General features: G+C 45.3%; 1 long non-coding RNA gene and 1 other non-coding gene across 4 annotated transcripts; both read left to right on the forward strand.

Moving 5' to 3' along the window:
- The first annotated feature begins 3070 nt into the window (after nt 1-3070).
- On the forward strand, nt 3071-3152 carry trnas-gcu (transfer RNA serine (anticodon GCU)). The gene has a single exon. It is a non-coding gene; the product is annotated as a tRNA-Ser (tRNA).
- A 25470-nt stretch (nt 3153-28622) lies between these two features.
- On the forward strand, nt 28623-54430 carry LOC139257138 (uncharacterized). 3 transcript variants are annotated; one of them, XR_011592231.1, is made up of 4 exons: nt 28633-28704; nt 29596-29650; nt 32058-32144; nt 53228-54430. It is a non-coding gene; the product is annotated as an uncharacterized lncRNA (long non-coding RNA). The 3 variants fall into 3 exon arrangements; XR_011592232.1 differs by lacking the exon at nt 28633-28704 and adding an exon at nt 28719-28830; XR_011592230.1 differs by lacking the exon at nt 29596-29650 and having other exon boundaries at nt 28623-28704.
- Nucleotides 54431-72089: the final 17659 nt, after the last annotated feature.

Raw genomic sequence — 72089 nt, forward strand, 5'->3', positions numbered from 1 at the left:
AGGTGGCCGAGAAGTGAAGGCGATGGATTATTAATCAATTTTGTTCCGCATGCATGTGTTCTAATCCCATTCTCGTCCTATTTGTGCTCAGCTTTGACTCCCCTGGTCACTTTGTCAATCACATTAACCTCATCGCCGAATTCCCCTTTCACTGACAAGGATGCTGCTCTTTGCTCATGTCATGTCTCAAATTAATAATATCTTCGTCAAAAGGATAACATTTGCACGACAATGGCGCGGGCGACTAATTAGATAGGTCTCTGAGGACAGCACAAGCACGATGGGCCTAGTATCTTTGCTAACTACCGTCAGAATCGAAGAGCTGCACTTTTCACTTTCGGCGGCTTGTTGGTCTAGGGGTATGATTCTCGCTTCGGAATGATCACATTTGAAATGCGAGATGTCTCGGGCTAAATCGCGGACGAGCCCCGCCATTTTTTACTCAAAGTTCCGCTTCTCACAGCCGCTCGACATGTGAGAAAACAGACATATTTCAAATTAAAACCTGTGATTTTGCGCCGATATTCCCACAGCATCCAAATCCCAGAGCAAAGTGAAACCCGCCAATCTGAGTAAAGTTAAAGTATCTCAGAGGTACTCGGCTCTGTGACTCGTTGGATATACGAAACCCTTGTTTGGTTCCGGCCAATACTTGGTCAGTATATCTTCCTGTCTGTACGCATAAGCTCACCTCAATGGGGAGAAGCATACATTCAGCGTCAATCTCCACCTCTGCCCTGAATATGAGTGCTTCCTGTTTCTCTCGAGCTGAAAAGATGAGAGAAGCTGGCTTTTGAATTAATCCCTTGGCTGCCGAATTCAAAGCGGACAGGAAATCAATCCGGGCAGGCCAAGCTGCCTGGTCTGATTAAAAGGCGGTGACACCCTATATTTTTGGCATATTCTCGTCTTCTGCCTCAACATTAGGTTCAACGTATCGGATGATAAGCACCGCTCCCATTGTTTGGTAATGGTTCTGCTGTTCCCACTAACACCTCCTCTGGACTATCCTTCGTTACGTTATTGCCCGATTACCACCCACTTTGCCTTTCTCCATTGTGCCATTTATTATTTAATCACTCCTGCGTTCCACTGTATCACAGACGTTCCCATTTGACCTTTCTCGCTGCGTATTTTTTCCAGGCGCTATTTTTGTTGAAAAAATCTGTAATCTTTAACTTTTCCCTAAAATATGGGAATGATTATATGACAGAACGTGAAAACGGATTCTTCTTCCACAGAATCTGCACGACCTGCCGAGTTTTACATATTTTTCTGTTTTTATTCATTCTATTTCCGTGTCCCTTTTAAGGGGATGTGCTGTCTGTCCGAGATCATTCTCTGTCTCTTTAAAATGGTGTGCTATCAGACCCTCATCATTCTGTGTCTGTTTAAAAGGGATGTGCTGTCTGTCCCGGATTTCCAATTTCAAATTTCAACACCTCCCTTTGGAGGTTAAGGAATTTTAGTTTGTTTGTGTGTTTGTGTAAGCCAGAGTGTGTGCAAACGAGCTGTGCGATCTTACTGTCATGTGAGAAAAATGCATTACATGCAACTTGAAACCGTACTGATTTGATTGAACACTCCTTCGTGGACTCTCTGACGATAGAAGAATCTGCTGTGGGATTTTGCTATTCCACATCTGAAAGAAGGGATAATACACAAGTTAGAAATATAGCGATTTTAGCCAGGGCTTGCGTGTGGGCTGTGTGACATGATGACATCCTCCATCCTTATATTCAAGTTCAAATCAAATCAAACCAAGACATGACTGACTGACTGACTTTGTTTATACATGCATATATATATGTGTATATTTATAAAAAATCCCAAATTTTTAACTTCCAAAATAAATATGCCTTTTCTGTTCTGCCGGCACCGGACTCTATCACATTTGACCGCTTTCACAGCAGAAGCAACTGCTGCCAGATCCAGCAGAAGGACACACGCAACTTAAAAGATCGCCTTTGTAGCCCACATCTTCCCTCGTGGCTTGTCTTCCACCATGGGCTTACTGTGTTTGGGTATTTATTGACTGCACCCCTCATTTCCAATGAAATTCTTCTGGTCACACGGCCTTCGTTCAATCAAAAAATATATAGATTATGAATCAATTATTTATTTATTTAAAACAAATCAAATTCAATTTTTTTTGAATAAAATTTAAATGCCTTTATTTTCTTAAAATGTCAAATATATATATATTTCAGTCTGTGCTGGTTTTATGTCACTCCCTCCTTCCTGCCTGTCTAGCACCTGTGGCTTCAATAATCGTCTCTGCCCCGATTGGTCTTGAGCCCCACTGCACAATTGCCTTAGGGATAATAGAAAACTAACTTTATTATTTTAAAAGGGAACTGCTGTCGGTCAAAGGTCATTGTGCATCTGGGTAAAAGGGATGCCCTTGCAGTCCCTGATCATTCTGTGTCTGTTTAAACAGGCTGGTTGTCACTTCCGGTTCATGATCTTTCCCTTAAAAACGGATTTTCTCATAAACCCGGGTCATCCTGTATAGTTTGAGAAGGAGCATGATTTCAGCTGCAATGACCGAATTGTTAAACTGTTGTGTTCCAATTTACATTGGGGTTGCCTGCGCCGGTGCGCACCCAGATCGCAGTGCATCTGTTCATTTACTCGAAATATGCTCATCTTTTCCGAAATCCAGTCCTTGATATTGCAGTTGCCCCGAATTTGCTCCCAATATGAACACTAACACAATCTACACTGCTGGCCGAGGCCGCGTGGCCTAATGGATAAGTCGTCTGACTTCGATTATATATTTCGAAGTTATCAAAAAATTGCAGGTTCGACACTTGCCGCGATCAACTAAGCTCCCTTCGTGAAATTTTATATCCTTTGTTGTGATTCTGCCGAGAACCCAACCATGTCTTCCAGTCACTCACCTGAAGAAAGGGAAGGCTGTTTGCTGAAAGAATCTCGTGGCACGTTTTCATCATTGTCGATCTGCATGCACGGGCAGAGCAAGCTGTGAAATGGACATTTTTGCACATTATTGCTGTACGGATACAAAACGCAGGAGATTGAATGGCTGACGATATGCTACGAAAGAGACGAGGTGGCCGAGCGGTTAAGGCGGTGGACTGCTAATCCATTGTACTCTGCACGCATGGGTTCGAATCCCATCCTCGTCGTTGTTGTCTTACAGCTTTGACCTCCCTGTTCGTTTTGTCATTTACATTTAACCTCATCGCCAAATTCCCCTTTTACTTACAAGGATGCTGTACTTTGCTCATGTCATGTCTCAAATTAATAATATATTCCTCAAAAGGATAACATTTGCAGGTCTATGGCGAGGGGAACTAATTAGATAGATATCTGAGGGACAGCACAAGCACGATGGGCCTAATATATTTTCTCACTACCGTCAGAATCTGAGAGCTGCGCTTTTCACTGTTGGCGGCTCGTTGCACGAGGGGTTTTATTCTCGCTTAGGGATGATCATATTTGTATTGCGAGAGGTCTCGGGCAAATTCCTGGGCGGTCGACATGTGAGAAAGCAGATATATTTCACATTGAAACGTGTGATTTTGCACCGATGTTCCCACAGCGTCCAAATCCCAGAGCAAAGATTTAATCCACTTCCCACTGAATACTGTGGGCAGACATGGTCACCTTGGTAACGGAATGCTCATTCTAACATCAAGTTCTGAACAATCGCACACATGACAATTAGACATCAACAAATGGTAAATGAAGTGAACACTCTTCAATTACATTGTGAATAATAGGAAATAAAATGCTGGATGATAACTGGTGCAGATAATTGCTTATCTCTAGCAAATATTAAGAATGATGTGTTTTGTTTACACACACACACGCGCACATAGCAACGAGTCTGTGTGTATTATTTCAGTTGTTCTACTTTACCTGATGCAATTTTATTTCTTAGGACTTTAGGAACCTGCGGGAAGCCATCCAGCGGTGTTTGCTGTGTAAGTCTCTCAAGAGATAGCGTGTGTTGCTCCTCCCACTGCCCGCGGGATTGGGGCAGCTATTTAAAGGGACAGGGACTCCCTTTTCTCTGCCTATTTATATCTCAAGGTACAGTCCAGTTTATCTCAGAGTGTCGGCGGACTTCACGAACCGAGCTCCCAATAACATTCACTCCCTTCTGTATTGTGCTGTGATTGTTAAGCTGTCTATTCGAGTGACTTGAGCCTTTCTAAAATGGCACATCGTTTTTATAATCCATTTGACTTGCTTGTTTAATTTGGAAAAAATTCAGAATTGTGCAGTGTGACGAAGGTTTTGTTTTAAGGTGGAGTAACGTTTGATTCAAAATTTTCTTTCCAACCCTCCCTCATCCCCCCAAATTTTAAGAACACTGCAATACTGACTGGGAAGTTCCCACGTTCGATCCTTGATCTGGGCTGTTAGTTGTTCTCAGCCAAGGCAGCAGTTCAGGGGTTATAATTGTCCTCAGTACCAATGCGCGAAATATGAGTAAAAATTAGCTACTGCGCTTGCTCTTCATACTGATCCAGTGACATCAATTGGGAAGTGCATGGATGTCATTTGGGGGTAGGATTGGACTCGGCTCTGATGCCTACCACAGTGGAAATCCTGCTGACAGTCACTGAGTCGACTGATGGTGAGGCACCAGAGGTTAACAAATGTCTGTGGAATTGCACCCAGCCAGATTCAGCATTTCCTGGAGAATGTAACTCGCAGTTGATTTTAGACAGTAAGGATGGAGGGAGAGTGTCTAGAATAATGCTTTTACAGCTTTGCAGGGACAGGAGGGGACAGAATATCCTATAGAAACTAGACTTGTCTGTTCTGTACTCCCCGCAGTATAACAATCCAGAATGGGAGTTAATACAGAGACCAGAACCAGGGCAGTTTGAACACTCTGTCTAATATATCCTTACTATAGAGTATAAATGCACACGAGGCCCATACTTGAGACAACGTCATTCTGTGGCCAGTAACATTTATTAGCCAGCACTGAAGTGATGATGATGGGTGGAGCTTCCCCTTTTATACCTGAAAATCCAGGTTCGGAGTGTCTCCCACAAGTTCACCCCCTTGTGGTCAATGTTCTCATGGTGTACAACTTAGGTCAGTTTATACATGGGTTACAATGACAGTTGATTACATGACATCACCTCTCCCCAAAGTCTTATTGGGATCACTGGTTAAGTCTCTCTGGTGCTTTGCGCTCCCTTGTAGAGAGCCTGAGATGGGGCTCCAGTTGTTGGGCGTTGGCCTGAGTGTCTGCTGTTTGCGGTGCCTCAGGCCCATTCGGACTGCTCACAGTGACTGGGCTCTCCTCCGCTTGGATGCGCTGTTCGGTCACCTGTGTTGGTGTTAAATCTATATCATGTTCTTCCTCTGCTTCTTCTATGGGGTTGCTGAACCTCCTTTTTGTATGATCCACGTGTTTGCGGCAGATTTGTCCATTGCTAAGTTTAACTATCAGAATCCTATTCCACTCTTTGGGCAATCACAGTGCCTGCGAGTTATTTAAGCCCTGCAGCGTAGTTGAGGACAAAGACAGAGTCATTGACATCAATACATCGCGCCCTCGCATTCCCGTCATGGTAGTCACATTGTGACTGGCGCCCGCTCTCAACAATTTCTTTCATGATGGGTTGTATAATGGATAACCTGGTGTTGAGTGGCCTTTTCATTAGCAGCTCTGCGGGTGGAACCCCTGTGAGCGAGTGTGGTCGGGATCTATTGGCCAACAGGAGGCATGATCAGCGGCTTTGTAGGGAACCCCCTTGGATTCTGAGCATCCCCTGTTTGATTATCTGCACTGCTCGTTCCACCTGACCATTTGAGGCCGGCTTCAACGGTTCCGTTCTGAAATGGTTGATACAATTTCCTGCCATGAAATCGCGGAATTCAGTGCTTGTGAAACACAGGCCATTGTCGCTGACCAAGACGTCCGGTGGACCATGGGCAGCGAACATTGTACGTAGACTTTCTCCCTTGGCAGAGGATGTGCTTGAATTGAGAATGTCACACTCGATCCATTTGAAGTAGGCGTCTACTACAACCAAAAACATTTTTCTCATGAAAGGACCTGCGTAATCCACATGGATACGTGACCATGGTTTGGCGGGCCAGGACCAGGGGCTAAGGGGGGTCAACTCTGGGCGCATTGCCCTGCTGGGCACACGTGTTGCATCTGTGAACACAAAGTTCCAAGTCTGCATCTACCCCTGGCCACCAAACGTTTGACCTGGCAATTGTCTTTATCATGACATTGCCAGGGTGCTCATTGTGGAGTTCTCTGATGAAAATCTCTCTGCCCATCTGGGGCATGACAACACGGTTTCCTCATAGTAGGCAATCGGCCTGAATCGAGAGTTCATCCTTGCGCCTGTGAAATGTTTGAATTCCTCAGGGAATGCCCCGTGCGTGGCTGCCCAGTCCCCAATCAGGACACATTTCATGACTAAAGATAGTAGCGGGTCTCTATTTGTCCAGACTTGGATCTGATGGGCTGTCACAATGAGCCTTCGCTTTCAAAACTACAACAGCCATGACCATCTCAGCAGCATGCTAGATTGCCCCTCGGTGGTGGCGAGTGGGAGCCTGCTGAGTGTATCGGCGCAGTTTTCAGTGCCCGGTCTGTGCTGAATTGTATAGTCATAGGCGGCTAACGTGAGTGCCCACCTCTGTATGCAGGCCAATGCTTTTGCATTTATGGCCTTGTTGTCGGTCAAAATGGACGTTAGGGGTTTGTGATCTGTCTCCAGCTCAAACTTCCTGCCAAACAGGTACTGGTGCATTTTTTTACAGCATATATCCATGCAAGCGCTTACTTTTATAACATCCCGTAGCCCCGTTCTGCCTGGGACAGATTTCTGGATGCATAAGCTACCGGCTATAACTGAGCATTGGCATTCACATGCTGCAACACACACCTGACCACATAGCACGACGCATCGTATGTTAAAACAAGTTTCTTACATGGGTCATATCGCGTTAACAGATTGTTGTAGCATATCTAATTTTGTGCTCTATCAGAAGCCCTTTCCTGGCTGTCCCCCAGACCCATTCACGACCTTTGGGCAGGAGCACGTGTCGCGGCTCTAACAGCGTGCTCAATTTCAGAAGAAAGTTACCAAAATAATTCAGGAACCCAGAATGAATGCAGCTCTGTCGTGTTACGGGATCTGGGTGCTCTCTGGATTGCTTCCATTTACGACAAACTGTAGGTCTGATCCCGTCTGCTGCTACCCTCATCCCCAGGAATTCTACCTCTGGAGTTAGGAAGATGCACTTCACCTTTTACAATCGCAGACCTACCCGGTCCAGTCTGCGTAGAACCTCCTCCAGGTTGCGTAGGTGTTCTTCAGTATCGCAACCCGTGATGAGGATGTCGTCTTGAAAAACCACTGTCCTTGTAATCGACTTGAGGAGACTTTCCATATTTCGTTGAAAGATTGCGGCGGCCAAGCGAATACCAAACGGACATATGTTATACTCAAACAACCCCTTTTGTGTCGTGATGGTGGTCAGCTTCTTTGACTCACTCGCCAGCTCCTGGTTCATGTAAGCTGAGGTCAGGTCCAATTCTGAAAAATGTTTGCCACCGGATAGCGTCGCAAAGAGGTCCTCTTCTCTCGGTAGCGGGTTCTGGTCTTGGAGTGACACCCGATTGATGGTGGCCCTCTATACACCACATATGTTCGACCTATCCGCCTTGAGCAGCGGCACAATCAGGCTCACCCAGTAACTGAATTTGACTGGCGAGATGATGCCTTCCCTCAGCAGTCATTCCAATTCGCCTTCTATCTTATCCCGCATCACGTACAGTGCCACTTTGGCCTTTTGGTGTACTGGACTGGCGTCCGGGTTTATGTGAATCACTACATTGGTCCCCATGAAAGTGCCAATGCCTGGTTGAAATAGTGAGTCAAATTTGTCCAGGAACTGTGAGCATGATATTCGCTCCACAGAAGAAATTGCATTGACATCGCCCCATTTCCAGTTCATGACAGCAAACCAACTCCACCCAAGCAGTGCGGGACTGACCCCCGGGACAATCCAGAGTGGCAACCTGTTCTCTGAATCTTTGTGGGTCACAACTACCGTGGCATTGCCTAGCACCGGAATGATCTCCTTTGTATATGTCCGGAGCTGTGCGTCAATTGGCAATAATTTTGGCCTCCTGGCCTTGGACGCCCACAACTTGTCGAACTGTTTTATGCTCATCAGGGACTGGCTGGCCCCCATGTCTAACTCCATTGATACTGGGATGCCATTGAGGAGCACTTTCATCATTATTGATGGCGTCCTGGTGTACGAACTGTACATGTGCTCCACGTGAACTCGCTGAACTTCAGCTTCCAGCGATTTCCCCCATTGTCCCTTTGGCCTCGTAGGGCTTACATCGGGCCCGTCCTCCTCGTACATCAATGCGGCTGCAGGCTTCCTGCGCATATGCGCCAAGTGACCGCTGACGTTGTAGTTTCTGCAGGTGTATTGCTGATACCTGCAATCTCTGGCTGTGTGTTTGCCTCCACATCTCCAACATGAGCCGTTGTTGGAAACAAAAGGTCCATTACCAGTCGATCGTCTCTGACAGTCTCTGTAACTGCCCTTAAGCGCACCATTGACAGGTGTTGATGGCCCCATTTCTGGCCGCATTGTCCCTTGCGATGGCATGAATCACCGTTCAGTTAGCCATTGTCTCTGTTGAATTCCCCCTTTGGCTTCGCCTACATGCTCGAGCTTATCCGATTGACCCTGTCTGCCTAGAGAACTGTGTGCCGCGTTAACAATGTTGACTCCCTGTCCATTTGCTTCATTTAAACCAACATTTTTGTTAAAAATCATTCTGGTCTCTTCCTCCCCCGAAATAAATGTCTGGGCCATCAAAGCCGCTGTTTCCAGGGTCAAGTCTTTAGTCTCAATCAGTTTCCAGAAAACCCCAGCTTGCCCGATGCCCTAAATAAAAAAGTCTCACAACATCTCCGTTCTGCATTCATCTGGGAACTTACATAGGCTCGCCGGTCGCTGGAGGTCTGCCATGAAGTCTGGAAGACTTTGCCTTTCTCGCCGCTGGTGCATGTAAAACCGATGTCTCGCTATGTGCATGCTGCTCGCCAGTTTAAAGTGTTCCCCGATCAACTTACTGCGCTCTTCAAAAGCCTTGTCCACCGCCTTCGCCGGCAAGAGAAGGTCCTTCATCAGGGAGTAGGTCCTGGATCCACAAAACATGTATAGATGAGCGCTGCGTTTGTTGGCCGAATCCTGTCTCAGCCAATCCTTACTGAGGAAACGTTGCTGCAGTCTCTCAATAAACTCGTCCGAATCATCACCAACACAGTACCTCTCGTCTGTGCTGCTAGTCGCCACGCTCGGGTGCTTTAAATCACAGTTTCTCGTCGCCAATAATATGTCCTTTCTCTACAGTATAAAGGGACACGAGGCCCATACTTGAGACAAGGTCACTCTGTGACCAGTAACCTTTATTAGCCAGCACTAAAGTGATGAAGGTGGGTGGAGCGTCGCCTTTTATACCTGAAAGTCCAGGTTAGGACCGCCTCCCAAAGGTTCACCACCTAGTGGTCAATGTTCTCACGGTGCACAACTTAGGTCAGTTTATACATGGGTTACAATGACAGTTGATTACATGACACTGTCCCGCTTCCCTTTTCACAGAAGGACACCCAGTTCTGGTATCACTACCGCCTTTGCGTTGTTTCGAGCGACAATCTATGAAACACAATTTTTTCAAATATTGGGTTGGAATGTGTCCGTTACAGAATCAGTGGGGATTGACTCACGCCCATTACAGACAGTTTGAAATAGCACCCGAATTTAATCCAGCCTGTAACTTGCAAGGGGCACCTGCAATAAGACTAAGTAAATTAAAACCTGTTGGCAAATCTTTGACTGATGGTAAATTTATTAACATAATCCGCTATTTTAAAAATTTTTGCAGGGGTTTTTTAATTAAAAATCGTTATTCGGACTGTTGGAGACAGAAATTTCGGCCCTACTTTCATTGGTGAGCTAAGTAGACTGGGATTGGTTATCGGAAAAGATCAATGAAATTCACTCGAGAGCGACTAATCACAAGTTCGCTCCCTGCATTTCCCCAGAAGGTTAACAAGGGCAGATGTGGGAGGAATTTCTCATTCTTTCTCTGAACATGTGGATTGTCTAGAAGAGGAAAAACCGGCAGTAAAGCTCGGCCCTAGGCCAAGTCTCGCTACTCCCGGGCCAGACTGCAGTTCCCTGTGAGCCGTGTTCACATGCTCCTGCGGAAGGCGAACTACGCTGAGCGTGTGGGTGCCGGAGACCCGGTCTACATGGCTGCTGTGCTCGAGTATCTGACCGCTGAAATCCTGGAGCTGGCCGGCAATGCGGCCCGCGTCAACAAGAAGACAAGCCTCATCCCCAGGCACCTGCAGCTGGCCATCCGCAACGACCAGGAGCTCAGCAAGCTGCTGGGAAAGGTTACCATCGCTCAGGGCGGGGTGCTGCCTAATATCCAGGCTGTGCTGCTGCACAAGAAAAACACCGTTCCGTCCAAGAGCAAGTAAAGCGGACAAGATTTAATCTGATAACCAAAAGGATCTTTTCCGAGCCACCCACAGTATCAATGTGAGGGCAGGTGAATGTTCTATGGATGACAATTGTCCCAGATCTAAATTAGCATTGAATCTCTGCAATTAAGCGGTTAGTTTCCTGATCAGAAATGACCCTCAGACATTCTCGGTTATAAACTGATCACTGTCGACAGATAGTGCAACAGGTTTGCTTTTATAAAATCCTGCTGCAAGGTACCATAAATCATTTCTGGCCTGCGAGGCGGTAAACTTACCCCGATTGCGATGGCCGGGAATGGAAGCCGGGCCCACTGCTTGGGAGACAGCTCACTGCTCACTATAGCACCATCGCTCACATTTGAGAAATTGACAGGAATAGGCTGGTTTTAGTACACCAAACTTAGTGCCTTCAGCAGGTTATATCGTACAAATTAGATAATTTACAAAAAACATTCCTCATATCTGTTGATTATTTTTTGAACTAAAAGGGCTTAAAACGAATAAATGTGGTGCGGGCTCAGCCCAAGCAAGGTAGCTATTCACAGTGACCGTTTTTAATTGGAGGGAAAGTTTCCCAGCACATTCTGATTACTGTACATAATATTTGTCCCACCTCAGAGCAGCAAGAATGAGTTAGTCCGCAAATACAAGGCACATTGTGTGTGGGATGGTGGTATAGTGGTGAGAATAGCTGCCTTCCAATCCGGGTTAGCTACGTTCAAATCCGGTCATAGCAGCCGATATCACATCAATATCCATGTCAGATCAGAAATGAATTATGTGAGCTTCTAACAGCAGCATTTTATAACTAAATATAATTGTTAATGAAAGGAATTTTGACGAAAATCATTCAAGTACGTCTCCCATAGCATGAAAACGGACTTTGAACCAATAAATGAATTCTCAGTCAGAAACGTTGGACCCATCAACCGCTCATTCCCTTTATTCTCGGCTCTTACCATCCGTTGATATTCGGCTCACACAACGAGTTCAATGACGGCCGGTCCCACGATCAGGTTCTGTCTGCTTTCTTTTTCTCTGAAGTGAGTCTCTCTCTATATTGATTCGCTGATCCGAATATCCGCTAACAGCAAAACTGCGGCAGTGTTTGTCGATCTAGATTTCTACATGTTCGATAGAGAGTGACCGATTTATTACCGAGAGCAGGTTCTGTCTGCTTTCTTTTTCTCTGAAGTCAGTCTCTCTCTATATTGATTCGCTGATCCGAATATCCGCTAACAGCAAAACTGCGGCAGTGTTTGTCGATCTAGATTTCTACATGTTCGATAGAGAGTGACCGATTTATTACCGAGAGCAGGAAACGCCCAGCGTAATTGCAGAGATTTAATGTTAATTTAGATCTGGGACAATTCTGATCAAGAGAGCATTAACCTGCCCTTACATTGATACTGTGGGTGGCTCTAAAAGGAGACTTTGATTTATTAGATTAAATGCTGTACGCTTTACTTGCTCTTGGACACACTGGTGGTTTTCTTGGGCAGCAGCACAGCCACTAAATCAGGCAGCACCCCGAACTGAGCGATGGTCACCTTTCCCAACAGATTGTTGAGCCCCTGGTCATTGCGGATGGCAGCTGCAGGTGTGTGGGGAAGATGCGTGTCTTCTTGTTGTCGCGGGCCGCGTTGCCGGCCAGCTCCAGGATTTCAGCGGTCAGATACTCGAGCACAGCAGTCATGTAGACCGGGGCTCCGGCACCCACAGGCTCAGCGTAGTTTCCCCTTCCGCAGGAGCCTGTGAACATGGCCCACAGGGAATTGCAGTCCTACCCTGGTTGAGCGAGACTTGGCCTTGGCCCGGGCTTTACCGCCGGTTTTTCATCTTCTAGATATTTCCACAATCTACACGTTCATGGAAAGAATGAGAAACTCCTCCCACATCTGCCTTATACCTTCTGGAGGAATGCAGGGAGCGAACTTGTGATGGTCACTCTGTAGTAAATTTCATTGGTCCTTTCCTGGTGCAAGGTTCAAGGATGTCTCGGAGCGGGTGCAGGACATTCTGAAATGGGAGGGAGAACAGCCAGTAGTCATGGTGCACATTGGTACCAACGACATAGGTAAAAAAAGGGATGAGTTCCTACGAAACAAATATAAGGAGCTAGGAGCTAAATTAAAAAGGAGTAACCTCAAAAGTAGTAATCTCGAGATTGCTACCAGTGCCACGTTCTAGTCAGATTAGGAATCGCAGGATAGCGCAGAGGAATACGTGGCTTGAGCAGTGGTGCAGCAGGGAGGGATTCAAATTCCTGGGGCATTGGAACCGGTTCTGGGGGAGGTGGGACCAGTACAAACCGGACGGTCTGCACCTGGGCATGACCGGAACCAATGTCCTAGGGGGAGTGTTTGCTAGTGCTGTTGGGGAGGAGTTAAACCAATATGGCAGGGAGATGTGAACCAATGCAGAGACAGAGTGAGACAAAAAGGAGGCAAAAGCAAAAGACAGAAAGAAGATGAGGAAAAGTGGAAGAAAGAGAAACCCAAGGCAAAGAAAAAAAGGGTCATTGTACAGCAAAATTCTAAAAGGACAAAAGGGTGTTAAAAAACACGGGCCTGAAGGCTTTGTGTCTTAATGCAAGGAGTATCCGCAATAAGGTGGAAGAATTAACTGCAAAAAGATGTTAACAAATATGATGTGATTGGGATTACGGAGACGTGGCTCCAGGATGATCAGGGCTCGGAACTCAACATCCAGGGGTATTCACCATTCAGGAAGGATAGAATAAAATGAAAAGGAGGTGGGGTAGCATTGCTGGTAAAAGAGGAGATTAATGCAATAGTTAGGAAAGACATTAGCTTGGATCATGTGGAATCGATATGGGTAGAGCTGCAGAACACCAAAGGGCAAAAAACGTTGGTGGGATTGGGTACAGACCTCCAAACAGTAGTAGTGATGTTGGGGAGGGCTTCAAACAGGAAATTAGGGGTGCATGCAATAAAGGTGCAGCAGTTATAATGGGTGACTTCAATATGCACATAGATTGGGCTAGCCAAACTGGAAGCAATACGGTGGAGGAGGATTTCCTGGAGTGCATTTGGGAAGGTTTTCTGGACCAATATGTCGAGGAACCAACTAGGGGGGAGGCCATCTTAGACTGAGTGTTGTGTAATGAGAGAGGATTAGTTAACAATCTCATTGTGCGAGGCCCCTTGGGGAAGAGTGACCATAATTAGGTGGAATTCTGCATTAGGATGGAGAATGAAACAGTTAATTCGGAGACCATGGTCCAGAACTTAAAGAAGGGTAACTTTGAAGGTATGAGGCGTGAATTGGCTAGGACAGATTGGCGAATGATACTTAAGGGGTTGACTGTGGATGGGCAATGGCAGACATTTAGAGACCGCATGGATGAATTACAACAATTGTACATTTCTGTCTGGCGTAAAAATAAAAAAGGGAAGGTGGCTCAACCGTGGCTATCAAGGGAAATCACGGATAGTATTAAAGCCAAGGAAGTGGCATACAAATTGGCCAGAAATAGCAGCGAACCCGGGGACTGGGAGAAATTTAGAACTCAGCAGAGGAGGACAAAGGGTTTGATTCGGGCAGGGAAAATCGAGTACGAGAAGATGCTTGCAGGGAACATTAAGGCAGATTGCAAACGTTTCTATAGGTATGTAAAGAGAAAAAGGTTAGTAAAGACAAACGTCGGTCCCTTGCAGTCAGAATCAGGGGAAGTCATAACGGGGAACAAAGAAATGGCAGACCAATTGAACAAGTACTTTGGTTCGGTATTCACTAAGGAGGACACAAACAACCTTCCGGATATAAAAGGGGTCAGAGGGTCTCGTAAGGAGGAGGAACTGAGGGAAATCTTTATCAGTCGGGAAATTGTGTTGGGGAAATTGATGGGATTGAAGGCCGATAAATCCCCAGGGCCTGATGGACTGCATTCCAGAGTACTTAAAGAGGTGGCCTTGGAAATAGCGGATGCATTGACAGTCATTTTCCAACATTCCATTAAATCTGAATCAGTTCCTATCGAGTGGAGGGTAGCCAATGTAACCCCACTTTTTAAAAAAGGAGGAAGAGAGAAAACAGGTAATTATAGACCTGTCAGCCTGACCTCAGTAGTGGGTAAAATGATGGAATCAATTATTAAGGATGTCATAGCAGCGCATTTGGAAAATGGTGACATGATAGGTCCAAGTCAGCATGGATTCGTGAAAGGGAAATCATGCTTGACAAATCTTCTGGAATTTTTTGAGGATGTGTCTAGTAAAGTGGACAAAGGAGAACCAGTTAATGTGGTATATTTGGACTTTCAGAAGGCTTTCGTGAAGGTCCCGCACAAGAGATTAATGTGCAAAGTTAAAGCACATGGGATTGGGGGTAGTGTGCTGACGTGGATTGAGAAATGGTTGTCAGACAGGAAGCAAAGAGTAGGAGTAAATGGGTTCTTTTAAGAATGGCAGGCAGTGATTAGTGGGGTACCGCAAGGTTCTGTGCTGGGGCCCAAGCTGTTTACATTGTACATTAATGATTTAGACGAGGGGATTAAATGCAGTATCTCCAAATTTGCGGATGACACTAAGTTGGGTGGCAGTGTGAGCTGCGAGGAGGATGCTATGAGGCTGAAGATTGACTTGGATAGGTTAGGTGAGTGGGCAAATGCATGGCAGATGAAGTATAATGTGGATAAATGTGAGGTTATCCACTTTGGTGGTAAAAACAGAGAGACAGAATATTATCTGAATGGTGACAGATTAGGAAAAGGGAAGGTGCAACGAGACCTGGATGTCATGGTGCATCAGTCATTGAAGGTTGGCATGCAGGTACAGTCGGCGGTTAAGAAAGCAAATGGCATGTTGGCCTTCATAGCGAGGGGATTTGAGTACAGGTGCAGGGAGGTGTTGCTACAGTTTTACAGGGCCTTGGTGAGGCCACACCTGGAGTATTGTGTACAGTTTTGGTCTCCTAACTTGAGGAAGGACATTCTTGCTATTGAGGGAGTGCAGCGAAAGTTCACCAGACTGATTCCCGGGATGGCAGGACTGACCTATCAAGAAAGACTGGATCAACTGGGCTTGTATTCACTGGAGTTCAGAAGAATGAGAGGGGACCTCATAGAATCGTTTAAAATTCTGACGAGTTTAAAAAGGTTAGATGCAGGAAGAATGTTCCCAATGCTGAGGAAGTCCAGAACCAGGGGCCACAGTCTAAGGATAAGGGGTAAGCCATTTAGGACCGAGATGAGGAGAAACTTCTTCACCCAGAGAGTGTTGAACCTGTGGAATTCTCTACCACAGAAAGCAGTTGAGGCCAATTCACTAAATATATCCAAAAGGGAGTTAGATGAAGTCCTTGCTACGCGGGGGATCAAGGGGTATGGCGAGATGGTGGGAAGGGGGTACTGAAGTTTCATGTTCAGCCATGAACTCATTGAATTGCGGTGCAGGCTGGAAGGGCTGGATGGCCTGCTCCTGCACCTATTTTCTATGTTTCTATGTTTCTATGTTTCCGATGACCAATCGCAGCCTGTTTAGCCCACCAAAGAAATCTGGGCGGAAATGACAGTTCTCAACAGTCAGTCTTCGAAGGACTTAGAAATTCAAAAATCCCGCCAACAATTGTTAAAATTGCGGATTATGTTAGTAACTTCCCCATTAGCCACATATTTCCAAACACTTTTTGTTTCCCTTTGTCTTAATCCACAGTTCACTTGCAAATTCCAGTCTGTTACAATCAGGATTAAATTCGGGTTCAGTTTCAAAATGTTTGTTCTGAGGGCGGAGGGTGAATAACGCTCCACTTATTCTGTAACGGGACACATTCCAGCTCAATCTTTGTAAAAGTGAGCTTTCATAGATTATCGATCGATCCCCCGCACAGGCAGCAGTGAGACCAGAATTGGGAGTCCTTCTGTGAAAAGGGAAGAGGTACAGAGTGTTCAAACTGCCCCGGTTCTGGTCTCTGTAAGAACTCCCATTCTGGCTTGTTACACCCGGACTCGAAGGTTAATAAACGGTTTAACTTTTAAGTAGAATTTTCTTTTAAATTGAAAGGGCTTGAGAGAGAACGAGGTGGCTACAGTCTGAATCTCACGCTGAAACAATTTTCTAATTCGTCGGAAGCAGCTGTAAATGAACGGGTCTGAGAGCAAAGAGAAAGGGCGACCAGGGACCGTGTTTGTAGTTTAGGGCGGGAAAAGGAAGAACCGGACAGTAAAATCAGTTATCTGAGAATTGAAAACTAAATCTACAGCTCGAACTGCAAAGGTCCCCACACACTTGTTCAGCAAATAATTACAGTAAATTGAGTCTAAAGGGAGATGGGTTTGTGCAACTCTTTCAGAGAGGTTGTGGATGGTGCTTAAAAGAGCCGTTGCGTTTGGGTTTGATCTCTCAGGACAGCGGGAAGTTTTACTTGGAGCTGGTGTACTTGGTCACCGCCTTTGTCCCTTCCGACACGGCATGCTTGGCCAGCTCCCCGGGCAGCAGCAGACGCACGGCGGTCTGGACTTCCCGGGAGCTGATGGTGCGGCGCTTGTTGTGATGGGCCAGGCGGGAAGCCTCACCCGCGATGCGCTCCAAAATATCCTTCACAACGGAGTTCATGATGTCCATGGCCTTGGAAGAGATGCCGGTGTCGGGGTGAACTTTGTAGATCTAGATTGGTTCAGTCTCCTTCCTCCCTCTTCTGCGCTCCTTGCCGCCCTTCGGTGATGTTTTCTTGATTACTTTCTTGGTGGTAACTATTTCCCGGGCGGGGAGCGGGCTCAGCGGCCGCCATCTTGGTCAGGGTGGGTCTCACGGCGCAAGTGTGGTCCTTTGTGCAGGGACAACATGTGGGCTGGGCTTCTGGGTGTATGTCAGTTTGATTGTTCACATGTTTGTGCCCAGGTCAGTGGCCCCTGAAAGGGAGCCTTGCTGTGCTGATTGCTTTCTGGTGACCCTTGGCCTGGGCTCATCCTATTGGTCCATCCCTGGCTCACCCTATTGGGCCATCCCATGCTCACCCTATTGGGCCAGCACAGGCTCATCCTATTGGGCCAACCAAAGCTCACCCTCATCATAGGCAGTCGCTCGAAATCGAGGATGTCTTGATCCAACTCTAAAAGTGAGTTCTCAAGTGACTGAACAGTCCAATACGGGAATTACAGTCTCTGTCCCAGTTGGGATGGACGGTGGTTGTAGGAAAGGGTGTTTGGGACTGCTTTGCTGTACGCTTATTCCACTGCCTGTGCTAGATTCCGGTATGCTCTCTACGATGTGACTCGAGGTGCTCAATGCCCTCCCGGATGCACTTCCTCCACTTAGGGTGGTCTTTGACCAGGAACTGCCTGGTACCGGTGGGGATGTTGCATTTTATTAGACAGGCTTTGAGGGTGTCCTTCAAACGCTTCCTCTGCCCAACTTAGGATCGCATGCCATGTAATAGTTATGACGAGAGCATTTGCTTTGGGAGTCTTGTGTCAGGCTCATGAACAATGCGGCCCGCCCAGCAGAGTTGGTCGAGTGTGGTCAGTGCTTCGATGCTGGGGACGTTGGCCTGGTCAAGGAGGCTAACGTTGGTGCCTCTGTCCTCCCAGGGGATTTTCAGGATCTTGTGAAGATATCGTCAATGTTAGTTCTCCAGCAATTTGAGTTCAACGCTTTCAGCCAGCACATGGTCTGCAGGGCTGTGTAATACCCCTCTCTGTATGGCTCAGAGATGTGGACATCATACAGCATATATTGCACCCTATTGGGCCAGCACTGATACACCCTATTGTGGCAGTCCAAGTGCACACTATTGGGCCAACCCGGGCTTACCCTATCAGGCCAGCACAGGCTCACACCATTGAGCCAGCACAGGCTCACCCTATTGAGCTAGCCCAGCCTCATCCGATCGAACCAACCCAGGCTCGCCCTATCGGGACAGCACAGGCTCACAGTATTCATCCAGCACTATCAGGCCATCACAGTCTCACCATATCAGGCCAGCCCAGGCTACCACTATTGGTCCAGTGCAGTCTCACCCTATCGGACCATCACAGTCTCACCCTATTGGGCCAGCACAGGCTCACAATATTGGGCCAGCACAGTCTCACCCTATTGGGCCAGCACAGGCTCACCCTATCGGGCCAGCACAATCTCACACTATCGGGCCAGCCCAGTCTCACCCTATCGGGCCAGAACAGTACCACCCTATTGGCCCAGCACAGGCTCACCCTATCGGGCCAGCACAGTCTCACCCTATTGGGCCAGCACAGTAGCACCCTATTGGCCCAGCACAGGCTTACCCTATCGGGCCAGCACAGTCTCACACTATTGGCCCAGCACAGTCTCACCCTATCGCGCAGCACAGTCTCACCATATTGGGCATCACAGGTTCACACTATCAGACAGCACTGGCTCAAACTCTTGGCCCAGCACAGCCTCACCCTATCAGGCCAGCACAGTCTCACCCTCTCGGGCCAGCACAATCTCACCCGATCGGCCCAGCACAGTGTCACACTATTGGGCCAGCACAGTCGCACCCTATCGGGCAACATAGTCTTACCCTATCGGGCAGCACCGGCTCAAACTATTGGGCCTGCAGAGGCTCACACTATTGGGCCAGCACAGGCTCAGTCTATCGGGCAAGCCTAAACTCATTCTATTGGGCCAGAACAGTCTCACCCTATTGGGCCAGCACAAAAGACCCAGTGGCCAGTAGAGAAAATCAGCATCTCATTGATTTTATTCTCACTTTGGACACAGCTGGTGCAGGTCTGAGCCCAACCATGTAAGGTGGAAATAATCAACATCCTCGGCCTTTGAATGTGGAAGCAGGAATGTTTGTCTGTTCTCTCTGTGGGAAAATATTTCAAACATCTGGGAAAGCACCACGACACACAAACATCCGAGTGAGATTGTTCCAGTCGACTAGAAAGAGCTTCAACCAGTTACACAGCCTGAAAAAACTTTGCATCATTCACAGGGGAGAGAAGCTACATGTGTTGTGTGTGTCTACGAATCTTCAACTGATCGTCCAACCTGGAGAGACACAAGGACACCGACACCATGGGTAAACCGTGGGAATGTGGAGACTGTGGGGATGGATTCAGCTTCCCGTTTGATCTAGAAATTCATTGTCACAGTCGCACCGAGAAAAGGCCGTTCTCCTGCTCTGTGTGTGGGTAGGGTTTCACTCCATCATCTGCTGAAACTCCAGCGAGTTCACACTGGGGAAGTGTGGTAAGAGATTAATTCAGTCATCAGAATTGCGAGTTCACAAGTGACTGCAGGGGTTGGGTTCTACTCTTATTACTGTTGTTATTCACATTCTGACTGAATCGTGTTCGTTCTGTCAGTTGGGATTTGTTTCTGCTGATGGTAATCATTCTGAAAACTGGGCTGGAGTTTAATATTTTGACATTTCAAATTACACAATGTGTCAATATTTGAAATCTCTATGATAAGAGGCGACTATTGATGTCCTTTTAGCGACTGCTCCATTTGGGGCCTTTTCTCCATTCTAACTCTCAATTGTTTCAGTTATCATGCTTTTGGTTACTCTCAGGAACAAGTCCCAGTTCCCCACACCTTCCAGAGTCACTCTCTTTGCCTTGTTATCCAGATTAGGGAGAGCTAACACGGCCGAGATCACGAACACAAAATCCAGTCTGTTAATCACTTTCAGTGACAGGACTTAGCATGTGCCGATAGCAGTTGTTGAGATAAGCGACTGCATCTCTTTCCACATTCAGCTGGTAAACGACCTCTCCCCGACGCGCATCTGCATCCATTCCCACTCTCCCCACATTCACAGTGTTGAGTCAGCTGGGCTCACGAGTCTCACAGGCTCGATGACTGGTTGAAGTTGCATTCACACAGAGAAAATGTGTCCTGTTTCTCCCCGCTAGTGATTGGTGTTTTTCCAACGGCTGATGATAAGGTGATCCTGATGAATCCGATGGTTCCCTCAAATCTTGACATGATGGTTGGTTTGAGTTTCCAAGCTGAAGATCCTGCCCTTCTAATACCCTCTAAATAGAGGTTACAAAAGTTGTTACTTTAAGTACAGGATAGAAATTTCCACTGTGATAGGCATCAGAGCCGAATTCAATCCTGCCCTCAAGTAACATCCACACACTTCCCAGTTGATATCACTGGATCGGTATCAAGAGCAAGGGCACTGGATAATTTTGACTTATATTTAGTCCAGTGATAGTGAGGACAATTCGAACCCCTGAACGGCTGCCTTGACTAAGAACAACTAAGAACGTTCAAGGACCGAACTTGAGACCTTCCCAGTCAGTATTGCAGAGTGTTCTAAAATTTGTGGGCTTGGGGGAGGGTTAGAAAGAATATTTTCAAACAAATTTAAATCAACCTTTAAACAAAACCTTCGTCACAATGCACAATTCTGAAATCCTGTCAAATTAGGAAAGCAAATGAATTGGATCATCAAAAATAATTAAGACATTATAGAAAGGCTCAAGTCACTGAAAATAAATAGCTTTACAATCACTGCACAGTACAGAAGGGAGCGACTGTAAATGGGAGCTGGGCTTGTGAAGTCCTCCGGCACTCCGAGATAAACTGGACTGTTTTTTTAAGTATAACTAGGCGGCGAAAAGGGAGTCCCTGTCCCTTTAAATATCTGCTCCATTCCCCCAGGCAGCGGGAGGAGCAATTGCGTGCGGTATCTTTATATCCTGACGCAGCAAGACCTAATAAAACATATTGCATCAGCTTAAGCACAACAACTGAAAAGTGTGCACACAAAGTCTTTGCTACATATATATGTGTAAGTGTGTGTGTGTAAAGTAAACACATCATTCTTATTGTTTGCTACTGAATTCCACAGAGATAAGCTATTATCTTCGCCAGCTATTTTTCAGCAGTGTATTTTATATTATTTACGATGTAATTGCAGAGTGTTTAATCCCTTTACCATTTATTGATGACCCATTGTCCTGTGTGCCCTTGTTTAGAAAATGTTGTCACAATGACGATTCCGTTACCAAGGTGACCGTCTTCCGCGGTATTCAGTGGGAAAGAGGAGTAAATCTCACCGAGGGTAATGAGCAGCCTCACACCAGTCTCTGCACTTAATTGCCCAGTGATCACCTCACCATCACACAGAAGCTCCTCAGATTTACCTCCAGTGTGGATGACTTGTGTAAGTGATGTTGAAAATGAAATTTAGGGATGAAAGAGGAGTTGGGGGAGGTGGGTTTGGAGAGAAGGGTGAAATAGGAGTTAAGGTGAGGGTTCGAAAGAAATGGGGTGAGAGAGGAGTTGGGGTGAGGGATTTGGAGAGTAGGGGCGAAAGAGTAGTTGGCGAGGTGGATTTGGAGAGTAGAGGTGAATGAGGTGTATCAGTGAGGGGTATTTGCTGCCCATTAATTGCCTTTCTTGAACTATGATGGGTCTTGCAGGCACTGGGCTGTTTCTGGTGAACTAATGTGAGTAGTGTTTATTGGGAATAGATTTTAGTGGGATCATTCTGTGCTGAATGCGTTGCAGGGCTGCGGGGTTGTCCACAGTCCCAATGACGAGGTACTGTTGACAACAAATCCAGGATTCCCTTACATTGTGACACCAAATCCACGGACCACTTACATTGTGACACCAAATCTGATATGTCCTTACGATACAGTGTAAATGCACACGAGGCCCATACTTGAGAGAAGGTCACTCTGTGACCAGTTACCTTTATTACCAAGACCTCAAGTGATGAAGGTGGGTGGAGCTTCCCCTTTTATACTTGAAAGTCCAGGTTAGTAGTGTCTCTCACAAGTTCACCCCCTTGTGGTCAATGTTCTCAAGGTGTACAACTTCTGTCAGCTTATACATAGGTTACAATGATAGTTGAATACATGACATCACCTCCCCCCAAAGTCTTATTGAGATCACAGGTTAAGTCTATCTGGTGGTTTACATTCCCTTGTAGAGCGCTTGAGTTGGGTCTCCGGTTGTTGGGCTCTGGCCTGAGTGTCTGCTGCTTGCGGTGCCTCAGGCCTGTCCGGACTGCCCACAGTGACTGGGTCTCCTCCACTTGGATCCGGTGTTCGGTCACCTGTGGTGGAGTAAACTCGACGCCGTGTTCTTCCTCTGCTTCTTCAATGGGGTTGCTGAACCTTCTTTTAGTTTGATCCACGTGTTTACGGCAGCTTTGTCCGTTGGTCACTTTAACGACCAAAACCCTAATTCCCCTCTTTGGCAATCACAGTGCCTGCAATCCATTTGGGCCGTGCAGCGTAATTAAGGACAACAACAGTGTATTGACATCAATACATGGCGCCCTCGCATTCCTATCATATTAGTCACATTGTGACTGACGCCTGCTCTCAACAATTTCTTTCACGGTGGGATGTATAAGGGATAACCTGGTTTTGAGCGACCTTTTCATTAGCAGCTCTGCGGGTGGAACCCCTTTGAGCGAGTGTGGTCGGCATCTATTGGCCAACAGGAGACGTGATGAAGCAGCTTTGTAGGGAAACCCCTTGGATTCTGAGCACCCCCTGTGTGATTATCTTTACTGCTCGTTCCGCCTGGCCATTTGAGGCAGGCTTGAACGGTGCCGTTCTGACATGGTTGATTCCATTACCTGCCATGAAGTCTTGTAATTCAATGCTTGTGAAGCACGGGCCATTGTATCAATACAAGACGTCCGGTACACTATGGGCAGCGAACATTGCCCGTAGAATTTCTACCGTGGCAAAATATGTCGTTGAATTTAAAGTGGGACACTCAATCCATTTGGAGTAGGCGTCTACTACATGCAAAAACAGTTTTTCCATGAAAGGACCTGCGTAGTCCACATGGATGCGTGACCATGGCTTGGCGGGCAAGGACCAGGGGCGAAGGGCGGCTTCCCTGTGTGCGTTGACCAGCTGAGCACACGTGTTGCACCTGCGAACACAAAGTTCCAGGACTGCATTTATAACTGTCCACCAAATGTGTTACCTGGCAATTACCTTCATCAATACAAAGCCCGGATGCTCATTGTGAAGTTCACTGATAAACACCTCTCTGTCCCTGTGGGACATGACTACTCGGTTTCCCAATAGTAGGCAATCGGCCTGAATCGGGAGTTCATCTTTGCGCCTATGAAACGGTTTAAATTCCTCAGGGCATGCCCTGTACGTGGCTGCCCAGTCATCATTCAGGACACATTTCTTAACTAAAGACAGTAGCGTGTCTTTATTTGTCCATACTTTAATCTGACGGGCTGTCACAGGTGAAACTTTGCTTTCAAAAGCTTCAACAGCCATGACCATCTCAGCATCATGCTCAGTTGCCCCCTCGGTGGTGGCTAGTGGGAGCCTGCTGAGTGCATCGGTCTGTTCTGAATTGTGTAGGCATAGGCGGCTAATGTAAGTGCGCACAACGCATTCGAAATTTATGGCATTGTTGTCGGCCAAAAGGGATGTTAGGGATTTGTGATCTGTCTCCAGCTCAAATTTCCTGCCAAACAGATACTGGTACATATACACATGCTAGCACTTCCTTTTCTACCATCCCGCAGCACCTTCCTGCCTGGAACAGACTTCTGGAGGCATAAGCTACCGGCTGTAACTGAACATTGGCATTCACATGCTGCAACACACACTCAACCGCATAGGACGACGCATCGCACGTTATAACAAGTTTCTTACATGGGTCATGTAATATTAACAGTTTGTTGGAGCATAACAATTTGCGTGCTCTATCAAAAGCCCTTTCCTGGCTGTTCCCCCAGACCCAATCGCGACCTTTGCGTGGGAGCATGTGTAGGGGCTTCAACAGCATGCTCAATTTGGGAAGAAAGTTACCAAAATATTTCAGGAACCCCAGGAATGAATGCAGCTCCATCGTGTTACGGGGTCTGGGTGCTCTCGGATCGCTTCCGTTTTGGACACAGTAGGTTTGATCCCGTCTGCTGCTCCCCTCCTCCCCAGGAATTCTACCTCTGTAAATCAGAAGAAACACTTTGCCTTTTGCAGTCACAGCCCTACCCGGTCCAGTCTGCGTAGCACATCATCCAGGTCGTGGAGGTGTTCTTCAGCATTGCCACCCGTGATGAGAATGTCGTCCTGAAAAACCACCGTCCTTGGAATCGACTTCAGGAAGCTTTCCATATTTTGCTGAAAGAGCACGGCGGCTGAACGAATCCCGAACGGACATTTGTGATACTGAAACAACCCCTTGTGTGTCGTGATGGTGGTCAGCGATTTCGACTCACTCGCCAGCTCCTGGGTCATGTGAGCTGAGGCAAGGTCCAATTGTGAAAAAGGTTTGCCAGCGGATAGTGTCGCAAAGAGTTCCTCCACTCTCGGTAGCGGGTTGTGGTCTTGGAGTGACACCCGATTGATGGTGGCCTTGTAAGCGCCACATATCCTGACCGACCCATCCACCTTGTGAACCGGCATGATTGGGCTCGCCCAGTCACTGAATTCAACTGACATTTCGCTGCCTTCCCTCAGCAGGCAGTCCAAGTCGCATTTTAGTTTTTCACGCATCACGTACGGCACCGCTCTGGCCTTGTGGTGCACTGGCCTGGCGTCCGTTTTTATGTGAATCACTACCTTAGCCCCCATGAAAGTGCCGATGATGGATTGAAATATGAGTCAAATTTGTCCACGATCTGTGAGCATGATACTCGCTCCACAGAAGAAATGCATTGACATTGCCCCATTTCAAGTTCATGACAGGAAACCAACTCCTCCCCAGTAGTGTGCGACCATCCCCCAGGACAATACAGAGTGGCAACCTGTTCTCCGAAACTAGCACCGTAATGATCTCCTTTGTATATGTCCGTAGCTGTGCATCAATTGGCAATAATTTTGGCCTCCTGGCCTTGGACACCCACAAACATTCAAACTGGTTGATACTCATCAAGGACTGGCAGGACCCCGTGTCTAGCTCCATTAATACTGGGATGCCATTGAGGAGCACTTTCATCATTATCGGTGGTGACCTGGTATATGAACTGTATATGTGCTCCACATGAATTCGCTGAACTTCAGCTTCCAGTGATTTTCCCAGTATTCATTTGGCCTCATAGGGCTTACATCGGGCCTGTCCTCCTCGTACATTAACCTGTTTTCAGGCTTCCTGCACATACGCGCCAAATGACCGCTAACGTTGCAGTTTCTTAAGGTATATTGCTGATACCTGCAGGCTCTCGCTGTATGTTTGCCTCCACACCTCCAACATGAGCCGTTGTTGGAAACAAAAGGTCCATTACCAGTCGATCGTCTCTGACTGTCTCTGTAACTGTCCTTAAGTGCACCATTAACAGGTGTTGATGGCCCCATTAGTGGCCGCATTGTCCAATGCAATGGCATGAATCACCGTTCAGCTATCCATTGTCTCTGTTGAATTCCCCTTTTGGGTTCGACTGCATGCTGGGGCATGTCCGATTGCCCTTATCTGCCTAGAGAACTGTGTGCCGCGTTAACAATGTTGACTCCCTGGTTGTTTGCCGCATTTGAGCCAAAGTTTTTGTCAAACATTCTGGTCTCTTCCTTCCCTGAGATTAATGTCTGGGCTATCAGAGCCGCCACTTCCAAGGTCAAGTCTTTGGTCTCAATCAGTTTCCTGAAAACCCCAGCTTGCCCGATGCTCTCAATAAAAAAGTCTCGCATCATCTCCGCTCTGCCTGCATCTTTGAACTTACATAGGCTCGCCAGTCGCCGGAGATCTGCCATGAAGTCAGGAACGCTTTTCTCTTCTCACCGCCAGTGCATGTGAACCTGGTGTCTCGCTATGTGCATGTTGCTCGCAGGTTTAAGGTGTTCCCCAATGAACTTACTGAGATCTTCGAACGTCTTGTCCCCGGCTTCTCTGCTGCTAGAAGGGCCTTCATCAGGGAGTACGTTCTGGCTCCACAAACTGTCAGGAGATGAGCTCTGCATTTGTCGGCCGAATCCTGTCCCAACCATTCCTTAGTGACAAAACTGAGATGTAGTCTCTCAATAAAGTCGTCCCAATTATCACCAACACAGTACCTCTCTTCTGTGCTGCTAGTGGCCATGCTCGCGTGGTTTAAATCCCAGTTTCTCGTCGCCAGTGATATGTCCTTACTATGCAGTATAAATGGACACGAGGCCCATACTTGAGAGAATGTCACTCTGTGACCAGTTACCTTTATTACCAAGACTTCAAGCGATAAAGGTGGGTGGAGCTTCCCCTTTTATACCAATAAGTCCAGGTTAGGAGTGTCTGCCACAAGTTCACCCCCTTGTGGTCAATGGTCTCAAGGTGTACAACTCCGGGCAGCTTATACATGGGTTACAATGATAATTGAATACATGACAAAATCCAGGAACCACTTACATTAAGACACCAAATCCAGGGACCACTTGCACTGAGGCATCAAATCCAGCGACCAATTACACTGAGACATCAAATCCATGGACCCCTTACACTGAGGCACCAATTCCAGGGACCAGTTACAATGAATCATCAAATCCTGGGACCACTTACAATTACAAAATTACAGAATGACACAGAAATAATCCATTCGGACTAACCAGTCCGTGCCATTGATTATGCTCTGCTTGTTAATGAGAGAGCCTCAATCTGGAGAATGGTCATGACGGTGAAAGCAGCTCTAGTTAGGGGGAAAGGTGGGTAATTAATGATGAGACGATGGAGGAATCAGACGGTGACTGTTGAGGCCTGGTGACAGATTATTGTCAGAAGTCCTTTTCAGGCCGGTTGATGATTAGATGTAAACAGCGCAACAATTGTATCTATCTGTTATTTTTCCAAAATACCCAAATCTAATGTCACTAATTTATTTTTCCATGAGAAATGTAGAGATTACGATGTGTTGTTGACAGAAAGAAACGAGGCTTGCGCAGGAAAGAAGCTTTCTTGAATGAACACATTGTGAGACTGTTTTGTGACTCGTCTCTGTGAGGTTAAAAACATGAAATGGTAAAGGGCATATCCAGTAACACTTATATTACCAATAGTGCTTTCTAAGTTAATCATTATATCTTCAGTCGAATATCCTATTAACTGTCCCAATCACTAATCCCAATCATAACAAATAACCACAAACCACAACCACTAAACCTACATCTAAACCCAGCCCCTAACCAAGGCTAAAAACATAAGAAATAGGGGCAGCAGTCGACCATCTGGCCACTTCAGCACACCCCGCCATTCAATATGATTTTGGATGATCTGATCTTGGCCTCAATTCCGCTTCCCTGCCCACTCCCCATAAACCTTGAATCCACTATCTTTCAAAAGTCACTCTATCTGTAACTTAAATATTTTCAATGACCCAGACTCCAATGTTCTTTGGGGTAGAGAATTTCAAAGATTCACGACCCTCTGAGAGAAGAAATTCCTCTTCATTTCCATTTTAAATGGGCGCCCCCTTATGCTCAGACTTTGCCACCTTTCTCGATTCCACCACAAGAAGAAACAGACATCAGTGGGGAAGCTAAAAACCTGATAAAGAAAGTATGTAAACAATTATTTTGATGCAAGAAATACTACAAGGTATGTTAGTAACAAGTAATTGTAATCAACTAACCCATCAAAATAAGCAAAGGCAATTACAAAGATCAGAACCTTTCAAAGTTGATCACATGCAGTATGTGTGAAGATCTATTAACCGCATTCAACAATCGTTAAATACAGAAAATAACAGATTTACAGTCTTACGCAAGATAGTTCTTTCAAGGGTTGGTTGAAAGGAACATCAAATGATTGTAAAGTGAGGCACGCCGGTTCAGTCTGAGACATCCACAAGCCATGTACTCAAATGCAACAAGCTTGTGATTTGATGTGGTAAAAGATGAATTCCGTGAGAAGTTAAATAATCTAGAGTAAGAAAAGGCCCAAAATGGAAGGGAACATTAATTAGTCTCCTTTTATTATGGAGAAATCAAATATTCGACACACCATGTTTGAAACAATATTTATGCAGAACATTAATCTCCAGCTCAGGTATAGAGTTATTCAGAGCAGCAGAAACAAAGTCTAAGTGCCAGAATGAACATGGTTCAGTACCCAATGGGAGCCCAGTAAATCCTGTCCCGTTCACAGACTTTCCATTCCTATTTACCCAGCATTCCCCGCTACGGAGTACGTGCCGACACCAGAATACAGAGAACCAGTGCGCAGGCGCAAGACCGAGTTGTGCTTGGAGCATGCGCGGTGCGTGCAATGGCGGAAAGGATATGGTGAACATCTGTTCCGCAAAACAGTCCTTTTTCAGCCGGGCGGAGGTGAGTAATGGACCAGCGGGTAGCCGGGGAGGCTTCATAAACAACTTGTGCCCGCCGGAAGCCCGGAATAATAACCGGATTGTCAGCGACTGCAGCCTCGAGGCTTTCTCCCGGTCACAGGCCCAGGTAACAGCGGCCATCTTGTGCAGGAAGGCAGGGTCAGTTCTACTCCATCTTGGTTCAGTGAGCAGCAAAGCGCATTCGCGGCCATTTTGGTAAAGCAACAGCTCAATTATTTTATTCTCGACACCTCGGATTTCTCACCATCTCCGAGAGGCGCTGTTCAGTGCTGAGCTTCTGGTTACATCCCAGACAATTGTAACAGGAAAGGCGCAGAGCTGTTCACTCCCAGGGTTAGAGTCCCCATGTACAGACCCAGGGTTTAGAGTCCCCATGTACATTCCCAGGGTTAGTGTCCCCATGTACAGTCCCAGGGTTATTATCTCATAAGAACATAATAACATAAGAAGTAGGAGTAGGAATGGAAAATTTGGCACTTGGATCCGACTCTGCCATTCAATAAGATCATAGCTGATCTGATCATGGACTCAGCCCCACTTCTCTGCTCGCTCCCCATCACCCTTTAAGGCCTTATCGCTCAAAAATCTGTCCATCTCTGGCTTAACTATATTCAATGACCCAGCCTCCACAGCTCTCGGGCAGAGAATTCCACAGACTTACAACCATCTGAGAGAAGAAATGTGTACTCATCTCAGTTTTAAATGGGTGGCCCCTTATTCTGAGACGATGCACCCTAGTTTTAGTTTACCCTATGAGTGGCAATATCCTCTCTGGATCCACCTTGTCGAGTCCCCTTGTTATCATATGTTTCAATAAGATCACCTCTCATTCTTTTGAACACCAAGTGTATCAGCTCAACTTTCTCAACAGATCCTCATCAGACAACACCCTCATAGCCGGATTCAACCTCTGAACAGACACCAATGCAAGTATATCCTTTCTAAAATACGCAGACCAAAAGTGCATGCAGTATTCCAAGTGTGACCTCACCAATACCCTGTACAGTTGTCGCAGGACTTCTCTGCTTTGTATTCTATCTCCCTTGCAATAAAGGCCAACATTCCATTTGCCTTCCTGATTACTTGCTGTACCTGCATATTAACTTTTTGTGTTTCATGCACAAACACCCTCAGGTCTCTCTGACCTGTAGCACTTGCAATTTTTCTCCATTTAAATTAAAATTAGCTTTTCTATTATTTCTGCCAAAGTGGATAAACTCACATTTTCTCATATTATACTACATCTGACAAATTATTGCCCACTCATTTAGCCTGTCTATATCCCTTTGCAGATTTTTTGTGTTCTCAATTTGCTTTCTCATTCACCTTTGTAACCTCAGCAAACTTGGCTATATTACACTCGGTCCTTTTATCCAAGTCATTAATACAGATTGTAAATAGCTGAGGATCCAGCAACGATTCCTGCGGCATCCCACTAGTCACCATTTATCCCGACTCTCTGTTTTCTGTTAGGTAACCTATCCTCTATCCATGCTAATATACGGCCCCCAAACCAGTGAGCTTTTATCTTGTGCAGTAACTTCTTATGATGCACCTTATCAAATGCCTCCTGGAAATCCAAATACACCACATCCACTGGTTCCGCCTTATCTATCCTACTCATTATATCCTCAAAAAACTCCAGCAAATTTGTCAAACATGATTTCCCATTCATGAAGCCATACTGACTCTGCTTGATTGAATCATGCTTTTCCAAATATCCCGCTACTGCTTCCTTAATAATGGTGTCCAGCACTTTCCCAATGACAGATATTAGGCTAACTGGTCTATAGTTTCCAGCTTTTTGTCTGCCTTCTTTTTTAAATTAAGGCGACACATTTTCAGTTTTCCAATCTGTTGCGACCGCCCCAGAATCCAGGGAATTTTGGTAGATTACAACCAATGTGTCCACTATCTCTGCAGCCACTTCTCTTAAGACCCTACGATGTAAGCCATCAGGGCAAGGTGACTTGTCTGCATTTAGTCCCATTATTTTTCTGAGCATTATTATGAATAGTGATTGTATTAAGTTCCTCCCTCACTTTTGCCCCTTGATTATCCACTTCACTATTACTTTCAGTGACTGAGTGTTTTACTGTAATTAAACTGATCTCAGATTGTTTCTGTCAGATAATAACTTCTGCACGGCCCCAGCAAACACTCCCATTCCCTCGTCCCTCTGATGTTTCTGCAGGATTGCTTTGAGAAGACGGGCTCACAGAGAGAAACACACTGCACGGAATGATCCCAAATTGAGCATCACAAGGGACAAGGCTCCCAGCTTTAATAATTCTCTGTCCTTTCCCCCCAGGCACAGTTTCTTTGCTCAGATTCTGATAATAAGTCAATAGGGAAATGTGCGCTTTGATTTTTACAGATTGAATTAATACAGAGAACTGCACATGCACGGTTCAGACACGCCCCCTGTGTCGATTTCCAGTGAGCAGAATAGCACATGCACCATCCCCTCCCCCAGCCCTGCCTGTAATCACTATTCACTCAATGAGTGGAAGAAGATGGTTTAAAACAGCTGGGAATGGAGACACCGCGGTCCTGGGGTAAGGCAGTGAGCAGCAGCCTCCTTACAGCAGCGCAGCGCTTTGGGAGCTTGTCCGCAGATGGGCTCAGAGGCCAGCACTGAGTCCGGGGGAAGTTCACGGGGAGTCGGGGGCTGTGTATAAGAGGCAGAGTGGACCAAGAACCAGTGTCAGTGCGTAGTATGAATCAGGGAAGGGAGAGGCCATTCTCGGGCGTGTGTGGACAGCGTGTGTCCAGGGTTAGGGAGAAAGAATGGGCAGAATCAGCAATTTACAATCTGTTGCATTCTCTCCAAACCAATTGTGAACGTTCCTGGTTTAGTTCCGTCGGGGGCTGTGTGTAAGAGGCAGAGTGGAGCAGGAACTAGTTCCGGAATATGATGTGAGTGGGGGAAGGGAGAGGCCATTCTCGGGCTTTGTGTGGACAGTGTAAGGTAACAGAGAAAGTAAACCACCTCGCTCTTTCAAATCATTACTGCTTTCTTTCCCCAAATCAGCAGTGAATGTTCCTGATTCAGTTCCAATCTCACCGTGTCTGTTGTTCTTCGGCAGTGAGCAGTGGAAACACAGCCTGACAGTGAGGATGTGGGGAGTTTCACAAAGTGCATCCTTTGCAGGCACCAGGAGAGGAGTGTGGGAGACGATATTTTAAAGATGGGTTATATTTCGGTGAGCTGAGTTCTCCAGAACCGTGTTGCTGGTTGATAGATACATTGTCGCTCCCTCAGATACATCGTATTGTCCCCCGCATCCATATCTTAGAACTAATAATGTTCTCCTATTATTATTCTCACAGCAAAATTCTTCAACGAGCCAGAACAAATGTGATCTTTCCTCCACCCGGAATACAAAGAACAGTGCAGGCAGCTCCTTCTCACACACAGTAAGTAGATGATCACTCACAGAGCGCAGAGACACAGAATTGGCCTCAATCCTATTGTCACAGACAGCAGAAGCTGTCAGTCCCACAGTGATCCGAAGTGGCAGAGTTACATTGTGAATCTTACAGCCACATGGAGCAGTAGAATCAGATGCTTTTTCACCATTGAAACAGATCACACTAACAGGTATATTAAACACCCACACTCACTTGCCAGAAACTGGCAGGTAGAGAATAAAAGACAATCATCAATCAGAAAAAATGTCAAATAGTATAAACCACACTCGCATATCAGAAGCTGATGGGTACAGAGCAAAAGCCATATTCATGTTTCAGAAATCTGACGGATTCAGTATTTAACCCCTGAACATACCAGAAGATGACAGGTGCAGAATAAAACCCACATTCACTTACAATAGACTGACGGATACAGTATACAACACACACCCACATATATGAAGGTGACATTAATAGAATAAAATCCCCAGTAGCATACCAGAAAGTGACAGGTAAAGTGTAAATCCCATGTGCACATGTCGGAAAACTGAAAGGAGTAAGTAAAATTTTTGCTTGCATCGCAGAAACTGATAGAGGCAGAGTAAAACCCACACCCACACATCTGAAAAATGACACGTATAAGGCAAAATCTTCACTCACATATCAGAGAAATACAGGCAAAAGTTAAAATTGATTCTTACGTTGACATACAAGAGACTGGCAGACACAGATTAAACCCAGACTACCAAAGCAGAAACTGAGAGGCACAGATTAAACCTCAACACACACCAAAACCTGACATTTACGGAAAAATACACACACTCGCATATCAGAGATTAAGAGATACAGTATAAAACCCATACTCACATATCAGAGGCTGACATATTAAAATCCATATTCCCATAACATAAATTGACATACAGTGACATGCCCATACTCACGAACCAGTAATTGTCAGGTACAGGGTAAAGATCTCTCTTTCATACCAGAAACTGACAGGTACAAAGGAAGGTCCACTCACAATTAAGCAGAAACTGGCAGTTTTCGAGTAAGGCCCACAATCACATATAAGAACTTGATGGGTATAGAATAAAATACAGGCTCCCATAACAGAAATGGATAGAGACAGAGAAAGGCCCACACTCACATACCAGTGACAGATAGATACAGAGTAAAGCTCAGACTCATTTACCAGAGACCGACAGATTCAGCATAAAACTCACCTCCATAACACAAATTGAGAGTTAGAAAGTAAAACGAATACTCTATCAGGAATTGGGGGTACACAGTAAAACAATACTAACATACTGGAGAATGACGGGCATGGAGTAGAGCTCACATTCACATAACAGAGATGGACAGATACAGCACAAAACACACACTCACACACCAAGAATGGAAAGAAACATAGAAAATAGGCGCAGAAGCAGGCCATTTGGCCCATCGAGCCTGCACCGCCATTCAATATGATCATGGCTGATCATGCAACTTCAGTACTCCACTCCCGCTTTCTCTCCATACCCCCTGATCCCCTTAGCCATAAGGACCACATCTAACTCCCTCTTGAATATATTCAACGAACTGGAGTCCACAACTTTCTGTGGTAGAGAATTGCACAGGTTTACCACTTTCTGGGTGAAAAGGTTTCTCCTCATTTCAGTCCGTTATGGCTTACCCCTTATCCTTAGACTGTGACCCCTGATTCTGGACTTCCCCAACATCGGGAACATTCTTCCTGCCTCAAACCTGTCCAGTCCCGTCATCATTTTATATATTGCTATGAGATCCCCTCTCATTCTTCTAAATTCCAGCCTAGCTGATCCAGTCTTTCTTCATATGTCAGTCCTGCCATACTGGAAATTAGTCCGGTGAACCTTCGCTGCACTCCTTCAATATCAAGCACGTCCTTGCTCAGATTCAGAGATCAAAACTGCACACAATACTCAAGGTGTGGTCTCACCAAGGCCCTGTACAACTGCAGTAAGTCTTCCCTGCTCCTATACTCAAATCCCCTCGCTATGAAGGCCAGCATGCCAGTTGCTTTCTTTACTGCCTAATGTACCTGCATGCCTACCTTCAGTGACTTGATGTACCATGACACCCAGGTCTCTTTGCACCTCACATTTTACTTATCTGTCACCATTCAGATAATCTGCGTTCCTGTTTTTGCCACCAAAGTGGATAACCTCACATTTATTCACATTATACTGCATCTGCCATGCAATTGCCCATTCACCGAACCTGTCCAAGTCACCCTGCAGCCTCTTAGCATTCTACTCACAGCTCACACTGTCACCCAGCTTAGTGTCATCTGCAAACTTGGCGATCATACCTACAATTCCATCGTCTAAATCATTAATATATATTATAAATAGTTGGGATCAATGCATTGAACCTTGCGGCACCCCACTAGTCACTGCCTGCCATTCTGAAAAAGACCCGTTTATTCCTACTCTTTGCTTCCTGTCTGCCAACCAGTTCTCTATCCACGTCAATACATTACCCCAATACCATGTGCTTTAATTTTGCACACTAATCTCTTGTGTGGGACCTTGTCAAAAGTCTTTTGAAATTCCAAATGCACAACATCCACTGGTTCTCCCATATCCACTCTACTAGTTACATTCTCGAAAATGGTCTAGAAGATTTGCCAAGCATAATTTCCCTTTCAGAAATCCATGCTGACTTGAACCAATCCTGTTTTCTCTCCCCCTCCTTTTTTAAAAAAAGTGGTGTTACATTAGCTACCCTCCAATCCATAGGTACTGATCCAGAGTCCATGAAATTCCAGAAAATGACCACCAATTCATGTACTATTTCTAGGGCTACTTATTTAACTACTCTGGGATGCAGACTATCAGGCCCTCATGATTTATCGGCCTTTAGTCCCATCAGTTTCCCTACAACCATTTCCTGACTAATAAGGATTTCCCTCAGTTCCTCCTTCCCGCTAGACCCTCGGTCTCCTAGTAATTTCGGGAGGTTATTCGTATCTTCATTAGTGAAGACAGAACCAAAGTATTTGTTCAATTGGTCTGCCATTTCCTTGTTCCCCATTATGAATTCACCTGATTCTGACTGCAAGGGACCACGTTTGTCTTCATTAATGTTTTTCTCTTCACATATCTATAGAAGCTTTTGCAGTCAGTTTTTCATGTTCCCTGCAAGCTTACTCTCATATTATATTTCCCCCCTCCTAATTACACTCTTAGTCCTCCTCTGCTGAATTCTAAATTTCTCCCAGTCCTCAGGTTTACTGCTTTTTCTGGCCAATTTATATGCCTCTTCCTTGGATTTAACACTGTCCCTAATTTCTCTTGTTAACCACGGTTGAGCCGCCTTTCCGGTTTTATTTTTACGCCAGACAGGGATGTACAATATTTGTAATTATCTATGTGATCTTTAAATCTCTGCCATTGCCTATCCACCATCAACCCTTTAAGTATCATTCGCCAGTTTATCCTAGCCAAATCACGTCTCATACCATTGAAGTTTCCTTTAAGTTCAGGAAACTCGTCTCTGAGTTAACTGTGTCGCTCTCCAGCTTAATTTAGAATTCTACCATATTATGGTCACTTTTCCCCAAGGGGCCACGCACGACCAGATTGCTAATTAATCCTCTCTCGTTACACAAGACCCAGTCTAATATGGCCTGCTCTCCAGTTTGTTCCTCGACATATTGGTCTAGAAAACCATCCCTTGTACACACCAGAAAATCCTCCTCCACAGTATTGCTATAAGTTTGGTTAGCCCAATCAATATCTAGGTTAAGGTCACCCATGTTAACTGCTGTCCCCTTATTGTACGCGTCCCTAATTTTCTGTTTGATGCCATCTCCAACCTCCCTACTACTGTTTGGTGATCTGTACACAACTCCAACTAACATATTCTGCCCTTTAGTTTTTCGCAGCTCGACCCATATAGATTCCATATTATCCCAGCTAATGTCCTTCCTTACTATTGCATTAACCTCCTCTTTAACCATTACCACTACCATACCTCATTTTCCTTTCTGGCTTTCCTTCCTGAATATTGAATACCCCTGGATCTTATGTTCCCAGCCTTGGTTAACCTGGAGCCATGTCTCAGTAATCCCAATTGCATCATATCCGTTAACATCTATATGTGCAGTTAATTCGTCCACCTTATTACAATGCCCCTCGCTTTGAGACTCAGAGCTTTCAGGCTTGTTTCTTTAAAGACTCTTGTCCTTTAAGAATTATGTTGTTATGTGGCCCTTTTTGATACAGAATGAAACCCACAGGAAATTACCAGAAATTGACAGGTACAGGATAAAATCTACGCTCTCGTATCAGAAAATAACAGACAGAGTAAAACCCTCATGCACATACCAGAGATGGACAGGTACAGAGTCAAATCTCCACTCCCATTCCAGACACCCACTATATAAGAAAATAAGAACATAAGAAATAGGAGCAGGAGTAGGCATACGAACCCCTCGAGCGTGCTCCACCATTTAATACGATAATGGCTAATCCGATCATGGACTCAGGTCCACCTCCCTGCCCACACCCCATAACCCCTTATTCCCTTATTGGTTAAGACACTGTCTATCTCTGTCTTAAACATATTCAATGTCCCATCTTCCACAGGTCTCTGAGGCAGCTAATTCCACAGGTTTACAACCCTCAGAGAAGAAATTCCTGCTCACCTCAATTTTAAATGGAGGGCCCCTTATTCTAAGATTATGCCCCCTAGTTCTAGTCTCCCCGTTCAAAGAAAACATCCTCTCTACTAATAACTTGTCAAGCCCCCTCATTATCTTATACGTTTCGATAAATCACCTCTCATTCGTTCTTCTGAATTCAATGAGTAGAGGCCCAACCTCCTCAACCTTTTCTCATAAGTCAACCCCCTCATCTCCGGAATCAACCGAGTGAACCTTCTCTCAACTTCCTGCAAAGCAAGTATATCCTTCCATAAATATGGAAACTAAAACTGCACACAGTATTCCAGGTGTGGCCTCACCAATAACTTGTATAACTGTAGCAAGGCCTCCCTGCTTTTATACTCCAACCCCTTTGCAATAAAGTCCAAGATTCAGTTGGCCTTCCTGATCACCTGCTGTTCCTGTATACTAACCTTTTGTGTTTGATGCACAAGTAGCCCCAAGTCCCGCTGTACTGCAGCACTTTGCAATCTTTCTCCTTTTAAATAATAACTTACTCTTTGATTTTTTTTCTGCCATAGTGCATGACCTCACACTTTCCAACATTATACTCCATCTGACAAATTTTTGCCCACTCACTTAGTCTATCTCTGTCCTTTTACAGATTATTTTTGTCCTCCTCACACATTGCCTTTCCTCCCATCTTTATATCGCCAGCAAACTTGGCTACGATACAGTCGGTCACTTATTCCAAGTCGTTAATAAAGATTGTAAATAGTTGGTGTCCCAGCACTGATCCCTGTGCCACCCCACTAGTTACTGATTGCCAAATCGGGAATGAACCATTTACTCCAACTCTCTGTTTTCTGTTAGTTTGACAATCCTCTATCCATGCTAATATATTACCCCCAGCCCCGTGAACTTTTATCTTGTGCAGTAACCTTTTATGTGGCAGCTTGTCAAATGCCTTCTGGGAGTCCAGATACACCACACCCACTTTATCCACTCTGTTACTTACATGCTCAAAGAATTACAGCAAATTTGTCAAACTTAACTTCCCCTTCATAAATCCATGCTGACTCTGCCTGACCGAATTATGCTTTTCCAAATGTCGTGCTAATGCTGCTTTAAGAATGAACTCTTCAACATTTTCCCAACCACAAATGTTAGGCTGACTGGTCTATAGTTTCCTGCTTTTTGTCTGCTTCCTTTTTAGTAAGGCTCTCAGTCCTCGGGCAAGGCCGAGTGCGGCTCTCGGGCCCCGGGCAACGCCGAGTGCTGCTCCCGTGCCCCGGGCCACGCCAAGTGCGGCTCCCGGGCCCCGGGCCACGCCGAGTGCGGCTCTCGGGCCACGGGCAACGCCGAGTGCGGCTCCCGTGCCCCGGGCCACGCCGAGTTCGGCTCTGTTGCCCTGAGTCAGAGCCACCGGGTCCGGCACCAGCAACCCCGGGGGCAGACCCCCCCCCACACCAGGAAAACAACAACTTGCATTTGTACGGCAGACCCAGCAATTCCCAGCCGCTCTGTATCAGGGTGGTCGCTGGATTGTGGAAGTGGCTCACTGGCCTCCTGTGTGGGTCTGTTTGTTACATCAGTTTGAGCTCGATGGAGAGGGGGGAGAAGCTGGAGGGTTTCACCCCCAGTACTTCTGGGCCCAGTGGGACCAACAATTTCCCATGTGGGCCTGTCGAGAGAGGTGGGTTCCCTTCCCTGAAGGACAGCAGTGACTCAGATGTGTTCTTATGACAATCTGGCAGCTTTCATGGTCACTTTTTTCTAGTGCCAGCGAGTTCACACTGGGGAGAAGGCGTTCACCTGCTCAGAGTGTGGGAAGGGATTCACTCTATCATCCCACCTGCTGACACACCAGCGAGTTCACACTGGGGAGAGACCATTCACCTGCTCCGACTGTGGGAATTAATTCACTACATTATCCAGCCTGCTGACACACCAGCGAGTTCACACTGGGGAGAGACCGTTCATCTGCTCCGAAAGTAGGAAGAAATTCACTACATCATCCGACCTGCGGACACACCAGCGAGTTCACACTGGTGAGAGGCCATTCACCTGCTCCGACTGTGGGAAGGGATTCACTGCCTCATCCAGCCTGTGGACACACCAGCGAGTTCACAACGAGAAGAGACCTTTTAAATGTTCAGACTGTGAGAAGAGTTTTAAAGGAAAACAGCACCAGCTGATACATCAGCGAGTACACACTGGGGAGAGACCATTTAAATGTTCTGACTTTGAGAAGAGTTTTAAACGAAAACAGCAGCTGCTGAGACACGAGCGAGTTCACACTGGGGAGAGGCCGTTCACCTGCTCTGACTGTCGGAAGGGATTCACTCTGTCATACCGCCTGCAGAGACACCAGCGAGTTTACACTGGGGAGTGGCCGTTCACCTGCTCCGACTGTGGGAAGGGATTCACTACTTCATACCACCTGCTGAGACACCAGCGAGTTCATGAGAGGCCGTTCACCTGTTCTGATGTGGGAAGGGATTCACGCAGTTATCCAACTTGCTAACACACCAGCGAATTCACACTGGGGAGAGACCGTTCACCTGCTCTGAGTGTCGGAAGGGATTCATTCGGTCATCCCACCTGCTGAGACACCAGCGAGTTCACATGTGACTGCAGGGTTTGGATTCTGTTGTTATTGCTGCTGTTAATCACATCCCGGACTGAATCGTGTTCATTCTGATAGTTGGAGTTTGTAACTCCTGTAACGCTGATGGTAATAACTCCTGTAACTGGACTGGAGTTTAATTTTGGGATATAGACACATAAATTAGTGATACTTTCAACACATTGCTGTGGATTTTTGTCTTTCCCACCTGAGTGTTTAGCATCACCTGGCTGGAGCTGAGAAAGGACAATCTGTGCGGAGGATCTTACAGGGGGAACAGAACATCAGCCTGGACACAGTCCTTCAGGGCCACACAGAGATCACCTCATTCTTCTGAACTCCAATGTGTATAGGCCCAACCTACTCAACCTATCGTCATATGTCAAACCCCACATCTCTGGAATCTACTCCAGAATCTGCAACAGACATGAGCAAGGACCTGAGGCTTATTAAATGACACATATTTAATTACAGACAAGGTTACACTGGGAGAAATGTTCAGTTACAACAATAGAACATAAGAAATAGTAGCAGGAGTAGGCCATTTGGCCCCTCGGGCCTGCTCCGCCATTCAATAAGATCATGGCTGATCTGATCATGGACTCAGTTTCACGTCCCTGCCCGCCCCCCATAATCCTTTACTCCCTTAATCGCTCAACAATCTGTCGATCTCCGCCTTAAAAATATTCAAAGACCCAGCCTCCACAGCTCTTTTGGGCAGAGAATTCCACAGATTTAGAACCCTCAGAGAAGAAATTCCTCGTGCAGTTTTAAATGAGTGGCCCCTTATTCTAAGACTATGCCCCTCGTTTTAGTTACCCGTATAAGTGGAAATATCCTCTCTGCATCCACCTTGTCGAGCCTCTCATTATCGTATGTTTCAATAAAATCACCTCTAATTCTTCTGAACTCCATTGTGTTTAGACCCAATCTACTCGACCTATCTTCATAAGTCAACCCCCTCATCTCCGGAATCAACCTAGTGAACCTTCTCTGAACAGCTTCCAATGCAAGTATATCCTTTCGTAATTATGGAGACCAAAATACGGAGTCCATTACAGGCCAAATGCCAATCAAACCAGCAGCACACTGGCACCTTAACAGTGTCTTATCGGCCTACAGGCTTTTCGTAAATAGATTTGCTGAGTGGATATAAACTTAAACCAGGTTTACAAGCGTGATGCTCTATTCACATATTGAAGATAGAAGAGATGCTGTGGGGTACATGCTAAGTCCAGTAGCTGAAAGTGATTAATAGACTGGGTTTTGTGTTTACTGATCCCAGGCGTGTTACCAATACCAGCAAAATCGTAACCCGTGGAATAACGGGGAGTGGCAGCATGGATATGAAAGTGGCTAAGTGATACAAACAGAGTAGTGGTGAACGGCTGTTTTTCAGACTGGATGAAGTGGTGTTCCCCACGGGTCGGTACTGGGACCACTGCTTTTCCTGATCTATATTAATGACTTCGACTTGGGTGTACAGGGCACAATTTCCAAATTTGCAGATGATACAAAACTTGGAAGTACAGTGAACAGTGAGGAGGTAGTGATAGACTTCAGAAAGACATAGACACGCTGCTGGAATTGGCGGAAATGTGGCAGATGAAACTTAACGTAGAAAAGTTTAAAAGTGATACATTTTGGTAGGAAGAAAGAGTAGCGGAAATATAAACTGTAGGTTACAATTGTAAAGGGGTGCGTGAACAGAGAGACCCAGGAGTGTATGTGCACCATTTGCTGAAGGTGGCAGCGCTGGTTGAGTAAGTAGTTACAAAGACTTAGCGGATCCTAGGCTTCATGAATAGAGGTATAGAGTACAGAAGTGTGGATATTAGGATGAACCTGCATAAATTACTGGTTCGGCCTCAACTGGAGTATTGTGTCCAAATCTGGGTCACCATCATCATCATAGAAACAAGGAAACATAGAAAATAGGTGCAGGACTAGGCCATTCGGCCCCTTGAGCATTCAATAAGATCATGGCTGATCATGCAACTTCAGCACCTCATTCCTGCTTTCTCTCCATACACTTTGATCCGTTTAGCTATAAGGGCCACATCTAACTCCCTTTTGAATATAATCTAACGAATTGACATCAACAACTTTCTGTGGAAGAGAATTCCACATGTTCACAACTCTCTGAGTGAAGAGGTTTCGCCTCATCTCGGTCCTAAATGTCCTACCCTTTTTCCATAGACTATGACCCCTGGATCGGGACTTCCTCAACGTCGGGAACATGCTTCCTGCATCTAACCTGTCCAATTCCATCAGAATTTTACATGTTTCTCTGAGATCCCCTCTCATTCTTCTAAATTCCAGTGAATATAAGCCCAGTCAATCCAATCTCTCCTCATATGTAAGTCCTGCCATCTCGGAAATCAGTCTGGTGAACCTTCGCTGCATTGCCTCAATAGCAAGAATGACCTTCCTCAGACTAGGAGACCAAAACTGCACCCAACATTCAAGGTGTGGCCTCCCCAAGGCCCTGTACAACAGCAGCAAGACCTCCTGCTCCTGTACTCAAGTCCTCTCACTAAAAAGGCCAACATGCAATTTGCCTTCTTCACCACCTGCTGTACCTGCATACCAAATTTCAGTGACTGATGTACCATGACACCCAGGTCTCGATGCACCTCTCTTTTGCCTGATCTGTCACCATTCAGATAATATTCTGACTCCATGTTTTTGCCACCAAAGTGGATAATCTCACATTTATCCATATTACACTGCATCCGCCATGCATTTGGCCACTCACCAAACCTGTCCAAGTCACCCTGCAGCCTCTTAGCATCCTCCTCAAGGCACACACTGCCATCCAGCTTAGTGTCATCTACAAACTTGGAGATATTACATTCAATTCCTTCGTCCAAATCATTAATGTATATTGTAAATAACTGGGGTCCCAGCACTAAACCTTGCGGCACCCCACTAGTCACTGCCTGCCATTCTGAAAAGGACCCGTTTAGTCCTACTCTTTGCTTCCTGTCTGCCAACCAGTTCTCTATCCACGTCAATATTTTACCCCCAATACCATGTGCTTTTATTTTGCACACTAATCTCTTGTGTGGGACCTTGTCAAAAGCCTTTTGAAAGACCAAATACACCCCATCCACTGGTTCTCCCTTGTCCACTCTACTCGTTACATCCTCAAAAACTTCGAGAAGGTTTGTCAAGCTTGATTTCCTTTTCAGATATCCATGCTGACTTGGACCGATCCTGTCACTGCTTTCCAAATGCGCTGCTATTAAGTATTTTATAATTGATTCCAACATTTTCCCCACTGCCGCTGTCAGGCCAACTGGTCCAAAATTCCCAGCATTCTCTCCCACCTTTTTTAAAAAGTGGAGTTACATTCTCTACACTCCAATCCATAGGAACTGATTCCGAGCCTATAGAATGTAGGAAAATGACCACTAATACATCCACTATTTCGAGAGCCACTACCGTAAGTACTATGGCATGCACACTATCAGGCCCAGGAGATTTATCAGCCTTCCATCCCATCAATTTCCATAACTCAATTCCCAGACTAATAAGGATTTCCTTCAGTTCCTCCTTCTTGCTAGACCCTCGGTCCCATAGTATTTCCTGAAGGTTATTTGTGTCTTCCTTAGTGAAGAAAGAACCAAAGTATTTGTTCAATTGGTCTGCCATTTCTTTGTTCTCCATTATAAATTCACCTGATTCTGGCTGCGAGGGACCTATAGAAGCTTTTGCAATCCGCTTTTATGTTCCCTCCAAGCTTACTCTCATACTCTATTTTCCCCCTCCTAATTAAAACCTTTGTCCTCCTCTGCTGAATTCTAAATTTCTCCCAGTCCTCAGGTTTGCTGCTTTTTCTGGCCACTTTATATGCCTCTTCCGTGGATTTAACACTATCCCTAATTTCCCTTGTTCATGACAGTTGAACCAACTTCACCGTTTTATTTTTACGCCAGACAGAGATGTACAATTATTGAAATTCATCCAGGCGATCTTTTAATGCCTGCCATTGCTTATCTACCGTCAACCCTTTAAGTATCATTTTCCACTCTATCCTAGCCAATTCACGTCTCATACCATCGAAGTTACCTTTCTTTAATTTCGGGACCCTAGTCTCTGAATTAACTGTGTCACTCTCCATCTTAATGAAGAGTTCTACCATATTATGGTCACTCTTGCCCAAGGTGCCTCGCACAATAAGATTGCTAATTAATCCTCTCTCATTACACAAGACCCAGTCGAGAATGGCCGGCTCTCTAGTGCATTCGTCGACATGTTGGTCCAGAAAACCATCCCTTATACACTCCAAAAAATCCACCGTTTTGTAACAAGTTAGGTTAGCCCAATGTATATGTAGATTAAAGTCTCTCATGATAACTGCTGTACCTTTATTGCACACATCCCTAATTTCCTGGTTGATGCCATCCCCAACCTCACTACTACAGTGGTGGTCTGTACACAAATCCCACTAGCGTTTTCTGCCCTTTGGTGTTCCGCAGCTCTACCCATACAGTTTCAACATCCAAGCTAATGTCCTTCCTTACTGTTGCATTAGTCTCCTCTTTAACCAGCAACGGTACCCCACCTCCTGTTCCTTTCTGTCTATCCTTCCTGAATATTGTTTAACCCTGGATGTTGAGTTCACAGTCTTGGTCGCTTTAGAGCTGTGTCTTAGTAATCCCATTTACAATATATCCGTTAACAGCTATCTGCGCAGTTAATTCATTACCATATTATGAATGCTCCTCGCATTGAGACACAGAGCCTTCAGGTTTGATTTTTTAACACTCTTTTTCCTTTAAGAAATATGTTCTAATGTGGCCCTTTATGATTTTTACCTTTGATTTCTCTGGCCTCCTCCTTTCCTTATCTCCTTTTTACCTTTTGCTTCGGTCCCCATTTTTCTTCCATCTGTCTCCCTTAATAGATTCCCATCCCCCTGCCATATTAGTTTAAAACCTCCCCAATAGCACGAGCAAACATTCCCCTTAGGTCATTGGTTCCAGTCCTGCCCAGGTGCAGACTGTCTGGTTTGGACTGGTCCTACCTCCCCCAGAACCGGTTCCAATGTCCCAGGAAATTGAATTCCTCCCTCTTGTACCATTCATCAATCCACATATTCTTCTTAACTCTCCGGCTATTTCTACTCTGAATAGCACGTGGCATTTGTAGCAATCCTGAGATTACTACCTTTGAGTTCCTACTTTTTAATTTAACTCCTAGCTCCCTAAATTCATCTTGTAGGACCTCATCCCATTCTTTACCTTTATCGTTGGTACCTATATGCACCACGACAACTGGCTGTTCTCCCTCCCCCTCTAAAATGACCTGAAGCCGCTCTGAGACATCCTTGACCCTTGCACCAAGGAGGCAACATATCATCCTGGAGTCTCGGTTGCAGCCGCAGAAACGCCAATCTCTTCCCCTTACAATTGAATCCCCTACCACTATAGCTCTCCAATTCTTTTTCCTGCCCTCCTGTGCAGCACAGCCACCCATGGTGCCATGAACTTGGCTGCTGCTGCACTCCCCTGATGAGCCATCGCCCCCAACCGTACCCAATACGGTGTATCTGTTTTGGAGGGAGATTACCACCGGGGGCCCCTGCACTACCTTCCTTCCACTGCTCTGCCTGATGGTCACCCATTCCCTATCTGCCTGATTAACCTTTACCTGTGGTGTGACCAACTCACTAAACATGCTATTCACGACATCCTCAGCATCGCGGATGCTCCAGAGTGAATCCATTTGCAGCTTCAGTGCTGCAATGCGGTCTGTCAGGAGCTGCAGCTGGATACTCTTCCTGCACACATAGTAGTCAGGGACACTGGAAACGTCCACATAGCACAGGAGGAGCATGACACTGGTCTGTGCTCCCCTGTTGTTACTTAACCTCTGAATTAATTTAATTTGTCAACAATTGCAAGGTTTCTTACTGCTAAGGATATAAAAAGCAAAAGAAAGATTAAATACTTACCAGTCAACCAGACAATCACTTACCCGCTTGACTGTGACGTCATACTTCGATTTCTTTTTGCTTCTTTGTTTATCTTCTGCCCCTGCACCAGCTGGCCTCCTCCGATCTGTCACCGCTCCCACTCGCTGTCACCGCTCCCACTCGCTGTCACCGCTCCCACTCGCTGCCACCGCCCTTTATCCTCCTGCATTGCCCGCTCTCGCGATGCTGGCCTCCTCCGATCCGCCACCGCTCCCACTCGCTGTCACCGCTCCCACTCGCTGCCAACGCCCTTTATCCTCCTGCGCCGCCTGCTCTTGTGATGCTGGCCTCCTCCGATCTACCGCTGCTCCCATTCGCTACCACCATCCTTTTTCCTCCTGTGCCGCCCGCTCTCTCGATGCTGGCCTCCTCACCATAGGCAGTCCCTCAGAATCGATAAAGACTTGCTTCCACTCTAAAAATGAGTCGTTAGGTAGCTGAACACTCCAATATGAGAGCCACAGACCCTGTCACAGGTGTGACAGATAGTCATTGAGGGAAAGGGTGTGTGGGACTGGTTTGCCGCACGCTCCTTCCGCTGCCTGCGCTTGATATATGCATGCTCTTGGCGGTGAGACTCGAGGTGCTCAGCTCCCTCCGGATACACTTATCCACTTAGGGCATTCTTTGGCCAGGGACTCCCAGGTGTCAGGGCGGATATTGCACTTTATCAGAGAGGCTTTGTGAGTGTCCTTGTAACGTTTCCTGTGCCCATCTTTGGCTCATTTGTCGAGCAGGTGTTCCGACCAGAGCATTTGCTTTGGGATTCTCGTATCTGGCAAACAATGTGCCCTTCCCAGCAGAGCTGATCAAGCCTGGACTGTGCTTCAATGCTGGGGATGTTGGCCTGTTCAACGACGCTAATGTTGGCGCGTCTGTCCTCCCAGGGGATTTGTAGGATCTCGTGGAGGCATTGATAAAAATTGATTCTTTTCCCTCAATCTGGTTCAGCGAAATTACTGAGTCGAATACCATTTCTGCCTTAAACAAAACAAGCTTTTATTTCAAAGCAAGTCTCGATCGGGGTCGGGGTCAGCCATGATCTTATTGAATGGTGGTGCAGGCTCGATGGGCTAAATGGCCTACTCCTGCACCTATTTTCTCTGTGTCTATGAACCCAGCCAGATTCAGCACCTTTAGGGGAGCGGAACCAGTGAGTGTTGGACTGAACCCAGCCAGAGTCAGCACCTTAATGAGAGGGGAACCAGTGAGTGTAGAACAGAACCCAGTCAGTCAGCACCTTCAGGGGAGGAGCGGGAGGGGAACCAGTGAGTGTAGAATTTTAACCGAACCAGAGTCAGCACCTTTAGGGGAGGGGAACCAGTGAGTATAGAACTGAACCCAGCCGAGTCAGACCTTCAGGGGAGGGGAACCAGTGAGTGTAGAACTGAACCCAGCCAGAGTCAGCATCTTAATGAGAGGGGAATCAGTGAGTGTAGAACTGAACCCAGTCAGTCAGCACCTTCAGGGGAGGAAAGGGAGGGGAACCAGTGAGTGTACAAATGAACCCAGCCAGAGTTGGTGATGATAATTGGGAGCGGAGGACAAGCTGCCTTCAAACGTGCGAAATGTTTGAATTTCAAGACAGGCAGAGGGAAGTGTATGGGGCGGGGATTTACTGCTTTGGGACGAACAAGAGAGCAAAGAATGTTCCATAGAATCTAGAATTGTCTGTTCCGAATTTCTGTCCTGAACTTGCAGTAATAATTTTAGTAAACTCCTTTTCCAGAGCATTCAATGAGCAGGATTTGTAGACGGGAATCTCAAACCAACCACCACTTCAAGATCTGACAGAATCACTCGACTCCTCAGGGCAAGAATATCATCGGTGTTTGAATGTGAAGGAAAGAAGTTTGTCTCTGTTATCTGTGGGAACAGATTTCAAACATCAGTGATACTGGAAAACTACCGAGACACACACACCCGAGTGAGAGTGTTCCAGTGCACTGACTGTGGAACGAACTTTAACCAGTTACACAGCCTGAAACAAACATTGCACCATTGAAAGCAGGGAGAAAATGTACACGTGTTCTGTGTGTGGACCAGGCTTCAAGTGATCGTCCAACCTGTAGAGACACGAGGACATCCGCACCACTGAGAAACCGTGGGAATGTGGGGACTGTGGGAATGGATTAAATTACCTGTCTGATCTGGAAATTCATCGCCGCAGTCACACTCGGGAGAGGACGTTCACCTTCTCCAACTGTGGGAAGAGATTCACTGCATCATCGATCCTGCTGAGACACCAGCGATTCCACACAGGGGAGAGGCCATTTAACTGCTCCGAATGTGTGAAGGGATTCACTACATCACCGATCCTCCTGAGACACCTCCGATTTCACACTAGGGAGAGGCTGTTCACCTGCTCCGAGTGCGAGAAGTGATTCACTCAATCATCCCGCCTGCTGCAACACCAGCGAGTTCACACAGGGGAGAGACCGTATATCTGCTTCGAGTGTGGGAAGGGATTAACTACATCATTGACCCTGCTGACACACCAGCGAATTCACACTGGGGAGAGACCGTTCACTTGCTCCGAGTGTGGGAAGTGATTGACTACATCATCGATTCTGCTGAGACAACAGCGAGTTCACACTGGGGAGAGGCCGTTCACCTACTCTGTGTGTGTGAAAGGAATCACACAGTTATCCTACCTGCTGACACACCAGCAAGTTCACACTGGGGAGAGGCCATTCATCTGCTCCGAGAGTGGGAAGGGATACACTTAATCATCCAGCCTGCTGAGACACCAGCGAGTTCACAAGTGAGTGCAGGGTTTGGATTCTGCTGCTGTCCCAGGCTGAATAGTTTCCATTCTCACAGTTGGGCTTTCTGTCCGCTGATACTGCTTGGCCCTATAACTGGGCTGGAGTTTAATATTCGGGATATTTGACAAATTAATCAATGGAAAAATGGTCAGATAAAAATATTATGCTGATTATGTTTGCATCTATACTTCACACTTTAAAAAACACAAGAAATAGGAGCAGCAGCAGGCCATTGGCTACTCAAACCTACTCTTCCATTTAATAAGATCATGGCTGATCTGACCTTGGGCACAGCTCCACTTCCCCGCACACTCTCCACAAGCCTTCATTCCATTATCGCTCAAAAATCTTTCTATCTCCACATTAAATATATTCAATGACCCAATCTCCACAGCTCTCTGCGGTAGAGAATCCAAAAATTTAAGACATTTCGAGAGAGGAAAATTCTCCTCATCAAAGTTCTAAATCGGCTACCCCTTATTCTGAAACTATGCCCCTAGTTCTAGATTCCCCCACGAGTGGAAACATCCTCGCTGCATCTATCTTGTCGCGCCCCCACAGCATCATATATTTCAATAAGTTAATCTCTTATTCTTCTAAACTCCAATGAGTATAGGGCCCAACCTGCTCAACCTGCCTTCATAAGTCAACCCATTCATCTCAGAAATTAAACTGATGAAGATTCTCTGAACTGTCTCCAATGCAAATATATCCTGCCTTAAATAAGGAGATCAGAATTGCAAGCAGTGCTCCAGGTGTGGTCTCACCAATACTCTGTACAATCATAGCAGGACTTCCCTGCTTTTATACTCCATTCCCTTTGCAATAAAAGCCAACATTTATTTGCATTCAGAATTACTTGCTGTACTTGCATCCTAACCTTTTTGTGTTTCATGCACAAGGACCCCTAGATCCCTCTGTATTGCAGCATTTTGTAATATTTCTCCATTTCAATAATAAATTGTATTTTTATTTTTCTGCCAAAGTGGATACACTCACACTTTCCCAGATTATACTCAATTTGTTTGTCCACTCAATTAGCCCGTCTACATGCCGTTGCAGATTATTTCTGTCCTCCACACAATGTGCTTTCCCAGCCATCTTTGTATCATCAGCAAACTTGGAAACATTACACTTGTTCCCTTCTTCCAAGTTATTAATATATATTGCAAATAGTTGGGGCACCAGCAATACTCCCGGTGACACCCTACTAGTTGCCATTTGACAACCGGAAACTGACCCATTTATCCTGACTCTCTGTCTTCCGTTAGTTAGCCCACCCTCCATCGATGAGAATATATTACTCCCAACACCGTGAACTTTTATCTTGTGCAGCAACCTGTTATGTGGCACCTTATTCAGTGCCTTCTGGAAATCCAAATACACCACATCCACTGGTTCCCCCTTATCGCCCTTGCACATTACTTCCTCAAAGAACTCCAGCAAATTTGTCAAACATGATTTCCCTTTCTTTAAACCATGCTGACTCTGCTTATCTGTATTATGCTTTTCGAAATGTCCTGGCACTGCTTCCTTAATAATGGACTCAAGCTTTTTCCTAATGACAGAAGTTAGGCTATTTTCTGTCTCCCTCATTTTTTAAATAGGGTGTTGCATTTGTGGTTTTCCAATCTTCTGGGACCTCCCCAGAATCCAATGAATTTTAGTAGATTACAACCATGCATCCACTATTTCTGCACCACTTCTTTAAAGACCCGAGGATGCAAACCATTAGTTCCAGGGGACTTGTCCACCTTTAGTCCCATTATTTTACCAAATACTATTTCTTTATGTGATAGTGATTGTTTTTAGTTCCTCCCTCTATAGCCTCTTGATTATCTGCTATTGAGATGGTTTTAGTATCCTCTACTCTGAGGAACGATACAAAATAGTTATTCAATGTCTCTGCCATTTCCCTGTACCCCATTATTAGTTGATCAGTCTCATCCTCCAGGGGACCATCATTTACCTTAGCCAGTCTTTTTCCATTTTTTCCTGGTATCAGTCATAATATAATGAGCTGGATTGTGAGTGAGCTGGCAGTGCCTAGGCAGCAAGCTGTTATAGATGGATATGGGTTGGTTTGGATACCGGTCAGCAGTGAGGTTGCGTAGAAGTTGGTGTTGAGCAGGATGGCAGTGTGTAGGCATCAAGCTGTTATAGATGGATTTGGGTTGGTTTGGATACCAGTCAGCAGTGAGGTCCTGCAGGAATTGGTGTTGAGCGGGCTGGCAGTGCATCGGCAGCAAACTGTTGTAGATGGATATGGATTGGGTTCGAGGTCCCGCAGGAGTTGTTGGGTCCGTTGCTCTTCACTAATTTTATTACTGAACCGTATGTAGGTGATGGCACAATCTGCAAATTTGCAAAGGATATGGAGATTTGTGCGAGTATTTGGGACTCGTCTGCTTCAGGCAGATCTTACTCTTTTGGGAGATTGGTCTCATTACTGGCAAATTGTGTGCAACTTATATAAGTGCACGTGGGCAGGGTTCATGTGTCATTCATGTGTCAGGGATAGGCACTAAAGAAAGTGGAGACAGAGAGAGATTTGGGCATTCAAGCACATATATCTTTAAATGTTCGCAGGCTGTGGGCGGCTCAGCCATCGGAGCAGGTTCGGGAGTGGAAAGAGCAGCGTGGAGGCCTTTCCCAGCACTCCATGGCCCTGCGAGCACCATCGGTGCTACAAAATGGCTTTCTCTGATCCAGATGGAAATTCTCACACTTTCCGACTTGAAGTCCATCTGACACAGTTTCCCCGCATTTTTTCAGCCAAACCCACAGATATTGAAGACCAGGAAGTAAAAGCACAATCCCTCGGTGGTTTCGAACCATCACCCTGTCAGCTAACATTCCGTTAATAAACGAACGTGCTACCCGATTGCACAACAGACACGTGTGGAATTTCTGGCTGCACCAAAGAGATGTGCGGACTTATTGGCTACAACATATGAGATTACCGAGCCAAAACTTCAGATGTTGAGGATTCGCAGGCCATTTGTCAGCTCTGAATTCATGCAGTGTTTGATGCAATTCACTGTGTCTTCAACACAGTGAGATCTAGCCTGGTGTACAAGCTTTGTATCTTTATGAACATTTCATTACACTAGCCTGGTTTGCAAGCTTTTATCTTTATGAACATTTCAGCAGTACATTAAATCAACAGATGGAACTAGAATTGCTAATTGACACTGTAATTTTGCCAACATTTAACTGCAGTGTGAGAACAATCACAATTATCATTATGCTTCCATGTACGTTCTGGAGCTGCATCACCCTAACAAACCTAGCTCATCACAGCACAGATATCAGGCAATTCATTGCCAGTGTGCAAACATGCACTTTTTGAAATTGGCAACGTGGGCAAGAATGGAATCAGAAAGAGCCTGGGCCGTGGGCAGCGATAACTTAATTTGAGCGTTAAGATTTTCATTCTCATTATACATTACATTAACACAATCTGATCTCCGAGATCTGTTTGGGACCCATTGCCCCGAAGTGAGGACTGCGTGGGCGAGATAATTCCTTCCGGGGTTAGGTTTTCTTTTAAAAAGGTGTGAGAAAGTTCTGGTTCACTTCCTGGCGGACCAATATCGCTCAGTTTGGAGAGCGTTCACTTTAAAACTCAAACAGAATCTGGTTCAATTCTGGGTTTTGGCAATTTTTGATTATTTTGTTTACGGGGAGAGGCTGGTTTTGCATGGGGACAGTGCTTGTGGGATGGGCTGTTTAGCGGTTCCATGATAATTTTCTAAACGAATTTTGTTAGATGCAGCGCTCTTTTTTTGTTACTTTCTATGTACACACTGCCCAGTTTTGAATCTGAATAGTGAAAAATGTTTAAGCGATGTGATGTGTTCAATGGTTGTGCCGTAACTCTGTCACCCAGTGTCGAGCCGGAAGCACGAACCTTTGATATACTTTTTAGTCAGTTAGCTTCGTTGTTTTGTGCATGATGTTCATAACGCGAAGGTCGTTAATTCGATTCCTGTACGGGCCACTGGAATACAATTGATATTTTTTTCGGTTTTTTATAACATTTAAAATCCAATCTTTATAATGAATCAAATCTATACTGTATCCCAAGGGTTGGGAATTATTTGGAATAACAGCTATTGCTTCTTTGCCGCCGGGGTGGAGAGGCACATCTTTCTGTTTATTTGTGTTTCTTGGTCTACTGATAAACAATAAAGTGGCGGCCTCTTCCCGTAAATGGTAACAAGCAGGAATGGACAGACAGAACGGTTCTGTCCCCCGAGATAAGCAAAAGGCTTCAGTTCAGGACAAATACACCAAATGAAATGTTTACCCGGCACCGAGAGTGAACAACCCAGAGAAAAAGGCAGAATGAAATAGATTTCAGTGGATGCCTACCAGCATTTAATGCTGTGGTTGTGCGGACATGCCTTTCGTGTTCTCAGCAAAAATGCCATTCGTACCAACGGTTTTACCTGGCACGAATGTGATGTGAAAATTCGAAGGAGCAAGGAGGAAAGACTGCGTTGGTCTGCTTGCTGGCAAAGTCACTTGCAGCAGCTTCCCTGGTAGTCTATTGGCTAGGATTGGCACTTTCACTGTTCGTGCTCAGGGTTTGCAACCCGGTCAGGGAACAGTGTATTTTGGACTATTTGAACTGTAAGGTAAACGGCTGCTCCTGAACAAATTTGCAGCTCACCACAGTGCTGCTGCCCCAACCTTCAGCACCGCATCATTCGTTGCAACGATTCAAAATACTTCTGTGCTTGCTATTTCAACTTCAGCAGTAAATGACTAGATCTCTCTCAACAAATGGAACTAGAATTGCTGATCGACGCTGTAAATGTTTCTAATCATTGCTATCATTCGTCTTCCATGTACCGTTTTGCACCACATCATCCTCACTTATCACAGCACGGCTATTAATCAATGCATTGCCAGTGTGGAAAAATTAAACATTGTAATATTAATAACTTGTGCAACACTGTAATCAGAGAATGCCTGGGCCATGGGCTTATCCTGAACATTAAGATAGTCCTTTGGCCTGGCCCTTCCTGTATTGCAGATTGGCTCACTCTATGTCTATGTTTAATTTCACAGGCGATTTCGCAGATCTGAATTCCCCAGCAGAGAATTCATGGAATGTTTGATCGAAAGAAGATTCAACATCAGTATCGTTAACTCTCTCCTTGTTTCACGACTCTTATCTCTCTTCAGCATCTCATTGCTAAGGACTGAACCTGTTATAATTTCACTTTGGCTCGCATTCAGTGCGGCTCAGTTTGACTTCGACCCATCTCCCTTTCACAACCCATCAGTGTCTTCAAAAGAACGGGGAATTTTACTTAAATTATATATTCTGAAATTTGAATAAACACACCAGCATAATTCACCGTGTCTTCAAAACTGTGAGATATAGCCTGGTGAGCTTTGCATCTTTATGAACACTTCAGCAGAACATTACTTAACATATGGAACTAGAATTACTGTTTTGCCAACATTTAACTGCAGTGTGAGAACAATCACAATTATCATTAGGCTTCCATGTACGTTCTGGCGCGGCATCACCCCAACAAACCCAGCTGCTCACAGCACGAGAATTCATTGCCAGTGTGAAAAAATACTCATTTTGAACTTAGCGACGTGTCAGAGACTGCCTGGGCCGTGGGCAATGATAACCTAACCTGAACTTTAAGATTTTCATTATCATTATACATTATATTAACACAACCTGTGCTCCGAGCACAGTTTGGGATCCATTGCCCCCAGGTGAGGCCTGAGTGGGATGGGGCAATTCCTCCCGGGGTTAGGTTTTCTTTCAAAAAAGTGTGAGAAAGTTTTGCTTCATTTGTTTTCGGATCGAAAAAGATCAGTTGGGAGAACATTATGCTAAAGATCTAAAGGTCCCTGGCAGGAGCCAAATCTTGGGTTTTGGCAATTTCTGGTTATTTTGTGTTCTCTTAAAATTTAAGGGGAGAGGCTGGTTTTATATGTGGACAATACTTGAGGGACAGCTGTTCAGCGGTTGCGTGATAATTTTCAAAATGAATTCTGTTAGATTCAGTGCTCTTTTTCTATTACTTTACACTCTGCCCAGTTTTGTATATGAATAGTGAACAATGTGTACGCGATGTGATGTGTTCAATGTTTGTGCAGTAAATCTATCAGCCAGTGTGTACCGGAAACTCTTTACATGTTGTGGCCGGTTAGCTCCGTTGGTTTGAGTATGGGGCTATTAGCGCCAAGATAGCGGGTTTGGTCCCTGTTCGAATGCTGTTCATATTTTTCCGGTTTTTCATAACATTTCATCCAATATTTATAATGAAACAAATTCATACAGAATCGCAAGGATTGCGAATTATTTGGAATAACTTCCATTGCTTCTTTGCCGCTGTGGCGGTGAGGCACATCTTTCAGTTTATTTCTATTTCTTGGTCTGCTGATAAATGACGAACTGGCGGCCTGTTCCCGTTAATGGTCATAAGCAGCAATGGGTAGACAGAAGGCCTCTGTCCCCTAGAGATGGACAAATGGCTTCAGTTCAGGACAAATACATCAAATGAAATGTTCACCCGGCACCGAGAGTGAACAAACCGAGAAAAGGACAGGCAGAAAAAGATTTCAGTGAATGCCTACCCACAATAAATACTGTGGTTGTGCGGACGTTTCTTTCGTTGTCTCAACAAAAATGCCATTTGCTTCAAACAGTTTTACGTGGCACGAATGCGATCTGAATTTCGAAGGAAGAAGTAGGAAAGACTGCGTTGGTCTGACATCTATGTAGACACTCTTTTAATGACTCCACGAGGCAGGGGTATGGTATTTAAACTGTGAAGACTGTCGTCCTTTATTGCAACTCCAGAGTGAGGACACCAAGAGGTGAGCTCCCTTTTATATTGGGTTATCTGCAGTCTGCAGCTGACCCTTCGGTCTCCAGCAGCAGCACCCTCTGGTGTACAGGTAAGGTCTGTCCAGGGTGAAGGTGGTGACATGATCAGTTGTGAGCTGTGGGAGCTTTTGGTGAGGGTTGTGTGGGTGCCAGGTGTGATCGCTGTGCATGAGGCTGGCCTCATACATTCAGTGTTACAGTATATCATAACATTGTAGGCATGCATACATAACAATACTCCCCCCTAAGCATTTTTCAAGTCCTTATTGCCATGGCGTGTGGACGTGATCAGTCGTCGGCTGTGGGAGCCTTTGGTGAGGGCTGCGTTGGTGCCAGATGTGATCCCTGTGCATGAAGCTGGCCTCATACATTTCCCCCTCACGCACAGACCATGTGGGTGTCACTTTTGTGGGATCCCTCAGTGGGGGTGCCAGTGCAGCAGGGGGTAGGGTACATACTCTGCACAGTGGGTAGTGTATGGTGGTAGGCAGGGATAAGCAGCGAGGGGTGCATGTTGTTGGGATTGTAATGCATTAATGCAGGCTGAGCGGCCCGCAGCCTTCGACCATCATCGGAACAGGCTGGGGAGCGGTCGGAGCAGTGTGGCGGCCTGGCCCAGCAGTCTGAGTGGCCCCGGCTTGAAAGCACCATCGGACCAGGCCGGGAAGTGGAATGAGCAGTGTGGCGGCCTGGACCAGCAGTCTGAGTGGCCCCCGGCTTGAGAGCACCATCGGAGCAGGCCGGGGAGCGGTCGGAGCAGTGTGGCGGCCTGGCCCAGCAGTCTGAGTGGCCCCGGCTTGAAAGCACCATCGGACCAGGCCGGGGAGTGGAATGGGCAGTGTGGCGGCCTGGCCCAGCAGTCTGAGTGGCCCCCGGCTTGAGAGCACCATCGGAGCAGGCCGGGGAGCGGAATGAGCAGTGTGGCAGCCTGGCGTAGCAGTCTGAACGGCCCTCGGCATGAGAGCCCCATCGGAGCAGGCCGGGGAGCGGTAGGAGCAGAGTAGCGGCATGCCACAATAGGCTGAGCGGCCCCCGGCCTGCGATTACCAGCGGAGCAGGCCGGGGAGCGGAAGAAGCAGTGTGGAGGCCTACCAGTCCAGGGAGCAGGAGAGCCACGACAGTGCAGGGCGACGTCACCAATGTCCAGGTCGATGATTAGATTATGGACTGTTACTGCAGGACCGCCTAGGTCGGGGTGAAGGAGTGGCGAGAGATTGCAAAGTGACATGATCGGGCCCCAGGAGAGGCGTGAGTTCGGGGCCCAGAAGAAGTGAGGGCCCAGGGGCAGCATGGCCCAGCCCACACTGCGATATGTGTGCGCACTACGTCCGTGCAGCAGAGCTGGTCTCCAGTTAGTCTTTGTTAACCCTTGCCACTGGACCAAGACCGAGCTCTGTCAAACCCGTGTGGTGACTGGTGTGGAAGGGCCACCTCACGTTAAAAAAAGTCCACGCACAGGCATCGTCCAAAATTCAAGGTTTTGTTTGGACCTGGAATTTTAGGTGCTTCATTGAAACACCTGTGAAATGTTTTAGATGGAAGCAAGTCATCCTGGATTCGAGGAACTGGCGATGATGATAGATAGTGATGGTGGTGTGCAGGTCCATAGGGCTGTGTGGGCTCCTATCCTCCGTTTGTGATGAAAGTCTGGTCATTCCAGGGTCCGGCAGGAAAGCTGAAGTGTACTGACCTCTCGCTCCTGGTGTTGGCCCTGGTGACCAGGTGGTGTAGGGCCGATCTGGGGCAGGTTGCCAATATTGGTGGCTGTGCTGCCCATTGACCGCTGTCCCTGTCCTGGCAGTTGGTCTGTACCCAATGTGAGTGTGTGAGCCCTCCCTGGGCATCACATTTGTCCCAAAAGTCCAGGCCACATGGTCAGGTAGCCCGCTGGACCTGGGGGTCTCCCACTGGGGGATTCCTCTGGCATAAACATTGTCCCTGTTGAACCCGGTGTCCTTTAACAGTATACTTCTTGTACACCTGACACATTGGCTCCATTCATACATAGTCCAATCGACACTGCTTTCTCTCTTTACATTGCCACTTACAGCATTTACATCAATTTCTTGTATCTTGGTCTCTCCATACATGTTTACATTTGGCATTTTTAAATTTCTATCATCATCATTAAGCGTTACAAACTTGTTCTCAACATCACTTATACAAGCATTCATTACATTTTCGCATCAGTTACTCCGGCATCACAATTCAACGGTACCTGCATTTGAAAACGGCATTTTAACTTTAAAGTCCTTGTCATCTTTACAGTGAAACTGTCCCTTAAAATTCTTTCGGTTGCCGGTCTCCTTTAAGGGGGCCTCCAATTCGCTTCGCCGCTCGTTGCCACGTGTCACTCCTCCAGCGCTGCCCCTTGTGGTCAGGTCGTGGCCATTCTGATTTTAGGTTCTTCGCCTCGTGGTGCGGCCGCCATCTTCTCGCTCTCCTCCAGTTCGGCTGTGCTGATCTTTCATTCTCAGGTACAGCCACAGACGCCGGGAATCCACTTTTATCGAAGATTTGCTTCACTTCCAGTTCCGCCACGGCCCGGAAGGTGAGGTCTGGACGTTTGGTTCTGGTGATCTCGCCATGGTATTGTGAAGTTGTCGCCACGCAGTTGAGCTGGACGGTAGGATTTCTAGGTGCAGCCATGGATCCAAGTTCTGGATTGAATGGGATGTGGATTGCAGGAGGCCGGAGGCCGTCATCACTTCAACAGACTTGGACCTGCTTCATCCAACATCTTCCCAGCAGTGTTGGACCATCGATGGCAGTGATCCACAGTGGGAGATTGATTTATCACACCGCCCTGGGAGACCTGGACATCCCCACTGCCAACGACTGTGGTTTGCCTTTGCTGTAGGTGAGAAGATTCACTTGGACAGGAGACAGATTTGCTCGTTTGGCGGGATTGATCCAACGTTTTTCAAAGGTCAGCTGGCTCATCAAAGACTGGCTCGCCTCTGTTTCGATCTCCATCTAAACTGGAACTCCTATCATGTCGACTTCCATCTTCCATGGGGAACTTTCAGTGCAGCGGGTATAAATTCCAAACTCTTCTTCTAGGGGTTGAGCAGATTCGTCTTCAACTATGTCGGAGCCCAAGTGATCAGACAATTCTTCAGCGACGTGGTGAGTAAATCTTTTTCTGTACATTCTCTGAAGGTGCCCTTTCGCTTTGCAGCCTTTGCATCTATAATCTTTGTAGCGGCACTGCTGGGCACTGTGGTTTCCTCCACAGTGCCAGCATGGGGCTAGCCGATTTGCCCTATGTGGTGGACTCAGGGCTGCGTGACTCGGGGCAACATTTCTGCCTTTAGAAGTAGCCATTCGGTTCACTGCATTCGTTAGTTTAGAGTTCTGGGTGTGGGTCATTATTCGCTTGGAGTCGCTGACTGAAATCACGTAGGCCTGGCTCAATTTAATTGCTTTCTGCTGGGTGACTGTGATGTCCGCAGAGAGCAGTTTGTGAAGGAAGCCCTTGTGGCCGATTCCACTAAAAAATATATCCCTTAGTGCTTCGTTAAGGTGATCGCCAAAATTACATGGTGATCTTCTTAAATTTGCAGCATACTTTGCAATTTCTTGGCCTTTGGGTCGCCGGTGACTGTAGAACCGGTGCCTGGCTGTGAGGATGCTGTTTTTGGGTTTTAGTTACTCCTGTATTAAGCTTACAAGTTCCACATAGCTCTTGGATGTTGACTTCGCTGGGTCTAGCAAGTCCTGACAAGGCCCTGGATAGTGGGCCCACAGCTACTAAGCAGGACGGCCCTGCACTTGTGCGGCAGTGTAGCTGGTGTGTCCCCATCCAGGTCGTTGACTATGAAGAAGTGTTCTAACCTTTCTACGAAGGCGTTCCTATCTTCCCCATCGGTGAATAGTTGAAAGTTGCTGAAAGTCGAAATGTTGTGCGTGTAGTTCGTGATCTCGTCGCCAGTTATTGTGTAGGTAGAAATTCTGTTAATGACTCCACGAGGCAGGTGTATGATACTTAAACTGTGAAGACTTTAGTTCTTTATTGCAGCACCTACAGTGATGACACCAAGAGGTGTGCTCCCTTTTATACAGCGTTACCTGCAGTGTGCAAGTGACTCTTAGGTCTCCAGCAGCAGCAGCCTCTGGTGTTCAGGTCAGGTGTGTACAGGGTGAAGGTACATTCAGTGTTACAGCACATCATAACATTACATCTTAACATTGTCGGCATGCACACATAACAGACTATTTGCTGGCAAATATATTTGCAGTAGCTTCCCCGGTGGACTAGTGGTGAGGATTTGGTGATTTTACCGCTGCAGTCTGCGTTTGATTTCCGGTCAGAGAACAGTGTATTTTCGGCTCTTTACAGTGGTACTCCTGAACAAATTTACAGCTCACCACACTGTTGCTGCTCCAACTATGAGCAGCGCATCATTTGTTGCAGCGATACTACATACACGTCTGTGCCTGCTGTTTTAAAGTCAGCAGTAAATGACAAGACCTCTCTCAACAACTGAAACTAGAATTGTTGATTGACACTGTAAATATTGTCAATCATGTCCATCATTAGTCTTCAGTATACCTTTTTGCACCACATCACACTTGCTTATCACAGCACGGATTCAAGTCAAAGCACTGCGTTTTAAAGTTAGCAACATATGCAAGATTGGAATCAGATTATGCCTGTTCTATGGGCACTGGTAACTTATCCTGAGCATTAAGATGTTCATTATGATTATACATTACATTAGCACAACCCGAACTCCGAGATCTGTTTGGGACCCGAAGTGGGGACTGAGTGGGCGGGACAAATCCTCCCGGGGTTAGCTTTTCTTTCAAAAAGCTGTTAGAAAGTTTTGCTTCATTTGCTTTCGGGCCGAAAACGTTCAGTTTGGAGAGCGTTAGACTGAAGATTTAAAGGTCCCGGGTTTCGGCAATTGCTGGTTATTTTGTATTCCCTTTATTTTATGGGGAGATGTGTGAGCCAGAAAGACAATCCCCTCAGGCTGGGATGGCACCTACCTTTAACGCACTTTGTGGCTGGTTAGCTCAATTGGTACTAATAACGCTGATATCACCTTACGCGCCACTCAAATACTTCTCATAATATTTTCGGTTCTTCTTAACATTTAAAATCCACACAGTATCTCAAGGGTTGGGAATTATTTGGAATAACATCCATTTCTTATTTGCCGCTGGGGCGGAGAGGCAAACCTTCTGTTTATTTGTGTTGCTGGGATGCTGATAAAAGGTGAAGCAGCGGCGTGGTCCCGTAAATGGTCAGAAGCAGGAAGAGACAGACAGAACAGCTCTATCCCCGAGACGTGCAAACCAAATCAAATGTTCAACGGCACCAAGAGTGAAAAAACCAGAGAAAAGGAAAGAATGAAATAGATTTCATTGGATGCCTAGCCGCACTGTGGCTGCTCCTGAACAAACTTGCAGCTCACCACACTGCTGCTGCCCCTAACACCAGCAGTGCATCATTCGTTGCAGCCATACAAAATACTTCCCCGAATATTGTTTTAAGTTCAGCAGTAAACAACTCGACCTCTCTCAACATTGCTGATTGACAGTGTAAATGTTGCCAACATTTAACTGCAGTGTGAGAACAATCACAATTAACATTAGTCTTCCATGTACATTCTGGCGCTGCATCACCTTAAAAATACCTAGCTCATCACAGCACGGCTATCAGGCAATTCATTGCCAGTGTGGAGACATGCATCATTTTGAACTTAGCAACGTGTAAAAGACTGTAATCAGAGAGTGCCTGCACCATAGGCAGTGATAACTTAACCTGAGCATAGAGATTTTCAATATAATTTTACATTACAGTAACACAAGCTGAGATCCGAGATTTGTTTGGGACCAAATGCTTCGAAGTGAAATTGAGTGAGCGGGACACTTCCTCCCGGGGTTAGATTTTCTTTCAGAAATGTGTGAGAAAGTTTTCGTATGGCGGCTGTCGGGCTTTAATAGCTCAGTAGAAGAGCAGTCGACTGGAAATTTCAAATCCATGGTTCAATCCTGGGTTTTGGCAATTTCTCGTCATTTTGTGTTCCCCTCATTTTAAAGAGAGAGGCTGGATTTATATCCGAACAGTGCTCCTCTCTGTTTTAAATGGGTGGCCCCTTATTCTAAGATCATGCCATCTCGTTCTAGTCTCTCCCAGCAGTGGAAAGATCCTCTCTGCATTTACTTTGTCAAGCTCCCTCATAATCTTGTATTTTTCAATAAGATCACCTCTCATTCTTCTGAATTACAAAATAAAGAGGCCCAGCCAGCTCAAACTTTCCTCATAAGTCAACCGCCTCATCCCCGGGATCAACCCAATGAAGTTTCTCTGAACTGCCTCCAAAGAAAGTATATCCTTTCGTTAATATGGAAAACAAAACTGCACGCAGTATTCCTGGTGTGGCCTCACCCATAACTTATCTCGCTGCAGCAAGACTTCCCTGCTTTTATACTCCATCCCCTTTGCAATAAAAGCCAAGATACCATTGGCCTAAATGATCAATTGTTGTACCTGCATGCTATCCTTTTGAGTTTCATGCAAGAACCCTCAGTTCCCGCTGTACTTAATCACTTTGCAATCTTTCTTCATTTAAATAAGAAGTTGCTCTTGAATTTTCTGAAAAATTGCATTATCTCACATTTTGAAACATTATACTCTATTTGCCAAATTGCTTTCCACTCACTTAGCCTGCCTTTGTCCTTTTGCAGATTTTTTGTGTCCTCCTTACACATTGCTTTTCCTCCCATTTTGTATCGTCAGCAAACTTGGCTACGTTATGTAATTTGCTTACTTTCAGTTGTGGAATAGCAAAATCCCACAGCAGATTCTTCTCCTGTCAGGCAGTCCTCGAATGCGTGTTCAATCAAATCAGCATGGCTTCAAGCTGCATGTAATGCCTTTTTTCTCACATGATATGAAATGCACAGTAAGATCGCGCAACACGTTTGCACGCACTCTCTCGCTTATACAAACACACAAACAGACTAAAACTTCTGCACCCCCCAAAGGCAGTTTTTAAAATTTGAAATTGGAACTCTGGGACAGACAGCACATCCCTTTAAAACAGACACAGAATGAACCCGGTCGAATAGCATACCAGTTTAGAGAGACAAAGAAAGTCGCCAACCATCAGCACATCACCTTAAAAGGGATACGGAAACAATTTGAACAAAAACAGAGAATTCTTTAAAGTTAATAGGTCGTGCAGATTCTGTGGATGAAGATCCCGCGTTCACGTTCAGTCAGATGATCATCCCGATATTTTAGGAAAAAGGTAAAGTTTACACATTTTTTTCAACAAAATTAGCGCCTGGAAAAAAATAGGCAGCGAGAAGGACAAAAGGGAATGTCTGTGATACAGTGGAGCGTAGCAGTGATTAAATAATAAATGACACAATCCGAAAAGGCAAAGTGGGTGGGAAGCGGACAATAAAGTAACAAAGAATGGTATAGAGGAGGTGTTCTTGGGAACAGCAGAACCATTACCAGACAATGGGAGCGGTGCTTTTGATCCGATACGCTGAACCTAATGTTGAGGCCAGAAGACTATTACTTGCCGGAATTATAGGTTGTGAACGCATTTTAATCAGACCAGGCAGCTTGGCCACCCCGGATTGATTTCCTGCACGGTTTGAATTCGGCAGCCAAGGGACTAATTGAAAAGCCACCTTCTCACATCTTTTCAGTGCAAGAGAAACAGGACGCAATCATATTCAGGGCAGAGTGTGTTTGACGTTGACGTGGACATTGACGCTGAATGTATGCTTATCCCAATCGAGGTGAGCTCGTGCGTGCAGAAAGGAAGATATACTGATCAAGTATTGGCCGGAATCAAACCCGGGTTTCGGTTGTCAAATGGGACACAGAGCTGAGTATATCTGAGATACTTTAACTTTACTCAGTTAGGAAACTGGTGAACTCCACGATTTGGACGCTGTGGAAACAACGGAGCGAAATCACACATTAATTTGGAATATGTCTGTTTTCTCACATGCCGACAGGCTGAGAAGCGGTTCTTTGATCAAATGTTGGAAGGCATCATCGGGGATTTGAATCCGGGACCGCTCGCATTTCAATTATGAAAATCCCGAAGCTAAAAAATATCACAGTCCTCGACCAACGAGCTGCCAACAGGAAGGAATGAGTCCCCCTCGCCATAGTCCTCCTGATGTATTCTCTTTGATGAATATATTATTAATTTGAGACATTACATTACGAAAGAGCTGCATCCTTGTCAGTAAATAATGAATTTGGCAATGAGGTTAAATGTAATTGACAAAAAAACAAGAGGGGTCAAATGTTTAACACAATAACGACGAAGGTCGGAGCACAATGGATGAGCAGTCTATCGCCTGAACCTCTCGGCCACCTCGTCTCCTATTTACAGCAACGTCAGACATCCATTCCCGACTTTTTGCATCCAAACAGAAATAATGCACAAGGAAGACTACTTCACCGCTTCCTCTGCCCATGCAACCAGATCGGCAGTGATGAAAATGTGCCATTAGCTTCTTAAAGCAAACAGCCTTCCTTTACTTCAGGTGAGTGACTGTACGAGATGGTTGGTTATGAGGCAGAATCAAAATAAAGAATATAACATTTCATGTGGCGAGTTAGTTGACAGCGATAGGACTCGAACCTAATTTTCTGATAATATCGCGGTTACAATCGAAGTCAGACGCCTTATCCATTCGGCAACGCGGCTGCTGCCGACGGCAAAACATTTGTTGTTGTTTATATTGAGAGCAAATTTGGGACAAGGGTTTTCTCAAGGTGTGGATTTTGGAAAATATTAGCATATTCCGAGTAATGAATAGATACGCTGCGATATGGGTGCGCACGGCCTCAGGCAACTACATTGTAGCTTGAAACACAACAATTTAACGATTCGGTTATCGCAGCTGAAATCACACTCCTTTTAAAACTATACAGGATGATCCGGTTTTTGAGAAAATACGGCATAAAGGGGCAAATTATGAACCGGAACCGACAACCATCCCACTTAAAAAATACACCAAATGATCCGGGACTGCAAGCACATCCCTCTTACGCAGATGAAGAATGAGCCTTGACTGACAGCAGTTCCCTTTTAAAAGAATAAAGTGGATATCTATCATTCCTGATGGCAATCGTGCTGTGCGTGAGTGAGCGCGGGGCTCAGGACCACGCGCGGCTGGGACAGTTGTTGAAGCCACAGGTGACAGACAGGCAGAAAGGAGGGAGTAAAGTGAAACCAACACAGACAAAAAGCCAATTTAAAATATATATATATATATTTATCATAACAAGAAGAAAAATAAATTTACAATTTTATTGCTGAACATTAAATTTTACATGATTTAAATAACTATATAATTGTTTCAAAATCTATATATTTTTAATTGAACGAAGGCTGTGTGACTGCATGAATTGCACTGGAAATCAGGGGGTGCAGCAGTAAATACCCAAACACAGTAAGCCCATGGTGGAATACAAGAGGGAAGATGTGGGCAACAATGGCGATCTTTTAAATTCGCGCATGTCTTTCTGCTGGATCTGACAGCAGCTGCGTGTGCTCTGAAAGAGGTCAAATGTAATAGAGCACGGTACAGGCAGACAAGAAAAAGCACATTTAATGTGAAAGTTAAAAAGTAGGAAATGTTTATAAATATAAGTATTTAAAAATAATTATATATAGATATATATATAAAAACAAAGTCAGTCAGTCAGTCATGTCTTCCCTTGTCTTGATTTGACTTGAATTTGAAAATAAGGGGGAAGGAGCTCATCATGTCACACAGCCCAAACGCAAACTCTCGCTAAAATCGCTATGTTTCTAACTTATGTAATTTGCCTTCTTTCAGAAGTGGAACAGCAAAATCCCACAGCCGTTTCTTCTCCTGTCAGGCAGTCCCCGAATGCGTGTTCAATCAATTCAGTATGGCATCAAGTTGCATGTACAGTATTTTATCTCATATGACATCAAATGCACAGTAAGATCGCGCAGCACGTTTGCACGCACTCTCTCGATTACTCAAACACACAAACAAACTAAAATTCCTGCACCCTCCAAAGGCAGTTTTTGAAATTTGAAATTTGAAATCCGAGACAGACTGCATATCCCTTTCAAACAGACAAAGAATGATTCGGGACTGATAGCACAGCATTTTCGAGAGACAGAGAATGACACTGGCCGTCAGCACATCACCTTAACAGGGAACAGAATGAAAAAAAGGAGAGAATTCTGTAAAACTCAGCAGGTCGTGCACATTCTGTGGATGAAGATCCCGGGTTCACGTTCAGTCAGATGATAATTCCGATATCTGTGGAAACATTTAAAGATTACAGATTTTTTGAAGATGTCCCTGATTTCAAATGTCAAATTTCAAAAACTGCCTTTGGAGGGTGCAGGAATTTTAGTTTGTTTGTGTGTAAGTGTAAGCCAGAGAGTGCGAGCAAACGTGCTGCGCGATCTTACTGTGCATTTCATGTCATGTGAGCTAAAAAGCATCACATGGAACTTGAAGCCATACTGATTTGATTGAACACGCATTGGAGGACTCGCCTGACAGGAGAAGAAACTGCTCTGGGATTTTGCTATTCCACATCTGAAAGAAGGCAAATTACATTAAGTTAGAAACATAGCTATTTTAGCGAGAGCTAGCGTGTGGACTGTTTGACATGATGACCTCCTTCCCCATTATTATCTAATCAAGACAAGTCAAGACAAGACAAGACATAACTGACTGACTGACTTTGTTTATATATATATTTATATATATGTATATTTATATACATTTCCTACTTTTTAACTTTCACAATAAAAGTACTTTTTCCGTTCTGCCTGCACTGGGCTCTATTACATTTGACCTCTTTCACAGCACAAGCAGCTGCTGTCAGATCCTGCAGAAAGGCATTCGCGACTTCAAAAATCGCCTTTGTTGCCCACATTTTCCCTCGTGGCTTGCCCTCCATCATGGGCTTACTGTGTTTGGTATTTACTGCGTCACCCCCTGATTTCCAGTGGAATTCATGTAGTCACACAGCCTTCGTTCAATCAAAAATATATAGATTATGACACAATTATTTATTTACTTATATCAAAACAAATTCAATTTTTTGCAATAAAATTATAAATTTATTTATTTTCTTATTATGATAAATATATATATATTTTTTAAAAATTGGCTTTTTGTCGGGGTTGGTTTTACTTCCCTCCTTCCTTTCTGCCTGTCGATCACCTGTGACCTCAACAACCGTCCCACCCCCGCGTGGTCCTGAGCCCCACGCTCACTCACTCACAGCACAATTGTCTTCAAGAATGATAGAATTCCCACTTTATTATTTTAAAAGGGAACTGCTGTCGGTCAAGGCTCATTCTACATCTGTGTAAGAGGGATGTGTTTGCCGTCCAGGAACATTCGGTGTCTATTTAAATGGGATAGTTGTCAGTTCCGGTTCATAATTTGCCCCTTTAAGACGTATTTTCTGATAATCCGGATCATGCTGTATTGTTTTAAAAGCAGTGTGATTTAAGCTGCAATGACCGAATTGTTAAACTGTTGTGTTTCAAGCTACATTGATGTTGCCTGTGCCCGTGTGCATCCATATCGCAGCGCATCAATTCATTACTCGAAAGATGCTCATGTTTTCCAACATCCATTCATTGATATAACCCGTGTCCTAAATTTGCTCTCAATATAAAAAATAACAAATTTTGTGCTGACAGCAGTGGCTGCGTGGCCTAATGGATAAGGCGTCTGACTTCGATTGTAACCGCGATGTTATCAGAAGATTGCAGGTTCAAGTGCTACCGCCGTCAACTATACTCGCCGCGTGAAATTTTATATTCTTCATTTTGATTCTGCCTCAAAACCAACCATCTCAGACAGTCTCTCACCTGATATAAAGGAAGGCTGTTTGCTTTAAAAAGCTAATGCCACATTCTCATTACTGCCGATCGGGATGCACGGGCAGAACAGGCAGTGAAGTAAACTTTCTTGCACATTATTTCTGTTTGGAGGCAAAAAGGAGGGGATGGATGTCTGACGTTGCTGTAAATAGGAGACGAGGTGGTCGAGAGGTTCAGGCGATGGACTGCTAATTCAGTGTGCTCCCAGCCTCGTCGTTACTGTGTTAAACTTTTGAACCCTCTTTTTTTTTGTCAATCACATTTAACCTCATTGCCAAATTCACCTTTCACTGAAAAGGATGCAGCTCTTTGGTAATGTAATGTATCAAATTTTAATGTATTCATCAAAGCGAAAACATGATCAGGACTATGGAGAGGGGGATTCATTCGATTGGTCTCTGAGAATCAGCACAGGAACGATGGGCCGAATAGAAAACAACCGTCAGAATCTGAGAGCGATGCTGTTCATTGTCGGCGGCTCGTTGGTCTCGGGGTACGATTCTCGAAAAAGGTTTTTCATTATTGAAATGCGAGACGCCTGTCAACTTTTTGTTAAAGAACCGCTTCTCAGCCGCTCAACTTGTAAGAAAACAGACATATTTCAAATTAATACGTGTGATTTCGCTCCGTTGTTCCCACAGCGTCCAAATCCTAGAGATTCCCAGGAGCAAAGTGAAAATGACCTAACTTAGTCAGGTGAAAGTATCTCAGATGTTCTCGGCTCTGTGCCTCATTGGACAACCTAAACCCGTGTTTGGTTCCGGCCAATACTTGATCAGTATATCTTCATTTCTTCACGCATGAGCTCACCTCCATTGGGATAAGCATACATTCGGCGTCAATCTCCACGTCAACGTGAAGCATACTCTGCCCTGAATATAAGTGTGTCCTGTTTCTCGAGCACCGAAAAGATGAGAGAAGCTGGCTTATCAATTCGTCCCTTGTCTGCCGAATTCAAACCGTAAAGGTAATCAATCCGGGGTGGCCAAGCTGCCTGGTCTGATTAAAAGGCGTTCACACCCTATATTTCAGGCATGTTATAGTCTTCTCGCCTCATCTTTAGGTTCAATGTATCGGATCATAAGCACCGCTCCCATTGTCTGATAATGGTTTTGCTGTTCCAACCTAGAGCTCCTCTGGACCATCCTTTGGTACTTTATTGCCCGCTTACCACCCACTTTGCCTTTTCGCATTGTGCCATTTATTATTCAATCACTTCTACGCTCCACTGTTACACAGACATTCCCTTTTGTCCTTCCTCGCTGCCTATTTTTTTCCAGGCGTTATTTTCGTGGAAAAAATCTGTAAACTTTACATTTTTCTTAAAATATCGGAATGATCAACTGACTGAACGTGAACCCGGGTTCTTCGTCCACAGAATGTGCATGACCTGCTGAGTTTTACAGGATTCTTTGTTTTTGTTAATTCTGTTTCCGTATCCCTTTTAAGTTGATTTGCTCATGGCCGGGGTCATTCTCTGTCTCTCTAAAATGGTGTGTCATCAGTCCCAGTTAATTTTGTGTCTGTTTAAAAGTGATGTGCTGTCTGTCCCGGATTTCAAATTTCAAATTTCAAAAACTGCCTTTGGAGGGTGCAGGAATTTTAGTTTGTTTGTGTGTTTGATTAAGCGAGAGAGTGCGTGCAAACGTGCTGCGTGATCTTACTGTGCATTGCATATCATGTGAGAAAACATGCATTACATGCAACTTGAAGCCATGCTGATTTGATTGAACACGCATTCAAGGACTGCCTGACAGGAGAATAAACTGCTGTGGGGTTTTGCTATTCCACATCTGAAAGAAGGCAAATTACATAAGTTTGAAACATTGCGATTTTAGCGACAGCTTGCGTATGGGCTGTGTGATATGATGAGCTCTTTACCCCTTATTTTCAAATACAAATCAAATCACGAAAAGACAAGGAATCACTGACTGACTGACTTTGTTTAAATATATATATATATATATATATATATGTATATACATATTTAAAAATACGTATATTTACATACATTCCCTACTTTATAACTTTTACAATAAATGTACTTTTTCTGTTCTGCTGCACTGGGTTCTATTACATTTGAACTCTTTCACAGCACACGCAGCTGCTGTTCGATCCAGCAGAAATGCACTCGCAACTTTAAAATCGCCGTTGTTGCCCATATCTTCCCTCGTGGCTTGACTTCCACCATGGGTTTACTGAGTTTGGGTATTTACTGACTGCACCCCCTGAATTCCAGTGTAATTCATTCAGTCACACAGCTTTCGTTCAATCAAAAATATATAGATTATTAAGCAATTATTTAGTTCTTTAAATCAAATCAAATTCAATTTTTTGCAATAAAATTGTAAAATTATTTATTGACTTATTATGATAGATATATATATATATTTTAAATTGGCTTTTTGTCTGGGTTGGTTTTACTTCCCTCCCTCCTTCCTGCCTGTCTATCACCTGTGGCTTCAACAACCATCCCAGCCCCGCGTGGTCCGAAGCCCCACGCTCCCTCAAGCACAGCACATTTGCCTTCAAGAATGAAAGAATTCCCACTTTATTCTTTTAAAAGCGAACTGCTGTCAGTCAAGGGTCATTCTACATCTTTTTAAGAGGAATGTGCTTGCTGCTAAGGATCATTCTGTGTCTGCTGAAACGGGATGGTTGTCAGTTCCGGTTCATAATTTGCCCCTTTATGACGTAATTGCTCATAATCCGGATCATGCTGTATAGTTTTGATAGGAGTGTGATTTCAGCTGCGAAGACCGAATTGTTGAACTGTTGTGTTTCAAGCTACATTGATATTGCTTGTGCTGGTGCGCTTCCATATCGCAGCACATCTATTCATTTCTCGAAATAAGCTCATGTTTTCTGAAATCCACTCATTGATACAACCCATGTCCAAAATTTGCTCTCAATATAAAATATAACATATTTTGTGCCGACGGAACGGCCGCATGGCCGAATGAATAAGGCTGCTGACTCCGATTGTAACCTCGATATTATCAGAAAATTGCCGGTTCAAGTCTTGCAGCGGTCAACTAAATAGCTGCGTGAAATTTTATATTCTTCATTTTGATTTTGCCTCAAAACCAACCATCTCGGACAGACACTCACCTGAATAAATGAAGGATGTTTGCTGTAAAAAGCTAATGGCACATTTTCATCACTGCCGATCGGGTTGCACAGGCAGAACAGGCGGTGAAGTAAACTTTCTTGCGCATTATTTCTGTTTGGATGCAAAAAGGAGGGGGTGGATGTCTGACGTTGCTGTAAATAGGAGACGAGATGGTCGAGAAGTTCAGGCGATGGACTGCTAATGCAGTGTGCTCGCAGCCTCGTCGTTATGTGTTAAACATTTGAACCCTCTGTTATTTTTGTCAATCACATTTAACCTCATTGCCAAATTCACATTTCACTGACAAGGATGCAGCTCTTTGGTAATGTAATGTCTCAAAATTTAATGTATTCATCAAAGCGAAAACATGATCAGGACTATGGAGAGGGGGACCCATTCGATTGGTCCAGAGAATCAGCACAAGAACGATGGGCCGAATAGCAAACTACCGTCAGAATCTGAGAGCGATGCTGTTCACTGTCGGCGGCTCGTTGGTCTCGGGGTACGATTCTCGAATAGGGTTTTTCATTATTGGAATGCGAGACGCCTGTCAACTTTTTGTTAAAAACAGCTTCTCAGCCGGTCGACATGTAAGAAAACAGACACATTTCAAATTAAAACGTGTGATTTCGCTCCGTTGTTCCCACAGCGTCCAAATCCGAGAGATTCCCAGGAGCAAAGTGAAAATCACCTAACTTAGTCCCGTGAAAGTATCTCAGATGTTTTCGGCTCTGTGCCTCTGAACCCGTGTTTGGTTCCGGCCAATACTTGATCAGTATATCTTCCTTTCTTCATGCATGAGCTCACCTCCATTGGGATAAGCATACATTCGGCGTCAATCTCCACTTCAACGTGAAGCATACTCTGCCCTGAATATAAGTGTGTCCTGTTTCTCGAGCGCCGAAAAGATGTGCGAAGCTGGCTTATCAATTCGTCCCTTGTCTGCCGAATTCAAACCGTACAGGAAATCAATCCGGGGTAGCCAAGCTGCCTGGTCAGATAAAAAGGCGTTCACACCCTATATTGCAGGCATGTTATAGTCTTCTGGGCTCATCTTTAGGTTCAACGTATCGGATCATAAGCACCGCTCCCATTGTCTGGTAATGGTTTTGCTGTTCCAACTAACACCTCCTCTGGACCATCCTTTGTACTTTATTGCCCACTTACCACCCACTTTGCCTTTTCGCATTGTGCCATTTATTATTCAATCACTCCTAAGCTCTACTGTATCACAGACATTCCCTCTTGTCCATCCTCGCTGCCTATTTTTTTCCAGGCGCATTTTTCGTGGAAAAAATCCGTAAGCATTACATTTTTCTTAAAATATCGGAATGATCAACTGACTGAACGTGAACCCGGGTTCTTCGTCCACAGAATGTGCACGGCCTGCTGAGTTTTACAGGATTCTTTGTTTTTGTCAATTCTGTTTCCGTGTCCCTTTTAAGTTGATTTGCTGATTGCCGGGGTCATTCTCTGTCTCTCTAAAATGGTGCTTTATCAGTCCCAGATCATTCTGTGTCTGTTTAAAATGGATGTGCTGCCTGGCCCGGATTTCAAATTTCAAATTTCAAAAACTGCCTTTGGAGGGTGCAGGAATTTTAGTTTGTTTGTGTGTTTGTGTAAGCGAGAAAGTGCTTGCAAACGTGCTGCGTGATCTTACTGTTTATTTCATGTCATGTGAGAAAAAAGGCATGACATGCAACTTGAAGCCATTCTGATTTGATTGAACATGCATTAAAGGACTGCCTGACAGGAGAGTAAACTGCTGTGGGATTTTGCTATTCCACATCTGAAAGAAGGCAAATTACATAAGTTAGAAAGATAGCGATTTTAGCGAGAGCTTGCGTATGGGCTGTGTGACATGATGAGCTCCTTACCCCTTATTTTCAAATACAAATCAAATCAAGACAAGACATGACTGACTGTCTGACTTTGTTTCGACATATATATATAAATATTTATATATACGTATATTTACATACATTCCCAACTCTTTAACATTCACAATACATGTACGGTTTACGTTCTGCCTGCACTGGGGTCGATTACATTTGACCTCTTTCGCAGCACACGCAGCTG

The sequence above is a fragment of the Pristiophorus japonicus genome, unplaced genomic scaffold, assembly GCF_044704955.1.
Source record: "Pristiophorus japonicus isolate sPriJap1 unplaced genomic scaffold, sPriJap1.hap1 HAP1_SCAFFOLD_81, whole genome shotgun sequence".
NCBI lineage: Eukaryota > Metazoa > Chordata > Chondrichthyes > Pristiophoridae > Pristiophorus > Pristiophorus japonicus.